Source organism: Dryas octopetala, chromosome 5, assembly GCF_963921425.1.
Source record: "Dryas octopetala chromosome 5, drDryOcto1.1, whole genome shotgun sequence".
NCBI classification, from domain to species: Eukaryota; Viridiplantae; Streptophyta; class Magnoliopsida; order Rosales; family Rosaceae; genus Dryas; species Dryas octopetala.
Window position 1 is genome coordinate 10940777 of NC_141370.1, and position 71784 is coordinate 11012560.

Here is a 71784-nt window from a genome sequence, read left to right on the forward strand (position 1 = left end):
AGTGTGGTCGATAAAGTTTAGTCTATATACCAACCATATGCATGAATGGTTCTGTGTAGTTGATTACCACATGTTTTGGTTAATTCTTGGTCGTAGTGTTTTGCTAGTCTAAGCATAATCTATATAGGTAGGCTACGACATGAGTAACGATTGTTACTTTGGTCATTTACAACCACATTTACTTGTAATGGACAAACAGTTACAATGGGTGTTTGAAAGCCTAATAAAGATTTACGTTTTTTTTTTTTAATAAATATTTTTATTATTATTAATTTAAGAAGAAAAAAAAAAAAGACATAAAAGGGGCAAACCCACACGTGCATGCGACTTAAAGCCAAGATTACCATCCCATTCACAATCACATGGTTTCCTACTTTCCTTTGGAGTTGTGTCCAAACCAAAAAAGGGTCTTAAACCCACTTTCTTCAATCATAAAAATCATTGTCCCAAAAGCGGAAGACCACGACTCTCCAACCATACCCACACAAATCTCAAAATCCCCATCCTGCCCCCCTCCAAACCAACGGCAACGATCGGTCCACGACTCTCCAGCTTACTATTGCACCCGTTTCTTCGTCGTCTTCCACTTACCCGCGTTAATTGGCTTCGCCAGTTGGACACTCGTTTACATTACTGAGTCACTGACACTGTTGTACGATACGCCGGAGAGCACGGAATCTTTTCCCCTCTCTCTCAGCTCACAGGCATTTTTGTCTTCTTCTTGAGTTCTTTCTGCGTTGCTTGTTGAATCACTCCTCATTTTCTCGGTTCTCGTCGATTCGCGCTTGGATTGTCCGAGAAAATGTTTTCTAGGTTTCTTGAAATGCAGCCATTTTGAGAATTTCTGGAGCTTCAAGAAATTTGCGTTTCTTTTTCGTTCAGCACCTGTGATATCTCTTCAACTGTTTTCTTCTCTTCTTTGGTTCTGAGGGCTTCGGTTTTAGGGTTTAGGGCTTTGTTAGCGTTCGTAGCTAAAGCTGAAAGCTCTGTTGGTCAAGAAATCAATGTTGATCGAACATGCCGAGCATTAGAGCTCCGGCGGCAAAGAAAGCTACAACGCTCACGGTTTGTGTTTCTATTTCTGGAAATTTCGTAGCTTTGCTTTGCCTTGTTTCAGCAGCTTGATTGATGCTCGCGTTTCGCTACAGGTTGCTGTAAAATGCAGGCGGTTTAGGGAGAGAGAACGTGGCCGCGACATTGTTCGAGTAATTGACAATAAGGTTTGTGGTGGCTTAGAACTATTTGAGTCTTTGACCATAAGTTTTATGCTAATTTGTGGAATTTGATATTTGAATTTTTGACTTGTAGGAGGTGCTTGTATTAGATCCTGATCTGTCAAAGGACTACCTTGAGCGCATACAGAATCGAACCAAGGAAAAGAAATATTGTTTTGATCATGCATTTGATCCTGATTGTACTAATTTGGTATATCGAATCTTGAAACTTATTGCTCTCTCAAATTATGCAGTTTTATTTATCAAGATTTTTTTTAGTGTACAGATTTTCTAGATACTGCTTGAACCTTGAAAAATTGAAACTTATTGTGTAATACTGGCTTCAAACTAGTATCAGGCCTTGGTGGGAAATTTCGGTACAAGTCTGTATTAGTAGAAAAATCATTAGAGAAGATATAGTTTCTGTTCTCTGGTTGCTTGTATTTGGATCTATTCGTCTAACACTGTTTCATATATCCAGGAGGTCTACACAAAATGCATATCATCCATAATCTCTGGGGTTGTTCATGGTCTTAATGCAACCGTGTTTGCTTACGGTTCAACCGGAAGGTACTACAAACATATATTCTTGTTTTTGATTTTTTCATCCTGTCTGCTCTCAAGTTTTTGCTTGACTTGTCTCTGTACCAGCTGAACAATTTTCATTTTATGCTACTTAGTCTTTCACCTTCACTCGAAAAAGTATACATTGCATACTTGACTGAAATTATTAATTTGGAGTATGTATATGAGTTCTGAGGTCAATGTCCGGAAGTGCAAGCAATCAAAAGAGCCATGATAAGTCAAAATAAAGCTTGCATTCTTTTGAGCTCATGATCTCACCATTCTTTTAGGGATTTGCATCCTCCATTATGTCTTACATTTTTTCTCTATACATTTTCAGTGGTAAAACATATACAATGGTTGGGACACGAGATGATCCGGGACTCATGGTTCTCAGTTTGCATACCATTTTTGATCTAATCAAAACGGACAAGAGCTCTGATGAATTTGAAGTTACCTGTTCCTATCTTGAAGTCTACAATGAAGTGGGACATGCATTTTTATTAAGAAATTTAATTTAGTAACACTTTAACAGTGCCCATGGTTCTCTCTTATAAAATGTTTAATATTTAATTATCCTCAAATTTAGGTTATCTATGATTTGCTTGAAAAGTCTTCCGGCCATTTGGAACTCAGAGAGGATCCAGAGCAAGGAATAGTTGTTGCTGGACTGAGGTGTATCAAGGTTCACACTTGGCCATTTAGTCACATCACATCTGGTTTAGTTGTTGATGAATAATTGTCAATCTTTTTTTTTTTGTTTGTTTTAAATTTTGTTTACAATAATTTGGTAGTTCCTTTATACTACATTCTTGAACTAATGTATACTATTGAAGTTGACGAACCATGTCTTTACATGAGCAGGATTTTTACTCATCCATTACGACATTTGTTATTAATTCAGGTTCATTCAGCTGACAAGATTCTTGAACTCTTAAATTTGGGGAATAGCAGACGGAAAACTGAAAGCACAGAGGCTAATGCAACATCTTCTCGGTAGGTTGAATTTAGTTGTGTGCTGTGGACATATCATTATCATTGTTGTCATTTAGAGTTTTCAAGCATGCTTTGCATAAATGGATTTCCTTAATACCCTTATGCTTCTGACTTTGTTTTACTTTAGCTTAAATGCCAATGGGTGCATAGCTTTCTAGGTTGAGGTACCTGTTCAACAGGTTATATGAATCCTCCTGTGGTCAGGTGTTTGGTTTTACTTGCATATGATTCTTTCTGAACAGTAAATTGGATATTTCAGTTACAAACATGTGCTAAATCATCAAACGGAAATAGCATATTCTGTCTGGCATATGCAGTTTATTTGCAAATGGTGGTGAAGTTTTTCAATTGAATTTGCAGATCAGAGAAGTTACAATATTAGTACAATTAATTTAAAGTAATGGGTGCTACTACTACAACACTCAAAGCTTTAGACATAGTTGTACCACCTTCATCACCACCACTCTAAATTTGAAAAATTTAGTGTAACCTTATGTATTCATACAAATTTGTCTCCCCATAACCAGATCGCATGCAGTGCTGGAAATAAAAGTAAAAAGGAAACAGAAAAATAAGTACCGGAATCAAGTCATGCGAGGAAAACTTGCACTTGTGGATCTTGCTGGCAGTGAACGAGCTTCTGAAACAAACAATGGAGGCCAAAAATTAAGGGATGGAGCAAATATTAACCGTTCACTTCTTGCCTTAGCGAACTGCATAAATGCTCTGGGGAAACAGCAAAAGAAGGGTCTTGCTTATGTTCCTTACCGCAACAGGTACCTGATAGTAATTTTTATCCTGAAGCCCTCCCTGCTACTGTAGTTAATGTAATTATTTTTGCAGCAAATTGACACGAATACTCAAAGATGGTCTGAGTGGAAATTCTCAAACAGTCATGGTTGCTACTGTATCCCCTGTAGACAGTCAGTATCATCACACTGTGAATACCTTGAAATATGCTGATCGAGCAAAGGAAATAAAAACACACATCCAGGTGAGAGAAATTTTCATCTGGACACATTCAATTTAGATCAAGAACACATGATTGTGGAAGTTATTTGCGGCTTTTATGCTTTTAGCTTTTAGGTAGTACTCCATTTGGATGATTTGAAGACAACTTGTATTCAGTTCTCACTTCTCAATCTATGATAGCGCACTTGACCTATTATGCTATCATGAATTCATGATTTCATTTGGTAGTCAGCTAGTAAGAATTTTTTAAAAAGTGACATTGTGGATCAGCTTTCCACTAATGTCTCATAGGAGCATGTGGTTGTTTGCTAATTGAATTGTCTATGCTGCATATTGTATTCCTGTAATTTCCAACTGTGTCTTTCCTACGGGTTTCCATGCATTAATTACTTGGTTTTTGTCAGGATTAATTTGTGTGCAAAAAAGTTCTTTTGTTGTCCATGACTGGCTAGACTTGTAATATATGTAATAAATTTTGAGAATAATTTTGTTTCCTTCACAGAAAAACATTGGCACTATTGATACTCATGTTTCAGACTACCAACAAATGATCGACAGTCTTCAAGTAAGCGGTTGAATTGGTTTAATCTGTAGGATTTTATTTATGAATTCTATTTTTTTGGTAGATAACATATTTAAATTACAGATTGAGGTTTGCCGATTGAAAAAAGAACTAGCTGAAAAGGAATCACAGCTCAGTGTTAAACCAGTTGAAAAAGCTGCAGACGACGAACTTTCTTGGTTAAATATTTTGAGCCATGAAACTAGTGAAAATGTTCAGGAGCGAATAAACCTACAGAAGGCATCATTTGAGCTTGAGGAAACCAACCTTCGTAACCGCATTGAACTCCAACATCTTGATGATGCTATAGCAAAACAACAGGTTAGAATGCCGCACTCATGATGTAACAGGTTATATCATATGTATTCTGCACATTATGACATTTGGACTTTTGCAACTACAATTCATCTCACCTAGTTTGGATTTTTCCAAACTGAACTGTTGGATGCTTCTAGCAAAATCCTATGGTTTCCTGAAAGACAGGAATTAGTTAGAGGATTACATTTAACTATTACTTCGTTTCCTGCCTCTAAAAATGAAATCATGTTTTCTTTCTTACATTTATGTATTGGGGGACTCAATATGATTATTGAAAATGTTCAGTGCAAGAAATTCTGGATAATAAAAATTATAAAATAATGCTGGAATACTTTTTCTGTGTCACAGGCTAATGAAAAAGATGCAGAAGTTGTAGAGACTTTGAGGGCAAGGCGGCAAGTCATTTTAGATAACATCCGTGAAAATGATGAAGCTGGTGTCAATTACAAGACGGTAATCTCTCAGTTTGTACTAGGACTCACAAACGTTACAACTTTTGTCAGCTTCTGATCTTATTTCCAACTGTACGTTTTGTAGGAAATTGAAGCAAATGAGAAGCATCGATGTCAACTCCAAAATATGATTGAGGAGGCCATTAGTAACAATGGAAATAAAACGTACTTGCGCATTCTTAGTCAATACAGGCTCTTGGTGAGTTGATAGTAAAGTCAGACTGAATATAATTATATTTTTCTTGACAAAGTAAATTGGGAAGCCATTCTTTTTAGTTGAATAGGAAAGGTTTTGAAAATCATTGGTGAAATTGTTATGTTCTCATGATATAGATGTTTATCTTATATAGATGACAGAAATTTTCTTATAGATAGTTAGTAACTAATATAAGAAAAGATGACTGTTAACTCCTATGAGTGGCATTGGTATGCTAAATCAATCTTTTAGGCCTAACAATTTTACTTCATTTCTATAGGGAATGGCTAATACTGAGCTTCAGTTTGAAATGGCAATGAGGGATCAAGTCATTAACAACCAACGGGAAGCACTGAGAAACACGTGGGACTTGCTTATGGGCTTAGGACTTGATGAGAGACAGATCTTGGACCTTGCAACTAAGCAGGGAATAACAATAGAAGACTGGACGATGACACCCCATCTTGGCCTTTCTGCTAGGGAGCAGTCACCAGATTTAGCTCATGGCAGATATGCTTCTTCCAGTCATTGTCGTGTCATGGGGCAGTCGTATTCTAGATCATCTTGCATCTTTCAGCACTCTCAGGACTTTGGTTTGAGGTCATTCCCCTGGGGGAATTTGGATTTAGGTCATTCTTTTAGCAGGGAAGAGCACCATAGCTCCTACTACTTATTGTCTCATGACCATTCCCCTTCAGCATGTATGAGGCTGAGGACAAGTAGTGAGCACTGGTTTGGTGGCAGGCCAAGTTCGTTGTTTGGCAATCTTGATAAACATACTCAAGATTCGCAAAAATCATATCCAGTGATAGAGAACTCAAGTTTCACTTTATAGCAAACTCTGTATGGCAACTTCATCTCTCAGTATTGATCTTGACAAGCAGAACAAGGTACTTGCACATATTATACTGGTACCTTTTCTTTTGTTTTGTTTGCTGTGGTGTTTCTTGTCACAAAAATTCTTGGGGCTGTCTTTTAACTGTTAGACTACAAAGAAGATTGTTTATCTTTGGGTGGTGGGGAGTTCTGTTGTTATGAGTCCTATATCTGAGTAAGCAGATGAGTCATGATAGTCATTTTAGTATCATCTTCCTTGATTTCCTTTTTGCACAACAGAAGAAGATATATGCTAAAAACAATGTTGAGTCATGATAGTCATTTTAGTATCATCTTCCTTGATTTCCTTTTTGCACAACAGAAGAAGATATATGCTAAAAACAATGTTCTGAAAATTCGACCGGCCATGGAACTGGAAAAGGAAGAGGGTCAAGGGTTAGAAGTTTGACTAGATCAAATATGAGATCTAGTCAAACTTGAGATTAAATCATGATCATTGTCTGTTTTAGACGTCCCAAATGGCCTATAGATTACTGCCATCCTTGTATCGATCAAAATCCTATTCTATTTGCGTTTTAGGTGCTGCAACACTTACGTTATCACTCTTTTCAATTGTATTGCAATATAATTCCTATATTTCTAAGTTGAACTAGCCTTTCACACAGGATGGATGGAATAGTGCTTTGAGGCAAGTGGCAACATCTCTACAACGGTCCTGTTGGAATGAGTAGCAGCCAAGTCAGATTTATAGGCAACAGTGTATACTCAAGATATGGATACACCCCATTAAAACAAGGTCCTTATATTCTCAGCTCAAAGTACGGGTTCACAATATTGAAACCTCAAACAGTTTTATCCCATATTCTTCCATTTACTACTACAGGGTAAATTTCTTTTGGTTCCCAGAACTCCAACCCCAGAAGACACCCTTCCAAGTTCCAATCGTTTTTAACCTTGTTATATTCTGTTTTCACCTCCTCTTTCCTTGTCTTGTTCTTTACCCTCTCTACTTCCCCCGTTTGTACATGTGTAGTAGTGTTGGGGTCTCTGTAGGTGAACTTGGCAATTGATTTCTTTTTGGTTTACCACTTTGTGCAAAGAGGTAGAGTGGATATGAGGAAGAAGAGAAATGAAAGAGAGGTAGTTAAATACGTATGTTCTGACACATAAACTTGCGGAATGTAGTTTCTAGTGATGTGTATATATGTTATAAACACGCCATAAGGGCCAACCTTACTATCTACAGTAAATGAAAACTAATTGTGAAATTCTGCACAATGCTAAGCAAAACCTGTAGCATAGAATACCTTCCTCTTTTGAAGAACAGAGAATTGAACTTTTACTTTTTCCTAATGAAAACTCTTCTTCTTGGGTTCTTTATCACTACTGTTCTTTGTATATTTATTGCTTTTTTCAAACTTGTAAGTTCTCTTTTTTTTTTAGGTCTCGAGAAAAACTGCAGCATAGTTGATACTTTTGGCTTTTACTTTTTCTTTTTCATTTGGGTAAAGAAAGTGCAGTTTGCTTTTCCAATATACAAAAGTTCATAGGAAAGCCTTTTCGTTTGTTTTTCTTTTTTGAGCAATGAATTGATGCTATGTCTTCATTTTCTCTGGTCAATTCAATGTATTCATTCTATTTTTCAGTTTTGTACAAAATGCAGAAAGCAAATCCTAAGCGTAACTTGTGGGAGGAGATAATGGATTTGTTTATTATTATTAGTTGGTATAAAAAAAAAATGTAGAGATCCTATTCCAGTCCAGTTTGGTTTGGAATAGTAAATAACAGGGCTCAAACAAAGCTGAAAAGTGATATAAGTGCAATTCGGAAAGACAAAGCCAATGGCACCAGACTCTGAACTAAGGCCAATTCTCTAATGGTGCGTTTGGATGAAGTAGTTTGAAATTACTAAGGAATTCACAAATGACGGAATTTAAAACGATGTGATTTAAAATTCTAGAATATGTAGATTCTCTTGTTTGGATAACATGTAAACATAATAGAATTTAAATACGGAATTTATGGTAGTTTTAATTTTTGATGCATCAATTCAAAAGAGTGATGGTGATGGTGGCAACAATAAAAATGATGTTTATGGTGAGTTGACCATATTGGTAGGGGTGATGGCCCACACGGTGGGAGAATTGGTGGTGGCTAAAATTGGGGTGTTGGCAGTGGCGGCGGTGGTGGTGGTGTCGGCAATGGCGGTGATGGTGGTGGCGGCGGTGACGGTGATAGTGGTGGTGGTGGTGGCAGCGACGGTGGTGAGCAGTCTAGGTGTTGGTGGTGGTGGTGGTGGTGGCGGCAGCAACAGCGACGGTGGTGGCGGGGGTGGTGGGGGTGACGGTGATGGTGGTGGCGGTGGTGGTGGTGGTGGTGATGGTGGTGGTGGCGGTGACGGTGATGGTGGTGGTGGTGGTGGTGGTGGCGGCAGCAGCGGGGGTGGTGGCGGGGGTGGTGGTGTTAGTGGTGGTGACATTGGCGGTAGTGGTGGTAGTGTCGACCATGTCGACATGACTTATTTTTCTTTTGTAAAAATTGAAATTTTGAAAATGACACCAATTTAGGTGGAATTTAAAGTTGGAATTTACAGCCTTCAAATCCCAAGTTTTTTTCCACCTAGAATTTACAAAATTCTGTATTGATTGACCCAAACAAAGAAATTAGAGCATGTAATTTCTTAAATGCTGAGTTTTGTTTAAATTCCGAGTTTTTTTCCTCCATCCAAACACACCATAAGGGTTTTTTACACTTTACCAACTTAAACTTTAGAGTCGACAATGCATTTTTGCTTCTTCTTCGAGTCTTCGATATTGGTTTGTTGACTTTATGTTGGGTTTTAATTCTGAGATTTTGAGTTCCGTCTAAAATTTTTTAGTTGAAACTTAATATGCAATCTCCACAAATTTCATTTTATATCGATATAAGGTGAATTCGTACTCTATACCCTCAAAAAATAAAAAATGATGACATTTCTTTGACGTAGCAGTGGTCAAAGGGCTTTATTTAGAAAAAAAAAAAAAAATACAAACCCATAAAGTTTAGTCTAAAGAAAAAATGTAATAAGAACTAAACTCTAACTTTTTGAAATTGTATTTATGGGTAAACTTGGAAATTTTGGGTATGGAAAGAATATTTTAGGGTATAAATAGTATCACTCTTAAACATATCTAATGGGGATCTAAAAAGACCAAATATCCCATAAATGATAAAATTGATTTAAAAAGATCAATACACCTTTATTTTTAACGAAAAAAGTGACGGAATTGGACAAAGACTGCACATTGCAACAAATTTTAAATTTAGATGGTAAATTGACACAATTTTCTTTTAAGTGGTAAAGTAAAATCAACCTAAAATTCAAGTGTGTAAAATATAAGAAAGCCTTTCTCTGAATAACTCTACTCGATTGCATTAATATCTATATCGAGTGATGCCGATTTGCAAAAGTCACAATGGCCATGCTTCACAGATACCATTTGCACCAGTCTAGTAGTTTCTGAAAGTAAATGGATGAGAAATTTTATCCTAACACAATAACATGTCTCAATATAATGTTAGTGAGTTTGAATTGATTATTACTTGGCGCAAATTTTATATATGACATAATTTGTTGATACAAATAATAAATAGGTTATGTTAGTGTCAAAATAATTTTGATAAGACGAATGCATTTAACTAGAATTATTATATGAATGACTAATAATGTTAATTGTTCTATTTTTTTTTTTTTTAACATTTGTATCCTATTTTATGTGTTATTATTTTATTTGATAAAATTTTTTTTTTATTTTTTAGTGTTGAATATATGAATGTATGAATGACATATAAATTGAAAAAAAAAATATATATGAGATGCCTCTCTTTAAAAGAATCTAAAATATCCAATTTTTATAAATTTTATTTTCCAAAATTTTAAGCGGAATTGATAATTTAGCCACTTCTGATAATTTGATAATTTAGCCACTATAAATTAGAAGTGTATGTATGAATGGAGAGAAGAACTTGCCTGTAACTGTGGTGCCAGGTCAACAATCTGACCTGGTGTCACAAACCAATAAAAATGTGACACCTGTAATACCTAAGTTTAATTTTTATTTAATTTATTACACAATATTTTAACTCAAAAAATTCCTGAAAAGACAAAAGGCAGATCAATTTTTCTCTCCCGCGCTCATCTCTCGCGCCTCTTCTCCTTCCAGGCTTCCAAAGCAAAACCCTTTGTTCTACAGTCTCCTCCATCACTCTCTCTAGTCTCTACCCTACTATTTTTCTCTTCAGTTAATCTACTCAAGCTCCTCTTTTTTCTATTCAATCACTCCGCCCAACACAATAGGTATGATTTTTTGATCTGCTCTTCAATTTTTTTTGTTCCTAAACTACTAGGTTTCATCCTCTGCTTTTATTTGGGCGTGATTTTTTTTTTTTTTTTGTATTTCAATGTTTAAGATACTTTTTTTATTGTGATTTATGTAGTGGGTTTGATTTATTCAGTCACTTCACCCATAAGAAGTTTTATTTTTTCTACTCTTCATTTTTTTTGTAAGCTATTGGATTGCATTGATGGGCTCTGTTTTCTTTGTGTGTTGGGTTATTTTTCTTGTATTTTAGTGTACTAGGTTGCCATGGTCGTGATTAAGAATTTTTTAGTTTTATTTATAGCTATGATTGCTGGTATTTACTGTTATTAATTGATTACCTTTTTCATTCTATTATTTTTTCTATATGCAATAGAAGTATGATTATAATTATATGATCAGGTGGTTGATTTGCTAATGGAATCTGATTGTGAAAAGAAAGTAATAGAAATAAATGATGAGGAAGTTTTATTTGAAAGTGATGACTTGAAAGTGGGAATGAAGGTTGGCAGTGAAGTGGAAGCTTACAATCTATGCAATAGTTATGCATTGAAGAAAGGTTTTAGCATTCGTAAAGGGAATATTCGAAGAGATGCGCAGAGGGATATCCGTCAACGGGATTATTTGTGCTCAAAAGAAGGTTTTTATGATGATATATATGAAGTGAATACGGTGCAAAAATTGGATACAAGAACAGGTTGTAAGGCTTTAATTCGATTCACTGTGGATGATGGTGTATGGAAGATAACTCACATTAATCCAAATCATAATCATGAGTTTGCTAAACCCGAAGAGAGACAGTTTCTCAAATCAAGTCGAAAAATACCTAAGGCTCATGCAAATGTTATTTCTTCTATGGTTGATGCTGGTATAAGGCCAACAAAATCATACTCATACATGGCAAAAGAAGTTGGTGGCGCTGAGCATCTTGGGTTTACTAAGAAGGATTGCCAAAATTTTTTGCAAAGGAAGAAGGAGGAAATGTTTGAAGGAGGAGATGGACAAAGTTTGATTAATTATTTTAAGCATAAGCAAGCAGAGGATCCTAATTTTTTCTATAGCGTTCAAGTGGATCAATTTAATCGGTTGACAAACTTCTTTTGGAGAGATGGCAGATCAAAGTTAGACTATGATTGCTTTGGAGATGTTGTTTGCTTTGATACTACCTTCCGAACCAACAAATACAATTTAATTTGTGCTCCATTTGTGGGAGTCAATCATCACTGGAAGAATGTCTTATTTGGTTGTGCTTTTCTATTGGATGAAAGCACTCCTTCATTTGTTTGGTTATTTGAAACTTTTTTGGAAGCAATGGGAAATAAACAACCGAAATCTATTTTCACAGATGAGGATAAAGCGATGGCAAAAGCAATACCAATTGTGTTTCCACAAGCAAGCCATCGACTATGCACTTGGCATATCTCTAAAAAGGCTGCAAACCAACTTGCTGGATATTATGCTAATCCCGAGTTTAAGAAGCATTTCAACAAATGCTTTTATGGTTGTTCTAATGAAGCTGAATTTCAAGTTGCATGGGATGACATGATTAAAAAGTTCAAGCTTGAGAATCATTCATGGCTGAATAAGTTGTATTCACTCCGACAAAAATGGTGTCATATCTTTAGCTTAGATACATTCTCAGCTAATTTTAAATCCACCCAGCGGAGTGAGAGCACAAACAATATCTTCAATCAAATATCTACAAAGACCATGAAACTCACTAGTTTTGTGCAACAATATGAGCACAAAACAGAAGAAATGCGATTAGCGGAGTTGGAAGAGGACTTTCGTTGTAGAAATGGCATGCCTCATCTTAAAGCAAAGAGTGGTATCTTTAAACAAGCAGCTAGTGAGTACACCATTAAAATGTTTAAACGCTTTGAAAAAGAGCTTATGGGTTGCTTTGAGGTAAGGATGATGGAAGTTTGTAATAATGGTGATGAACATGTTTATGAAGCAATTGAAGAAGATCATCAAAGAGTTTACATGATTCAATTTAACTCTACTACCTCTAAGATTTCTTGCTCATGTAAGCTATTTGAATCCATGGGATTATTGTGTCGCCATGCCTTAAAAGTGTTAGATACCAAGAATTTCACAAGCATACCAACTCAGTACATATTGAAGAGATGGACTAAAGGGGCCAAGAAAGGGATTGTGGTGAGCAGTGATTTATGTGAGTCATCTTATAAGAAGGCAAGGTCTGTGCAATCATTGCGCCTAAGTGAGTTGATGCATGAAGTAAACAATGTTGTCAGTATAGCCTCATTGTGTGATTCAGGAACAAGGGTTGTTAAACAAAAGTTAGGAGAGGCCATGAAGTTACTTGAATGTGATATGGAGATTGCAAAGATGATGGAAAATTTGAACAATGTTGGTGACCAAAATCTTTGTGATGTGCCTCTTGATAAATCCCCAGTGTTGAATCCCCCAATTGTGAGGACAAAAGGCATGAAAAATGCCAGATTAAAAAGCCATCTAGAGAAAAGAAAAAGGAAAAATTCAAGAGTTGAAAGTTCCTCACAAATTTCAAAGCCTACTAGCACCATGAACTCTGGTAAGAATTTTTTTTTATTTTTATATAAATTAATAACTTAACTAATTTTTGTTGGTATGATCAATTTGATTTACTAATAATTACCTTTGTAGGGGAACCTAATCAAGAAATCATCAGTGGTTTACCTCTTTCAAGCCATACTTTTGGACATCCTAACTTTAGCTTTACACGCATGCTTCAAGGGAATGATCAAGTGTCTTCCTTAAGACAGGTATTACATGAAGTTCAATTTACATTTACACAATTAAGAATTATTTTTTTATTAAATCATAATTAATTTGACCCAAAGTTCATACATATAATGAAAGCTTTCGACCCATATCAGTAGGCCTAAATGTGGAATATTACATGAAAAAGCATGAGATATTTTTATTTTTCCTGCGATTGCACTTTTGCTCTCATTATTTTGTTAAAACTAACATGAGATCTTTTTATCATACACTAGGATTCATCTAGAACTTTGAGTGCAAATTATATATTTGGAGAATCAACTAACTTCCCTCAGGTTTGAGTCGTTTGAGTCATGTTGTTATTATATGTACGTTAATGGTCATATTGATGAATTTTGGTTATAATATGATATCATTTAATCTGTGATGTAGGATTCGTCTTTCATTGGTTTGAACCAATTCCAAGGATTTGGAATGCTAAAGCGGCCTTGAGTTTAATCTGTTTTTTGGGATAGGAGTGTTCCTCGATGTGCTCATTTTGATTCTAAGTGGCCAAAATTACATTTTTGTATAGGAAAAGGATGCTCTTTTTCTTTTTAATATGTCATTTGGCCAAATTTAGCTCATTTATAAGATGAATTTGCTCTCATTTCCTTTTGTATGAAGATGGATATTGCTTCTTTTCTTTTTGAAGTATCATTTGGCCAATTGGGTTATATTGGAACTGCATATTTATTTGCTATAATTCACTGTTTTTTAATTGTTTCTTCTCTTTTGCTACTTGAGAGTCGTAAGATCTGCAGATGTGTTTTTTAGAATCTGTGAAAGTTCTGGGGCCAAGACATTTCACTTTGTTTAGTAGTCTACTATAAATTAATGCAACATTTTTAAGTAGCAGTGTTTGATCATATATGAAGGGTTTCAAAATTGAATCATTTGCACATGGTGAATTAAGAGTAATGAAGGATTTCAAGATTTTTCTTTCAATTTGGTTGGCTTCAGAGTAACTCTACATCTTCATTGAAGGAGCAAGATGTTATGTTAGTAAAAACAGCCCACAACATCCATGGCAGTAATAAATTACAAGGTCACATACACCTGAAAAACAACAGTTTTTTTTTTTTAATCTTTTATTTCCCACAACATCAGCAACAGCACGACAATACACCAAGATCAGCAAGTTCCAAATAATTAACTAAATTTGGTTTATGTATGGCTCAGACCAATCTTATCTAATGTAACAGAACTGTAATCCTCCCTTTGCTATAAACAGAGAAGTCTCACACTTTTCGTATTGGGAATTCTTGTGTAACAAAGAATTCTCTTTTGCATTTTCATTCAAGCTTTAGTCTCTTTTTGAGCTGGGTTGCATCCCTTCCTGGTCCTTTTTGTTTGTTCTTGTTGTCATCCTTCCTCTGTAAAGTCATGGCAAACACAAAACAACCCAATTAATTATGTACTCAATCAATTGTGTCCTAAGGAACATCTAAGCACAACAATGGGTATTGCATAAAAGTCTATTTTTTCTACTTTTGAAATCTGGGCAATAATGAATCAATCACTAAAATCTGGCTAATAGAAATAAAATAAATCAATAAACTTATTAATGTTGTAAAAGCTTGTTTCATAACCATTAACATGAACAAAAAAAAAATCTCAAAGCTGAGTTCATATGAATCTAGCTAGGCAATTTCTTGGTTTCTTTTTTCCCTTTTTTGTGTTTACCTTTAAATAACCAAATCATTGTTTAAGAAGCAATATGTAACTATGTTCAAAAACCCAGTTAGTAAAAAAAGAAGAAGTTGACAAAAAAGAAAAAGAAAACCAAACACCCAACCTGAGAGAGAAAGCTTCGGCGTGGAGAAGGAAATGTCAGAGCCGGAGATGGGAAGCAGATCGAGGTTTCCAAAGAGCAAAACCAGTTTGGAGAAGGGCTTCGGCGTGGAGAAGGAAACGTCGGAGTCGGAGATATCACCAGAGAAGAAAAGGGAAGCAGATCGAGATCGCCAAAGAGGAACACCAGTCTGGAGAAAGGAAAGAAGCAGCGAGAGAACCAGATCGAGGTCGCCAAAGTGCCAAACAGCTGGGGTTTTTTTAATTATAATCAATTTTAAACCCAAATTTAGTATATTACAGGTGTCACATTTTTATTGGTTTGTGACACCAGGTCAGATTGTTGACCTGGCACCACAGTTACAGGCAAGTTCTTCTCATGAATGGATGTCACCCACTTTAGCCAGTCGTAGCTACAGAGCGGGAAGCTCAGTCTCACTCTGTCTTCCTTCAAAAATCCCTAAAATCAAAATAGGAGGTCGGCCGAGGCAATGTCGACGGAGGAGCCGCCACCATCGGAGTCTTTCAAACCCTATACCCTCTTCGAAACCCTAACCGGCCACAAGAGCGCCATCTCCGGCGTCAAGTTCTCCTCCGACGGCCGCCTCCTCGGCTCCTGCTCCGCCGACAAGACCATCCGCACCTACTCCTTGGATTTCTCCGATTCCTCCGCCGCCGGTCCCACCTTCTCCGCCGCCCAAACCTTCGAGGGCCACTCCCAGGGCGTCTCCGACCTCGCCTTCTCCGCCGACTCCCGCTTCCTCGTCTCCGCCTCCGACGACAAGACCCTCCGCCTCTGGGACGTCGCCACCGGCCAACTCATCAAGACCCTCCACGGCCACACCAACTACGTCTTCTGCGCCAACTTCAATCCCCAGTCCAACATCATCGTCTCCGGCTCCTTCGACGAAACGGTGCGCATTTGGGACGTCAAGACCGGTAAGTGCCTCAAGGTCCTCCCCGCCCACTCCGACCCCGTCACCGCCGTCGATTTCAATCGCAACGGCTCCGTCATCGTCTCCAGTAGCTACGACGGGCTCTGTAGGACCTGGGATGCCTCCACTGGCCACTGTACGAAGACTTTGATTGACGATGAGAATCCCCCGGTTTCCTTTGTCAAGTTCTCGCCCAATGGCAAGTTCATTCTTGTTGGCACTTTGGATGATACTCTGGTAAAACCCATTTCTAATTCTTCTCCTTGTTTTTGTTTTTAATGCTTGTTAGATTGAATGGCGTTTTTTGACTGAGCTGTGAATGCTTGCTTCAATTTCTAAAATTCAGCACTTGAACTTTACAAATCATTGTTGGGTGGAAACTAAAAAGAATAGAAATTTAAGTTTTAGCTTCTGGAAAAACAATAGCTGAAGTATCGGCTGTACTTCGTATTTTATCAGTTATTTTGATTTGCTTTGTATACAATTCTTGTCAATATTTTGGGTATTTGTTACATTAGGCTTGGACTCTGTTAACTTGTGAATGGAAATTTGATTTTGAAAAGGGGATTGTAAATATTGATTCCCTAGTTGTTCTTACTCAAGTTTCAACCTTTATGAGTAAAAATAATGGAAATTTAAGTTTTAGCTTCTGGGACAAAGCAAAAGCTGAATGACTGTGTACTTTATCAGTTGTTTTGATTAGCTTCATATACAATTGTTGTCAAGCTTCTGGGTATTTGTTAGATTAGGTTTTTGAACTCTGTTAATTGGGGATTTGAAAATTGATGTTGGAAAGGGGCGGCTTCGTACATGTTTTTACCCAAAGTTTCAACCTTTGTGAGTAATGTTGTTTATATAAAATGAAAGTTCTGATAATTGGTTTTGGATAAGAAAAGTAGAGGAAAAATTATTTTTGAACTTTTTTTGAACTGAGTGTTTAGGTCAGGCTGATATAGTTGATGCCACATTTGACACAATACCTTCTTCATTTGAGAGATCTTTTAAAACATATTCTCTTTAGGTACTCTACTTTTCATTTAGAATTTTTAACTATGCCATGATATGCGGTATGTGTAGGTCGCTTTTTACTGTATTTTTTTCTCTTTTTCTGAGCAGTGCACCTTAAAACCACATTGTAGGTTTTAAAACTTTTGTGATAGAATGTAGGTTTACTAAGTTTACCTTGGGAAAATTATGATTCTTCCCCAATATTAGGGCATATAGATACTTCCTGTACTAATTCTCTAGATTTATTCTATTTGATGTTATTGCATTGCTGCCAAGGATTGAACCTAGGTTACCCACATGACAAACATGAATACAAGTACAATAACAATAGACTGTGAAGAACAATGTGATAAATTGAAAAGCTCATTATTTGGCCATTTGGTAACGTTTTTGTATTTGTAGTATTAAATTTATTTGCGTTTTTGACATTAAGTTTCTGGCATCCAGTCTCCTGTCTCTAGTGGTTTATTTTCATTGTTATGTTATACAACTCATCTGGAAGTCCTTTGTTGTGTCCTGTAGAAGCTCTGGAACTTTTCGACTGGGAAATGTCTTAAGACTTACAAAGGCCACAAGAGCTCCAGATTCTGCATTGCTTCCACCTTTTCTGTGACAAATGGGAAATACATTGTAAGCGGTTCTGAAGATCATTGTATATACATGTGGGAATTGCAGACCAGGAAAATAGTTCAGAAATTGGAAGGCCACACAGACACTGTTATATCAGTATCATGTCACCCCACTGAGAACATAATTGCGTCTGGTGCACTTGGGAATGACAAGACAGTGAAGATCTGGACTCAGGAGAAGAACTGATTCATTTCCCTTACTGTAAATGATTGTGACTGATTTGTTATATACCAGAGTGCGTGTTGTTTGGGGTCCAGGCCATTGCTGCATGAGTCTTATCTTCTAACTTAAGTTACTAATTGTCTAATTGTATTTTAGAATATTGCTTCTTGAATATCAATTTAAACTCAGTCACCTAACTGTTATTTAAGCTATTTTGAACCCCTCTGTGTGTTTGTTAATGCGTTTGGGTGTGCACATGTGCATGCAAGCGTGTATGTGGTGTTGTTTGGAGGACGAACATCTATGGAACTGAAAACTAACAGACCTGCAATCTGATCAGTGATGTTCTAAAACTGGATGTGGTTGGGTAGATTCACTAGGCAGGGACAAACTGCAAAGCAAACTATAAAAGCTAAAGCAATGTTGTTAACACATATCAATGGTGCAGGGTCCTTTTGTCGTCAGTTTTTGGCTCTGTGTATATCAAATTGATTCACTTGCTTGGTTTAGAAGTGAGAGGTCCAAGATGTGCAGTATCTGAAAAATGCTTTAAGTAATTTGGACACAAGTCCTGAACCTTTGAAGTCATCAAGGCAGTTTAGATAGTACCACATGCTACTGATCAGTCATTAGAATTTTCTGTGGCCAAACCGCAAACCAACCCAAAAAGACTCCTAAAATTACAAAAAGAGTTGTTAATGAACAGGATTCTTAGAAAACTAAGAAGACATTGTTTTTTTGTTGGTCAAATCTTTGACTTCTTGCTTACTATTTTTTATTATTGGGCTCTTACACTATCATATGGGCATCTTTAAATGAGCAAGGCCTTATCGTTATACTTGGGCTGAACGAGCTTAGTGTTGGGCTTCCAAAGATGGTATCTTTCTTCTAACCAAGTCTTTGCAACTACATCATGGTGCAACAAAAGGAATTAAGTAAAAGTGCAGGATATAGTTGGGTTGAAGTAAATAGCAGCTTGTTCATTTAGTTGGTGATGCAACACATCCTTGTTCTCAAAGATTTTTATTTACAGTTGGAGATGTTGAACATAGAAACCAAAGAGGCAGGGTAGGGTTCATGCCCAAAGAATTGAAAAATATTGATGATGGATAAATTTTATGGACAGATCATTGGAAGTGGGACAGCATAAATCAATTGGGAATGGAAGATATCTAGATATCCAGTGTAAATTGTTCATTTAGGTCTGTTTGGTATCCTTTTTGGATACTGTTTTTCGTTTTCATCTATAGTATTTATAGATGAAATATGGAAGAAAATTTTTTAAAACAGTTTTTGAATCGCGAATCAAACAGTTGATGATGCCCATATGAAATCAGGTTCTTAGCCTAAGGTATAGAATGCCGCATCTTATGAATACTGCTTCACTTGAAAATAGGTATACCTCCTTTTCCTTGGAAAAAATCAATGATCCAAAGGCTTGATATACCGAGTTAACAGAGATGGTTGGTTTTTCTTATAGACCAAAGAGATGATTGTTTTTTGATTGCCTAAGCTTGATATACTGATTAATATGGTTGATCATTTTAAATTTCGTTAGATTATGCTATGTGAAACTATAAATTAGATTTCAAGAATCTAAATTTTTTTTAGTTTAAATAATAAATCTGAAACCTTTTTACACCATGCATTAATTGAAACCATCCTCAAAACATGTTTACAGATTATGAGTCTCCAAGTGGCTAAAGTACAGCTCATATGTAATCCAATGACAAAGCACTTGGGATATGATACACATACAATTGAAAAGCACTCTCTTATTACTTTCATTTGAATTCAATGGATTCCACTGGCCCTGTTTCTAGAAGCTGCAGCCTCCAGATATACATGGCACACTGATTAATGTTCTGCACATGCTTAGTGCATTTGGGTGATTTTATACATGAATTAGGATGGTTCATAAATGCATGGATTTGGTTTGTGCTTGTGTGCTTGATTTTATTGATTATTCTGTCATTCTATTTTATTGATTGGTTGATGGCAAACAAAGATCCTTAGATTCGTTTCTTGGTTCTCAAAACTGATGCCATAACATTGTCAACTATACAATGTTCTGATTAAATGACAGTGAATACACTAGTCAAAGATAATATATATTAGATAAGAGATTGTATTCTTAAAACTTACTTTGGTATGCAGTTATCAAACACATTTTACATAAATAGGACGGTAAATTCTTTCACATGACAGATGTGGTATGATTGAGTTAAACATGTGGGTGAATTACATTGGATTATATGAAACACATGAATTGTTTACTCTAATATCATGTTGAAGCTTAAATGTTCAACTCAAAACCAATTGATAAGAATGAGAGATTAATAACTATAAATTTTATATGTGAGATTCTATTCTTAACAAAGTGACAGGATGGCCTATGAGCTTTGAATACAGAAATGTAATGTTTTATGCTAAGTCCCAGTTGAAATTGCAAACTATGGGTTGTTTGAGTTACAAATCAGAAAACTTTACTTTAGTATGTAATTTTCAAACATGTTTTATACAGTAAATGTATACGATATCACGCTCATAATAACTGGTTAGGTAATTAGTATATTGAATAGTTGGGTATAAGAAGTATATTGTATACACTGTTGTGTGCAAGTGTCTTTTTAATACGACCGACCTCGGACTCCCTTTCTTAGAAAGTACATTAACATAGAATAGAAGGGCAATGAAATCTTAACATAGGACATGACTTGTCTCGTGATCTTGTAGGTGTGGAATGGTGGATACCCATACATACCCAAGTAGTAAGTAGTAACCCAACAAAATAGCAGCATACCACAAAATTGGGGGAGTGGTGGGCCCAGACACCTAATGAGAACACATTAGTCATCACCAGAAATGTATTAAGAGTGCTTAATTAGCTAGTAATTGGTGAGGCAGGCACCCAAAGAAGACAAATTAGTACTTGCTTCGATGTGCTGCATTTCTTTATTAGATTTGCCAGGTTGGTCTTGAAATTCTTCAACGTGAGCATAAAAACAAAAACTAATGGACTGACTGACTTGGTCTGGAGCATAGCAACCTAGCTTGCAGTGCTCTGCCCCATTCGTGGGGATTAAAGCCATCAACAACCTTGTAATTTAGATTAAATCAAAAGATACGGATCTCAACAAATCAATCCTAAAGATTATTATAATTTTTTGTTTTGTTTTTGAGATGAATTATGTTTGTAATTTCCATGACGTGATCAGTGGAAAAGAGAACCTTATATTAATTTTGGCATCAGCTGAATAAACAAAGTTTTGATATTTCCAGCACATGTTAAAATTGAGCATTATCAAATTATATGATTGTGATTAAATTTTAACAACAATTAGCTTGATTTATGTAGCATCAAAGGACCACCTGCTCTGTGCTCGATCTCATCATTCGTTTGTTTTACTCTTCTGCTGGTTGATAGCGATGACTGTAGACCTTTTTTTGTCGTTATTATGAGTTTGGTTTGACCGTCAAGATGATAAGCATTGGATGGCAGCAAATTAAAAATGAGTCCACAGATCGTGGATATGATCATTTGATTAGTTAATGGCCATTAATTAATATACATGATAAATAGCATGCACATATATAACTTACTGTTAATTATAACCATGTTATATTGATAGACTGTGAATTTGATATACATCTAATTAATGAGAGAAACTCCCATTTCAGGAAGAAAATTGTTAGGGCCGGGAAAAGTCTGGCAAACCCAATCCGACCGAAAACAAACCAAAAAAATCAAGGTGGCGGAACATCGAACCAACGGGCGGCGGTTCTCTACCGAAACGACCCTTTTCGGTTGCAGTTTGGAAATCCCAAATTGTTGGAAAACCGATCTGACAAACCTACTTCTTCCCGTGTGCCTGCCCGCGTCTTAGTATCTCACTGTCGGCCGCCAAGCTCAACAACACCCAACTCCAAGCATGCAACGTCGCCGGTTTTGTTTTGCCTACTCCAAACTGCCCAGCTGCAAGGTCATCGGTGTTGCAAGCGAGGGAGCCGAAGAAGCAAAGTTTGCACTTGGCAATGTTGCCGAAAAAGAAGAGAGAGGAAAGAGAAGGTGACCGATCACCACCAAGAAGCCGACCGACCACCACCGATACTGAAGTCGTCAGTAACCAAACTTGTCGGTGGCGGTTGCGAGTCACCACCGATGTCGGTACGGTAATCGGTTGAGCTATATCGGTTCGATTACCAAACCGATTCCACCCTAGAAATTGTGAAGTTAGAGACTCTTAGAATGACAAAAACACAAACTAGTTTTAAAGTTTGGTAATATAAACTATCTAATAAGAAAAGGGTTTAGGGTTAAGGTCCTATATATAGAATATATATTTTTTTATTATCATTAGCTTGATGACATCAAACATTGAGGGGAAAAAACTGTCTAATTTTCACCATATTATTGACTAATAGGCTAGAATTGTGATTTGCTATGCTCGTAATATTATTAGCCAATTATTGTGCCTCCAAAAGTTGAAATCTTTTAGATAATGAAGTTAATAAAAGGCATGAAAATAAAATTCCAATACTCAAGTAAAATGATAGTTTACTGTTTATGCATAGAAAATAAATATTTTTCTTCACGGGTTGCTCATCTTTTTGCTATTTTCTTGGAGTTGATGATTAGAGCTAAGCCAATTTTAAACTTGTAGTGCACTTTGAAGGTTATTCAAACCAAGACAAAAATAAACAATATATAATAATAATAGCATGCATGTATAAGGCAGCTGTAAACCGAAAAGTGAAAGCTAGGCAGCTGTAAACCAAGCATATAGTCATTACAAGACTGAAATGATCGATGACGACCGACACTGATGATGCATAATACATTAAATTTGCTTCTCAATGAAGGCCGTAGCAAAGAAAAATTATTAGTTCTTGAAAAGTAGTACCGTTGATAACAGCTAGCAGAAGGGGCCGGGAATGACATTTGCGCTCTGCATTTTCTTGCATTCTTCTTCAGTAGTTGAATTCTGAGGCTACCGATGAGAGCTCATTGGTCCAAATTCAACCCAAAATAAGCTCCAACCACTATACACCTTTTTAATTATTGCATCAGAAGAATATAGCTAGCTAGCTAGGTATTGTTGCAATAATTATTTTATGAACCTTGTTATATGTGACCTCTTTATCTTTCTCATAACATATATGTCGGATCCACTATTACGTGGTGAGATCTACATGCATGTTATGAGTGATCGGTCATGACAAGGAGTTCATACAAACACTCCGGCCTCTATATTTTAGATTTTGTAGATTGGTGTGAACTTGTTCCAAGGGTGCCAGATCACGGAGGAATTGACATATTTTGATGAAGAATAATGCTATTAGGACCATTTCAACTGATTATATTGTGTATCATCTTTCTAATAAAGATGTAACTTACCAATGTGAGGTACACACAAGTAAGTCTCACTTCTATTAAAAAGATAGTAAACAAGGTGATACAATTAAGATGGTCTAAATAGTTTTATTCTTTGATGAAAGAAGGTTTGAATACTTTCATGACGAGCTACATATAAAGTTAATTTTAGTTTGATTTGATTAGAATGGAAGCTTTTTGCATAACTTGGTGCAACCTCCTTGATACAGTCTTTTGTAAACATACGATATGTTTAAAAGCATGCAAAAGAGAAAAGAAAAGAACTTGTCAAGCATTACTTCTCTTTCTGAACTTCTATCTCCGTCCAATTAGGAAGTTTTGCTTTTACAAACTTATAATCAATACAACAAGAATGCTCATCTTGCAAGGCACTGACTATACAGACTGAATCATGTAGTACTTGATTACTATTGCGCTACTCAAGCTTGGCTTACAATAAGGAAACTGAAGTGAATATATTAGAGTTATAAGCAAACAATGAAAAAAAGGAAAATATATAAATGCATGTTGTGGGATTCATGACTCATGATGACCTTAAATGAATTTACTATTTGATATACATTGTTGACTTATTTTCTGACAGTTTAAGTATTCATATCTTAGTGATTGTTAATTAACATGAAATGGTTGTAGAGATTGAAGCTTGAATCTGTTATGAGAGTTTGAACAAATCTAAGTGAAGGATGATAAATTAGGAGATGGGTTATAACAATGTGTAAGAATTATGCAGAATGTATCTGAATTGGGATTTGTATTGGTTAGAATTACATGCAGATATTTCTGGATAGAAAAAACAAAAAAGAGATAGAGAAAAATGTTATTCTTCCAAGAATGGAAGCCTTATGAAATCAATCAATACAATGATTGCCCTTTTATACTAAAAGAGTCAAGTTATCTCTTAACAGAGAATACAGCATCTTCATTATCTGCATAACTACTTCAGCCAACTACTCTTAACAAGTAATTACTGACTCACAGACATAAAGTAATTCTATGCTGACTTGTCCTCTGACATGGCATCTGCTGCCTGCGCGCTGGCCATCTGACTTGGCAATTGACTTTATAAGTGACATATATAGTTCCACATGGACCACATCAACTTGAACAAAAAACAAAGGCTTAAGCTTGATGATCGAGTCTTGGCCCTTGGGTCTAATTCATGTATATCTATCACCTTTCAGGCTTTCATGAGGACTTGGCTCAATTGTCTGTCATCTTCCAAACTTTACATCACTGCCTGCCCCAGTTATAAACTTATAACCTTTTGGCAATTTAATTTATTTTGGTCAGAGCCTTTTGGCAATTTGTTTTTTCTTTTCTTTTTGTTTTAACAATCACATTTCTTCCCCTCATTAATTGAGAGGTCAAAGAAAAAAAAAAAAAAACACTTTCTTCGTATTAACCTTTGATTTCTTTCACCACACTGCATGTCCTGATCATTGAAAAATAATTAATCAGCTCTTCTATCAATTCTCAAAATTTGTATAATAATTTTGGTTGGTGAGGAAATTCTCATATCTAGACACTTTTTTTGTTTTTTGTGTTACTAGACGGCAAATGCCAAAACAAAAGAAACAGACAGCAACCCAACAGCCTGGGGTCTACAAACCCCAATCAAATAAATTCTTTAACAAAAATTGCCAGAATTCATTTAAAAAAATAGAAATTAACAAGTAAACAAAAACAAGAACAAGATAAGATATGGATGCATCAGCATGAATGAATTAATTAATTATCTCCATTTTTCTTGGTCAGGAATTCATTTCATGAAAAATGGATGGGCCTAGTAAGTGAATAATAGTAATAATTGATTGAAGAATAAATATAAAATATTTTTAGGCATCTGGTTGGCAGTATCGTTACGAAATACAATATAACCTTTGTTTTTTATGCTTTCCTGTAGATCCAGTATCTCTTCCCAGAACAAGTTGCCAATTATTTTATATGCCCATGATTTCACCTCACGTCAACCCCCTTCATTTCAATAATGAATGAGTGAATGAGTGAGACACTAACACCAAAAATTTCGAAATTTCACACGTGATGGTAAAGGATCGAATGGATGGACAAGTACTAGTATAAAACTGCAGGTGGAGAAGTGCGTTCTTGGCCAGTTGGAAAAAGAGATTAAGCTCTAATTGTGCAATTGAAGGAAAGAGAAGGGTAAGCTTCCATTCCTCACTTTTCATGGTTGGGCCATAGCAACTCCATGGTCCAGAAAATGCATGAAATTAAAGCAGTCTTTAAGGCCCTTACTGCCTTTGAACTGTAACTAGTTAATTTTCAATGTTCTTTTTCGGTGTTGAAATCTGGTTTTGTTTTACCAATTTGGTTTTCTTCATAAGGGTCTTGTTTGACACTGGTATCTGACAGTGATTCACTTTCTTTCCAGGATCATTTTCTCCATACCTTGATTCTTGACTAAACAGAGGAGCTGATCAGACACATTAATGGACATATCATCAGACAAATGGTTTTCTGAATTGGTAATGCTCTGAGAATATGGTGTGATACGGATAAACTTTTTTTTCTATATATCTGACATGTTATATTATCAAACTGTGAATCTGAAATATATATTTAGACAAATTTGCATACTAGTTATCCAGATTGACCAGACTGTCTGGCAAGATAAAATTTCCTATGTGTATGATATAGCAAGCAAATTGTACATTTTGTTATCTTTAATTTCTTTATTATCTCTCCATGTGTGCGCAATTTCTAAAATTTTTGCCTTTTGTGTTACAAATTGCAGGGAATGGATGATTACAACTTCATTCCTCAATGCCACTTGACCACTATAGATGAAGGGTTCCCAGCACATGACATTGCCACTGTCCTCGGGGAGAAATTCCAACAATCTTTCTCCTCTGAGAGTTACTCCTCTTACCCTTCTTTGACTGCCCAAAACACCACCACCACATTAAGTGGTGGTTCATCCATTGAGACTTCTCAGACCAGCTTTGAGAGGCCAACCAAACTGCTCAAGACTAATAGCTGGAACTCTGCCATAACAGAACATGTTTCACCGAAACTTTCTTCTTCTTCCTCCCACATTCTTTCTTTCGAGAACATGAATTCATCATCACTCTCCAAGAAGTTCTCTAATAACTTTGATCCTACCTTGAAGCCAAAGGATGAGGCACCATCCCAAATAAATATGCAGTTTTCACCTTTAATTTCCAAGTGTTCCGTGGAGAACCAAGACTATGAAATAAAATCCTGCAGCCAGCAGGGGACTAAGAGGTCTTACTCAATAACTAGAACACCTTCACATGCTCAAGACCACATAATGGCTGAGCGAAAGCGGAGAGAAAAGCTCAGCCAGCGGTTCATAGCTCTTTCCGCCATTATTCCCGGCCTAAAGAAGGTACTAAATTTTTCTTTATCAAGTTAATCAAACCCCAATTCGATCATTCCCTAGCTATTTTATAATGGTATATGATTGAACTCGAGATCTTCTGCTCTGATATCATAATATAATGTTCGTTTTAAGCCCTTGATGTGGGAGAACAATTGTTTTGTATTCTAACGATGATCATACAATGGGGGTACAAGTTAACAATGGAATGCTTGAATTTGTTGGGTATAGATGGACAAAGCTTCAGTTCTTGGGGATTCTATAAAGTATGTAAAACAACTTCAAGAACGGGTGAAGCTGCTGGAGGAACAAACCCAGAAGAGAACTGTGGAATCCGTGGTATTCGTGAAGAAGTCTCAGCTCTCTGCTGATGATGACACCTCTTCATGCGATGAAAACTTCGATGATGAAGCACTACTCCCCGAAATTGAAGCGAGAGTTTCAGAGAAGGATGTATTGGTTCGAATCCACTGTGAGAGAAAAAAAGGATTTGTGGTGAAGATACTAAGCGAAATAGAAAAGCTTCAACTGTCTGTGGTTAATAGCAGTGTCTTGCCATTTGGAAACTCCACTCTAGATATAACCATTATTGCACAGGTACATATAACTTCTGTCTTCATATATTATACTTGCCTAGAAACAAAAAGTTTCTCTAGAAATAACACTGCTATTCTGATAATATTGTTCCCAACTTAATTACTTTGGTATGTTCAGCATGAGATTTTATATGAAAAGACCTTGGTGTAACTTGGAGAGATATACCTAATATACCAATTATTGTTGATTGTATTTGATCCACGCAATTCCTAACAGATATCCGCCTTTTTCTTGTAGATGGATAATGAATTCAATATGTCAGTGAAGGATCTAGCGAAAAGCTTGCGAGTGGCTCTGTTGAAGTTCATGTGACATGCCATGGGCATGCATGTGCATATTCAGAGGATGTTCTACTTCTTCAACCTGTACATGATCTGATAGCTAGCTTGCAAAATCAGCCATGCATGCACATCTCAATTAGCTGAAAGTTCTCTTTAATTTCCCAACCTTTTGAGACAAGTCCATGCCTCCCTGTGAATCGATCTCTCCATTTTTCATGACCATGCACAATGGGGTGTCCATTACCAAAGCCTGTTTTGCCATGATCGAGGGTTCCTATATGTATTTGCTGGAGGGTTTTTTGTTGTTATTTTTGCGTGGTTGACTTGTTCGTAACCACGTTTAATTACCCACCTGCTGTGACAATTAAGGAACCTCAAGGCCTGAGATTATTAGGTGTTTTTTTTTTGAGAGGTTTGAGTTTTCAGTTTCAATCTGTAATATATGAAATATCTCTTTCTTCTATGTTATGGGGTTTGGCAAAGGAAGCCAAAACTTGGTCTATTTTCTTTTATGGGGGAGAAACAAACAGGCACTCAAGAGGTTTGCTCAAACTTTTTTAGGGCCTAATTAGTGTGGAGTGATCCGTCAGGCTCCTATGTTAAATTGTTCCTTCTTAAATGTATCTTCAAGGCAGAATGTTCGAATTTATCAAAAAAAGAAAATGCAGAATGTTAGAACAGTTTGGTTATCCATACTGCAAATGATAATAAAGCTCAGAGAATTTTGAAAAACCATTATTCTGATTTATATATATATATTGAGAACCCAAATCAATCCAAAATCAATTGCCGAGTGGAGAGGAATGCAGGATTCTCTCAACAAATAGCAGGGTGGTCGGGGCAGGACCAGGCCGAGTTTGCCCTCCCCGTGAGTACTCGATTTGACGAGAAAGTTTGACACTCCTACATTTACCCCCATCATACACGAGTCAATTATCGTCATTGTCCTCGTCTTATTCTAAATTAAAATAAAAAAGACACATCTTACACATATCATATAACAGTTTTCCTTTTTTCCGCTCATACTTTATGGTGAATAAATTTAGTGATCTTAATTAACATTATCGTCTATTGAAAAAAATAATAATAATGTGTAATATCATCATGTGGTGCTACTAATATAGGTGAATGACATGTTTATACCTTTAGGGTATATTTATTATTAAATATATACGTGTTATAACATGAGTCGATTAGTAATACTACATGACAGTGTTATGGTTACACTGAAATTTTTTTCATATTTTATGTCTATTAACTTTATCATATTTTAACTTTCATTAATCTACATATTTGTTTGTTTTCCAGTTTTGTTTTCCCATGTTTTGGTACACATACGCAATTAAATAATTTAGTTGTACATGAGAATGAAATGCACATGAGACTTATCGGGTGTGCAAAACCCATTAATTGGGAATAGGTTTAAAGGCTTAATTACAAAAACTCCTCCTAAACTATGACTGGTTTTGCATTTTACCTCCTTTATTATTTTTTGTGACAGTTAATCTCCCAAATTATATATGCATGTACTGCCTAACACTTTACCCCATTCCGTCCACGTTGCTATTTGTTTGAGGCCATTTTCATCTTCATCAATGTATCTCTGTTCTCGTCACGTGGCACCACATAGGTGCCACATATATATGCAAAACTAACTAAATTTGTAACTTTTTTGACAAAATAAGGTAAAGTGTTGGATGGTGCATAGTCTGGAATGTAAAAGTGTCACAAAAATAATGAAAGGGGTAAAGTGTAAAGCCGGTGATAGTTTAGGAGGAGTTTTATAATTAGCCTCGTAATAAATTTAAGTGACAGACTAATTACCTGATGATCCTAGCTATCATGTATAATTTAAAAAAAAGATAATTAGGCTTGGGTTCTTTAGAAAAATAGTTTTTAGATGGAGATCGAAGGTGTTTTAAAATTTATAAGAAAATCATTTTAATTTATAATAAATTTCTTTAATTTATAAGAAATTTTTTTAATTCATAATAAAGTCCTTTTAATTTATAAGAAAATCTTTTTAATTCATAATAAAGTTATCTCCCGATTTGAATGGTATTTCTCCTTCTAGGGTGTAAAGTGGGCTTTGTAGAGGATGCATGTTAGGTTTTAATTCCGGAGTTAAAACCTAACATAAAGTCGTCAAAGAAGAAAAATAAAAGGACTTGATTAAAAAGCTTAAATCACTACCGGTTTTAGTATAAAAAAGACTCATAAAATGAACTGAATTCTAAGTCTTCCTTTAAAAAACCTCCTTTTATATATCCTAAAAAACCCTTGATATTTTCCAACATTAACATACGACATTCCTTCTATATATAGAACAAAACTTTACAAAGGTCACATAGGCCATATATCCTTAATAAACTCTCTAATTCTAGCTGATAAGAATAGGATTCAGATTAGTACATTGTTGAGGGACACTAAGTTACAAGATCCCAAAGAACCAAATATAACTAAAGATAATTAATTTATAAGTAGATCTAATATATGGAGATTTACAAGCTAGGAATTTAAAATAGGGTGCTTTAAGTAGAAGCCCAAAATGAGAAAAAAAAAAAAAAAAAAAACCCACAGTCCACCTGACCCAAAACTTAAGTTGCAGAATAAAAATCTTACCGAGCGCTCGGCGATTCTTGTCGAGCACTCGGCAGCTACAGATGCAACTTGCATTTGCAACTTAAAATTTGTATCTACAACTTAATACATGTCATCAGCAACCTAAAGAGATGCATTTGCAACCTAAAAATCTGCAAATGCAGATGCAGATGAAGGATGCATCTGCATCCATCAAGCTCTCGGCAAGCCTACGAAGCGGCTTAATCTGGCCTTCAGGCGCGCGCACATTGATATTGGGTTTTAATTAGCTTAATTTTTTTAGGTGGATTTCCAGTTATGAACTTTCGATTTTTTGTTCTTGAGAGTAATTTATTATTTAAAATATGAGATGCATTAATTTAGAAAAAAAAAAAAAAAAAAAAAAGAAACCAAATGGTGTTTGGTAGAATAATCTCTAAAAGATAGAATTTGAAAAAAAAAAAAAAATGTAATTATCAGAAAGTATACTACTTCCCTTACTATATATATAAATACAAATGCTCTAAAACTAACCAGTTAGAAAATTAATACGAAACTAACCACTATTTTAGAACACCACACGATGTAATCTCATAATTCGAATTTTTTTTTTAGGCCCCATTTCAAATATCATCTTTGCAAAAATCTTCAAAATCGAAAGTCATTTAGCCATTTGATCATAATAATGTTTTAATTGATAACAATATTTGTGTATTTATTTGATCACAATTAGATGACCAAATGATTACCCATTTAGTTAATTTTTTGTAATAATGATCTTTGAAGTGGGGTCTAGAAAATGGACAGTTTGAATTATGAAATTAGTCATGTGATAATCGATAAGAGTGGTAAAATTTGTATTAACTTGGTTACCAGTTAACTTTATAGCGTTAACCAGTTAGCTTCTCTAATATACATATATTAGAGAAGAGGTGATTGGCAGTTTATGGTTGTTTTCAGTATCTTCTTAATCTTTGATCATCTACCATCAATTAAAAATAAAAAAGGTTTGAAATAAAAATCTAATTGGTATTATGATAAACCAAAGCCAACGTACCCACTGCCGCCCATATAATTTGATGATCTTCCCAGCAATGACTTTAAAGTCCATGTTCCTCTTTTCAACCCCCCTTTAATTACTTATAAGAAGCAGCTAGATACCATTGTCAGTGCACTGGCAATAATAACATAAAATGTCCAGGACAGTGTATAAAAATGCATAAATTCATACAAGTATAAATGCGATTTAATTGCACTAAATGGAAAAAAAAAAAAAAGTACCCAAATAGTACTTGCTTCAGTGTCTAGCATTTCCTTATTACAAGTTGTCAATTTCTTTTTTTGAGCAAATTAAAAGGTGTCAATTGTTGACTATAAAGAGATCTGAGGACTTGGGTTAGTGGTAAAGCAGACAAATTTAGTCCAGCTGCATGATTGCATGTGCTCCCTGCAGGAAACTGAGAACACGTTTGGACTTAGGGATTAAATTTATTGGTGAGTGGGGTTAAAGTCATTCAACATATTTTTAATTGATGTAATTCATCATGATCATTAATAAGTTCAGTTGCATATATTCGTGTGTATATATCTACCTTCTATTGAGAGGTCCCTTAAATAAATTTATTTAAGGGATCTTTTGTGAGGTCCACTTCATATTGTACTTTGATGATCGAAATCGTCTATTTGTTTGGTCTCTATTGAAGGATCCTTCTTATAAAAAATTAGGTAAATCGAAAACCATTTAACTGTTGATTAAATGGGCACCGATGTGATACCGGCCAAGGACCTTCCAACGCTCAAGTCAATAATCACACATTTAGAGTATTTTAGAAAGTTAGGAATGCATATCTTACCTGGGACTAGCGTGCCCTATTTATACTGATTTTGGCCGAGAGTCTCCTAGTCCTTGTCTAATTAGGGTTCCTGAAAACTTAAACCTAAGTCTTAGCTTAGGATAGGCCGCGACTCCTTGTTCAAGTAGAACACATCTTCTCCTAGGCTAACTCTCGCGCAAGCTGAGTCTTCTAGTCAAGAAGCCCATTCGCTTCACCCTAGTTGCCTGCGGACTTCACCACCTGGGACTCCATGGGTCCCCAAGTGCAATCATGTGCCAACACCGGTACCGGGTCATCTCCAGAGCACCCCCCTTCCCAGAGTGTCCCCTGGGCGTGGGCTTCTGAGACTCTCTTACAACAAAGCCCTAAGCCTAACTCATTGGGGCTTGGGCCTTCCTTGAGTGCCAAGGCTAAGCTATATATCCTTAGCCTTGCACGTTTACTGCACCAAGGCCCTCTTAGGCCTTGCACCTTTATGATATCGAGCGCTCGCACCTATGAGTACTAACTCATGGTCCATCACAGGCTACCATCCATGTCTAAGCTGAGGCTAACCTAGCCTCGTCTCTCTAGGTCACCAAGCCTCACTGGCCTTGGCCCATTGGTCGCCAAGCCCACCACTGGGCTTTCGTCTTTTGGGTCTTGAGCCTATGCTTTGGGCCTCGCCCCATCCATTAAACCTTTCGGGCCTATGGACGCGTTTATAGCCTCTTAGGCTTTTTCCTTAGCCCATGTCTACGCAAATAATGATCCGAAAATCACTCAAGCCTCGTCGTTTCTATTTCTACGACGCGTAGTTCTGCTTGATCATTATGGGTATCAACAACACCCTTCCATTGCAAGCCACTTTTGCAAGGACAAACTTTAACCACGAGTCTTATCAATTAGTTCCAGAGCATATTTTACTACACAACAACACTGAGTTAGAGTCTACCAAATTGCGATTGATCTATAGGTTAAATTAAAATGAATATTGATATTATGTATGTGCATAATATTTATTCATTAAAGGATAATATTAGGGTGCTCTAATTTTATGCCTTAATTTGTGTCCTAGCTAACTCCCATGTCAATTGAAATATTTGACATGTCATAATTCACTTGCCACATCCATTTTCAAAGATTATTTTGAATTTTTAACCTTTTCTATAAATCTTGAAAAACTTTGTTAAAAATCATGTAAAACAAAAATTGATACACTCTTTCTCGATCATCATAGCCACTGTTCCAAGGGGCACCCTGCCCGGCCACCCCCTTCTTCTTCCTCAATCTCTTTCAAGGACTACAACTCAAACCTCTGGACATGAGCAAACTGATTTCTAAGAAAGATAAACAAATTATTAAAGAAAATATTCAAAACAACATTGTCAATCTCACCTTGAATAGGCTAGCTAAAAGAAAATCCCACCTTGAAAATCAAAGCCTTGAGTGGGCTTCGCAAGCAATTGTTTCGATTCTCACGCTTTTGGGCAGTAAGGAGTAAGCAGTTGTATACTTACTTCCTTTTAATTAGTTTGTTATGAACCACATGTGGGGAACTAATTAATTAGAGTTCATTTCTACTAGTCAGTTTCCGTTCATGGCTATATGTCTAATTTCCATTGGCCGGCGTTACATGCATTACTGAGTCTATTGTTGAAGAATTAACATCACATGAGCTGTTTGAAGATGTTGCTGGGCTTCGTTATATAAAAATAAAAATTCAGTTGTACTGTTTATGCAGAAAAATGGGTAAGAAAGGATATTAGGATTTAGGTTTAATTTCTAAGGGAATTACTTGGCTCTCAAACCTGCTTGTACTAAGGATCTGATGTGGACCACTAATCCTTTGATAGCTGTTTGTTTAAAAACAAAACAACAAAAGACCCAAAGCGTAACCGCGTTTATGCACGGCGTTTATGACCACTAATCCTTTCATCTTCTGTATACTGCACCTCAAACTCTATCTTCATCTCCTTTGTTTGTTTGGGATCGCTTTCACGTTTAGAGGCATAAATGCGGTTACGTTTTGGATCTTTTGGTGTTTTGTTTTTAAACAAACAGCTGTCAAAGGATTAGTGATCCACATCAAATCCTCAGTAAAAGCAGGTCCTCAAACCTCAGGACCCAAATAATCTCAATTTCTAATAGGTAAAAATGTCTTTTTCAAGTAATGTGGGAGATTAAAAATGAGGTACAAATAAATTAATTACATCAAATTCCATGTCATTAGGGCACACAATAATAGGGCCATAATTTAATTAGTAGATGATATTTATAAATAATAAAAGATACTAGTAGGTGGTAAGTGAGTTATTAATATTATCATGCCAATGTTGTTGGAGTGGGCCTACGCAGATATTGGGCACATTGTTTTATGTTAGGATTCCTTTAACTTAAGTTGGGCACATTGTTGGCTAAACCGTAGACGCAAGATGATCATTTAGTCTGCTTACTTGATTTTTTGTGCATAAACCTTGATAGCAAATATGTATTTTAATGTAACATGTGTCGTGTCATCGTGTGTGCAGATGAAGAACTTGAAAATTGAGATATTGTCAATGTGGATCCATTAAGGTAATAAAAAAAAAAAATTAGGGAGACCATCTCTTTGTACCATCTATTGTACCATCTCTTTAAATTCTAATAGAGGTAGGCCTCATTTGTATTGGTGGATCCCACCTCTATAAAGATGGTATACTAGATGGTACAAAGAAATGATCTCCTTAGCGCTACCAAAAAAAAAAAAGACCACTTCAGAAAGTTTAGAACTTTAGCATTATTTATGTGTTAATAATAATTTGCATTATGGATAGGGGTTAATTAAATGACATGCTGTCTTCTTTTGTTTCACAACCAGGGAAATGCATGTGGGGAATGACTACCATTATGAGGGAGTTGAAGATGTGGATGGACTAGAGACACAATAAGAAGCACATCTTATGGAAATTGGGAGTGAGACACAAGACATGGGAAACCATGATGATTTACAAGTGCTGTGAACTTGCTCCCCAGGAATTGAAAAGGAGGATGTGGTGCCACAGAGGTGTTTGTCATAGATATCTATATATAAATTTGCTGCACTATATGTTAGAACTTATTATCTTGTAAACCTCTGTTTTAGGAATATATATTGGACATGACTTAGTTTTTGAATTGTTAAAATTATGCAGCAGCACTACATGTAATTCATGTGGCACATATATATATATATATATGAAATTTATTCAGGTGTGGACGTTTGCACCGTGCGAACGTCCGCACCTGATCGAGCTTGTATATATATAGTCCTTCTCTAGAGAGGATGTCCGCATTTTACAAAATTTGCGGATGTGGACTATCCGGTCACCATCTTATAGACATCCACTAGACCCTGGGGACCAAACTTACTACAGTACTTGTCGACCAAAATTTGCGGCTGTCTACCAGATAGTCCACATCTGCAAATTTTGTAAAATGCGGACATCCTAGCCTCTCTAGAGAAAATCCCTATATATATATATTCCCAAGTTTTTCATTCAGTCTATTTGGTGTGAATTTTTTTTTTATGCTATATATATATAGTTTTCCTTCTCAATCACTGTTCAAGGAACTGAATGGAAGACCCCAGTCCAAATTAATTAATGCAATTAGTGGGTTCGATCTTTTACAACTAAACCACGTTTCAGTTTCTAATATAGGAGCAATAAAATTTTTGTTTTCCATCAACAGCAACCGTATCAGCAATTAGTTATGTTATAGTGTGATTAAGAAAACCAACCCATTTCAATTTCGTCAGTGTATAGAACTATAGAAGCAACCAATAAGCATTAGTTTATTTGCTAGTTGCCTACAAAGTAAGTATTAATTAAATCAACCAACTAACTAGTACACAAACGAAAATGAAGATGGTGCCTTAGCAATGCACGTGCCTGACACTTTAGTTGGGCTACACCTTGTCGACGTCAAATTGAGTTTTCATCCTAGCTAGGCAGCCACCAAAGCTTAAGAGTAGTTCCAATTGCCTCTAACCCACCTCATTTTGTACAACTATCAATACATTAATGGATGTATATATAGTGGCTAGCTAAGTAGATTACCAACTTACAAGAGTTGCTTAAGGAGACTAAGAGTTAATAAAAAATAGGTTGCTATTGTGCAGAATTGTTGTAGTGCATGTGGAATGAAGATCCAAACAAATGCAAATTGCCAATATGAAATTCCATTGACCACTTCAATTCCAAACCTATGAATCTTCCCATCCAGAAGCTTCACTGGAGATGAAGATGGCGCACGTCAATGCTAGCTATATCATAAGGAAGGTTGAAGGATCCAATTCGATTTCCATTGGAGTGCAACTTCGATTTGCAGGATAAGTACTGTGGAATAATCATTCACGTTTCTCATGTGACTGCCGGCTCTGTTCATGAATGATGAGTTCTTATTGGTCACCAACAAACAAATATGCATCTCGAAGCCTTTAAGATTTGGACATCATCTTGATGTCGTATAAAGCGGGGCTCACTGCATAAAAAAGCATGTCTTTCCCGTTTCGGATAATCCAAGTTTCGTAAATTTGCCTTATTTTAATCATCTTTTGTATTCCTTTTCTTTCCGGCGCAATACCTCATCTTATTAATAAATTAGTATTTTTGACTTAGATGATTACCAACTAACCACTGTTGTTTCTAGTGCTATTAATTAATTGCATATTGAATTTGAATGTATATCTTGCAGCTTTTTGTCCATTTACATGGACAATGTTCATTAAAGTATAGGCAAAAATTTCATCATTGGACGATAAAGAATTATAACAATTAGATCTTCGTAATCCTTGATTAAGTCAATTGCTTGTTATCAAAAGCTACAAAGCTCACAGAAGAAGACAATACAATTGAATTTAACGTATAAACAAGTTCAGAAAAGTAAATAATTAAGTAAAAGTGTAGCTCTATTTTTTTGTTTAATATTAGAGTACTTCTATTTTTTATTTTTTTTTTCTGGTATTTCTATTTTTTTGTAAAAGGTAAGTTAGGCAACTCACACGAAAGTCATAAAAAATCAAGGATATATATTTAGAACTAGATAGATCTCAGCAACATGACTTCCTATACCCACTTATTTTCGGTAGCTAAGCCCTAAACTTTAAGCAATGATCACTACCAACCAATTCGTCTGGAAAAATTTTCTAACATATATTCTGCTTTATCAATCGATTTGCACTGGCGCCCTGTTTTACATGCATCGATCTTCTTCGTATTGTACGGTCTACAACATATCTGAAACCATATATGCCTCGTGATATATATATTAGCCTCATGCTACATTAGTGGTTCTAACCTTGAGTTAGTTGAGAAGGTCTTATTGTATATACAACCTACATTAGCTTTGGATTTTTATATGTGTTAGTTTAGTAAAATTTAAAAGTGATGCTTAAGGTTTTATTAGCAGTTTAAATTTTATTGAAGTAAGAAAGTTGAATGATACTACTACTTTTGATGCAGAAAATGTATCTTTGTTTGTAATTTTCATATGACCATATAGCATATATGATGCATGCTTTAAGGCTTGGACGTGCATGGTCTACTTCAAGTCGTTGTCTCGGTTGTTATATACGGCCAACATGTCATAATATTGAAGGAATCCACAAGTCATCATGTTTGCTGGAGTTTTCCAATGGGGCAGTAGCCAAGATGAACAAGACAAAACCCAACCTGCAAGGATTATTAAATGCACTTAACACCAATTACAAGCGGTTGTTGGGAATAGTTTAGTTGAAAGGGTTATAAAATTTGTTCTCTGCATCTAAGTTCGATTTTTCCTCTCCACAAATAAATGAAAAAAAGGCTTAATTAGACATACATCTATTTTGGGAGACCCAATTTGATATTACCCCTTTTTTTTTTTTGGCAAAATTGGATACACACACATTTTTAAATTTGCAACGTAAGATTATCCATTTTTTGCAGAAAATTCATAATGTGATTACTTCTTTTACCCTTTGAGTTGACAAAATGTAAATTTTAATATTGTCAATTAATGTCTTATTTCAAGGTATTATCATGAAATTTTTTTGTAATTATTTGACATTAATTTATGAAGTTGAATATTAAGATTTTTCATTTCTGATTTTCGTTTTCAAATTTCAAAGTTTTTTGCGTTTTCCAAAATAGTGTATATTAATGTCTTATTTCAAGGTTTTATCATTTTTTTTGTTTGGTAATTAATTGTCATTTATATTTGACTTTGAAAATTAAGTATTGTTTTCAAATTTCACAATAGGTGTTTTCTTGTCCAAATTAGTTTATTACGACCAACATTCAAAAATTAAGAAGAAACGTTATTTACGTTTTCCAAATATCATTAAGTTTTCATCCTTACATTTTTTTTAGGTTAATACTTTCAAAAATTCAACACGGCATTTTTTGCAGTGTTTTTCAAGTTTCCTTTCATTCTTACTTATAAGTAAGTAACGTGTTATTTTGCTTTAGTTGTGTTTATGGTTTATTCGTTCTTTTTTGTTTTCTTTTTCTTTTTTCTTATTTGATTTTTCTTCATCTTCTATCTTTCTTCATCATCAATATTTGATCTTTTTCTTCGATCTCTTTTTTTTTTTTCAACACCAAGCCCTCTATGATCGTGGTTCTTATTTTCTTGTACATTTTTCTACCTGAGTATGGGATGATGAAACAATTGGTATACATACCTCAAAAAGAGGTTGGTAATTATACATTTTTCTTGACATGAGCGATAGGTATCATCTTATTTTTCTTCTTTTGTTTTATATACCTGAGTCCAAGGTACGTACTGTATTGGTATTTGTATTTATATATCTTAGTGCTATGTTTGTATTGTGTTGGATTTGTTATATTTTTATTAGATATTTGTCTTTCTTTTTTTTAACCCAAAGTGGAGGCTTACTGTGTTCATTTTTTTTATCTATATTATAGGTATATTTTATATATATTGGGTGTTTATTTTTTTTTTATATTTTTTTTGTATTTGAGTGTTTATATATATGTTGTTGTTCATAATTGGTAACAATTTTTTTTTTGAATTGGATGCATGAATCATGAAATTTCATCAATTAAAACATTCAAAATTAGGAGTAATAAATGCCTCAAATCATGGATATTTAAATATTGCTCAAATTGGAGCAATGACATCTTTTGTAAATATCCATAAATTCATGCCTAAGCCATTATCTGACGTGAAAAAAAAAAACCTCACACACATTTATTTACCTACTAGACCTACTCTAAAATGGGGTATTCAAAATGGTCTTATATCTAAAAGAAAATTGCCAATTACAAGCGGACCCTACCCACCAACTGAGGCGAACATAAGCCCAGCATAAGGGCCATTACCTCAACAAGCCCATGAAGACTCATTGCTAGGTCCAAAGGCCCACAAGCCGAGCCAAGCAATAAAGGTGTTTTGGTCCAAAAAAGGGTTGTCATCTTTAAACTGCTCAACTTAACCTTACAAGCTCTAGCAGCCTCCTATCCTCGACCAGCCAAATAACAATTTCTTTCACTGGGACTTGTAATCAACACCTCTCAAATGTCAATTATTTACAAGGAAAAATTATTGTGTAAGACCGTAACAATATCCCGTTGCATGCTAACGTAGTGTTACCAATCTACTCATATTATAGCACGTGTACATGCAATCATTAAGGGTTTAAGGTTTAGATTTTAATAATTGTACATTGTTATATATGATTTGAGTGGAAAACACCTCATCAACATGTCATAAGGTGTTGCTGTCATAAGGAATAATTTTTACTATTAAAAAAAATGCAAAATGGGGAAGGAATGTGCAAATGAAGAGCAAATCATTAAGGGTTTAAGGTAGGGGTGGGCATTGTTATCCACAAAACCGAGTTTAGAACCGAACTGGTCAGTTTCGTTAGTTTTTTGTTTGTGTGAGTTTTTTGGTTAAGAAACCGAACCGAATACCGATTCGAGACTGGTTTGAAGCTTACCAGCCTTAGAGGGAAGCACATTCTCATTAAAAAAATATAATCCATGAGCACTACCAATGGTTTGAACACAAGACTAAAGGGAAAGCCATCGCCTTATCCACTAGCTAGATTGCTAAGTTCTAATCAAGGAGTTAAATTTTGTTTTTTAGAGATATAGAAATTTTAACACTAGTTTATGAATTTTTCGCCAATATTTCGCCGAAATTATCAAATTTTTCGAAATTTCGCTTCGATCAACAAAACCCAGCCATTTTTATGTCTGTCTTCTCCTTGGCAGTTACAAACTCAGCATCGGCATGTTTGGGGAGGGAAGAGAGAGAAGAGAGAGAATAGGGAGAAAAGAAAATCAGTTCGGTGAGGGAGAAAATCAGATCGGGGAAGGACTTGGGAGAGAGAGATCGGCGCTGGAGAAGGAGGACCGGAGGAGAAAGAAGAGAAATAGATATATCAATGATATATTGATATGCCATATGAAGATATGTTGAGTCGCTGCTAGCAGTGGCGGCTGAGACTTGGGAGAGATAGAAATGAAAGGGAAGAAGTGGAAGCCAGGAAGGAAAGAAGAAAAAAAAGAAAAGGAAAGAAAAAGAAAAAAAAAGAAAAGGGAAGAAGAAAGGTCACGCACTCACGCCCACGAGAAGAAGTGGAAGCCAGGAAGGAAAGAAGAAAAAAAAAAAAAGGAAAGAAAAAGACAAAAAATAAAAAGACAAAAAATAAAAGAAAAAAAAAGAAAAGAAAAAAAGAGAAAAAAAAAGGGTTTAGGGTTAATTAGAGTTTGAGGTCTTTGGGCAATTGGAAAGAAATAAAAAGGGTTTGAGATTTCGTTTAGTTATCTTTAAACCCTAAATTATAATACATTTTTATATAAAAAATAATTAAAAATACTCTAAAGGGCATAAATTCTAATATCTTATATAATATCTTAAAGAATATAGAGTATATAGGGTTTAATGTAATATTAGGGCATATAAAGTATATGGTTTAGTGTATAGATTATATAGTATAAAAAATATAGTAATTTTATTTATTCATTATATTAATTTTATTTAACAGTATTTGCCTACAGCGCGCATTATATTCATCACATATCACATGAAATCTACCATATAATTTGGTTTCTTCAATGTTTTTTTATCAATGTAATAGATAATATGTTAAATAAACATATGGTAAAGTTTTATTCAAAATTTTCGTATTTTGATAGTAATTTCCGTCGTTTCCGTCTAATTTTTATCGAAATTTAAAAATCTTCGAAATTTCCTCGAAACTCGAAATTTTATTCCTTAGTTCTAATGAAGGTTTTCTTTCAATAAATATATTTATACATATATTTGATAATAAATTGATGTTAAATACATTTAAGATATTAGGTTTAACCTTTAACTCTCTTCTTCTTCTTCTTCTTTTTTTGGCCACTTCAACTCTTCTTTTTTAGTTGTGCGCTGCAAATCTCTCACTCTCTCTCTCTCATCCCTCTCTTTTTCTTTTCCCTTTCTCTCTCGCTAATCTCATTCTCTCATCCCTCTCTTTCTCTTTTCCCTCTCTCTCGTTGATCTCTCTCTTCCCTCTTTTTCTCTTCTCCCTCTTTCTGCGATTTCCCTCTTTGATCACTGTTTTCTATCGTCATTCTCTTTCTCGGTTCCCAACCGAAATTGAACCTACCCTAATCGATTACATTGGTTAATTGACTCTGTCGGCGTGTATACGGTTTGTTCAGTTAGGCGGCGGTTCACGATATTCCAAAACCAACGTAGTCGGTTTAGTTGTCGATTTTGCTTGCACGGTTTAGTTTCCTAACGGTGCCCACCCCTAGTTTAAGGTTTAAATGTTAAAATAGAATTAATCATTCATGTTGATGCAAAAATCTGCTTGGTGATACAACAACCTAAAGTGGATGAGCTAGTTAATGGATAAGCCTGGTTGGAAGATAATTAGGATGATGACTTGTGATGAACAAATCTTGTTGAATTGCTAGTTGGTGTAGATAAGATCTTCCTGCATGAACAATTAAAGGTCAAAGAAGATAGGACCGGTGTGGTACCAGCCAACTATACTCCGATGATGAAGTCGATGAAGTAAAGATGAGGGTGTTTATAGCAGGAACAAGCAAGAACAAATAATTAACTTGGGAGAATATGGAAGAACAAGGTAAGATCTTTTGGGTTATTCTCAAATGCTGGTGTACGTGTAATTGGAAGGGTTTTTGTGAACCCCTTCTTCATGCATATAAGCTGGTTTATATAGGCAAAGAAGAGGTAAAATACTTGCATGAGGATGAATAGATGAGGAGTTGTCACATCACTAGTCAGGAATAGTAGCATGCACAGCTACCAAGCTCCTTTGTATTCAATACTGCATTGAATGCAAGCATGACTTGGTATGGTGGAATACACTAATAGTCATGGCTAAGAGCTAGATTGTCAAGTCTGACAGGATATCATATCAAATGCACTTGAGTATAGCGGTTCATTCTAACTAGATCTTTCAAAATGGCGGAGGCATGTCATGCCGAGCCGAACGCATATGCCCATGTCTTTATTTGTCGATATGAAACCTTTGAATGATCGGATTGGGAAGTCTTTAGGGTGAGTTGAGCTGAACTGATCATGTAAAGGTATAGATATTCTCCAAATGTAAAGGTATAGATATTCTCCAAGTGTGAAGCAGCTATGTTTGGAGAAACAAGTTTGATAGGACAATACCTTGAGTTTGAAGGATTTTGATGTCGGTTCGGATCGGACAATGCAATTTGAAAGTCAATGTCGAACTCAATATTGCACACCGTCGTATTGCTGAACTGGCTTGATGGCGCGGATAACTTGGTTTGACCAAGTTAACCGTTAAAAAATTAGAACAGAAAATGGGACCCAGTTGCCACGTGTTGGTTCGTGGTTAGTTGTTGAATTCATGTGGATTTATCCACAAACAATTCCCAAACCAGGACAAAAAAATGCATTTATTTTAACTAAAAATACACCCACTAACAAATTTCAGCTAAATAGCATATTATATGTATAGTATTATCTTCAATAGAAAGAACAGGTGGATGCTAAATTATTTAATTAGATCCTAATTTCAAGTTAAAACAACTAAATCTTTGGATTAGATCTTACACCTTGAATATCTAATTTTCTTTCCCCACTATTAATTCTCTATTAGTTTAGACTTAAGACACTATTTCATTATCCATTATTGTCCACGAACTTAATTATCTACCTATTTTTTGTTTTGTCTGCGTTCAATTGTCATCGTGTGAGCAAGGATCCTGATCATCGAGGATCGAAGACTGGGAGAGGAATCGAATGGTCACCACCTCGTGTGGATTTTGAGCCAGGTTTGTCGCCGCCAAAAGCTGCAGATCAGCTTCAAGGGTTTGTTCCCAATTATGTCCCAATTCTCATGTGCCTAAAGACAACTATATAATAACAAATATAACGTGGGATGATGCACTACTTGCAGCCTATTCGATGACACGTTTTCGATCTATCTGTACATATTTTTAATGACAACATCCCACTTAGTTGGAGGGACTTTATTAATGCGAGCTGTCGTCTACTGATTCATCCGTCTAAACTTGCTCAACTTAATTCAGCCTTATCTATAATGTACATAAATGACTCGTTTGATACTCAAAATCCAAGTTGAAGGAAGATGGATTAATTAGTTATAAGGGGTTGATATGCCACTATTTTGTGAGGATTGGAAAGGATAAATTTCCCCTGTGACTAATCCATTTTCTTCCTTCAACTTGGACATAAGATAGAAGTTTCCCTTATGATTAATCCATTTTCTTCCTTCAACTTGGACATAAGATAGAAGTTTCCCTTGTGACTAATCTATTTATTCCTTCAATATATCTTGAATTTAGTGAGTTAATATATTTAATCCAATCATAAACACCAGATCGATCTACACAAGTATAGTCTCTATGTAACGGATATATATATAGGAGGAGCTTATTAATTAAGAGGGATCCCTTTTTACAAGAACTAAAAATGATCGTATGGTTCGGACTATCTCACATTATGAACCAATATATAATCAAAATCGTCTAATTTTTAGATGTATATTTAAATCAGGAAAATTGAAACACGTTTGATCAACTAACTATGCATCATGATGCATGTACTGCACATTTTAATTGTAGTTTTATTTAATCAATGGAGAAAAAAAAAAAAAAAAAAGGAACAATAAGCGATTATATGTACTGTACATTTCAATTTTTTGGTGCTATGAATTCATTTTGGTTGATCATGAGGACATGGGTCTTTTGATGATGGAGGATAAAGAATGCCCTTCCAAGGCTTGTTTAAGATTTTGTTTATGAATTCTTGGTTATGCATGCAATTCATTCTTAATTCGATATTGGTGTAATATTAATCGTCACTTTTATTTTTTAAAAATAATTAACTGTGTCCTATTCATGTTGGGTCGTGAGATGTGTATTTGACTAATTAGGTTAATATAAAGACGTCAACACAATTGTTATTGTGTCAAAATTTCTCAATGCAAACACAACCTTTTTTGTTTTGGGCCAACTTGATTATTAAATAGGTAACACATTACAACGCAAACACAACCTAATTAAATGCAGCAGCTAGCTGAACCAACACCCTCTCCCTTCCCGTCCTTGCCCGCGTTGTTCCGTCATTGACGACCCCTCCCACTGTCGACCGTTCGCCCATTCTCTCTCTCTCTCTCTCTCTCTCTCTCTCTCTCTCTCTCATAGGAGGGGGTTTACTGGCATAGGTTAGGTGGGGCTGTTGAGTTTTATTGTTTCAATTTCGATCTGCTTTTTTATTGTTGTTTTTTTAGTTTTTTTATTTTTATTTTTATTTGAGGTAAAAGGGAAAGCTTTTGAAAATAAAATTTGTTGGAGGTATAATGAGAAAGAAAAAATCTGTATATGAATAGAAGCTCTCAGCTATTTATTAGGTCAAAAATTATCACCCATTACAAAGTGACTGAAGAAAGACGTACTGACCTATATATATCATCAATAATACCATTTCAAATGGAAACATATTACAGGTCAAACCAATAAAAGAGTCATAAATTGACCAACATAGAAAGAGAGAGAGCCTCCAAATGAACAGTGACCATGAATCAGAAAGCGGATAAACAGTTTCACACGTGCCATAATTCTAGAATTAATTCACAGTATAATATTGAATCTGAACGTACAAATATCTTTGCTTTCTTTTTAATCATTTGCCTAGTGTGGACTGTGAAGCGCGTTCGATCGTACACCTATAAAACACTGCAATAAATACTTCTCTTCCCTGCCAATCTGAAAACAAAAACTTGGGTCTTCTCCTCTCTCTTAAGGTAATAATTAAGCTTTCAAGTTTCAACTGATCTCATATTCTTAAAGTTACAATCCAATCCTCATGAGCATGGCACCAAGATACATGTTTTTTGCACTGAGCTTTTGTTTTGGGATTTGGGTTCATCTTCTTCTTCCTTAATTTAATCAAACAATCTCTGGAAGATGTGGATAGAGATTCATATTTGCTTTCATATATTTGTTTTTTTTTTTTTTTTTCAAAAGACTTTCATTTGAGTTTAAGGTGGTTTTCTTTGTAATTCTTCTTCATTAATTCTGAAATTTCATATAATGATGATGATATTCTGAAGTCGGATCTACACGTTCCACAATTTTTGGCCTTCACTTCTCTGCAAATTTGTTTTCTTTTCAAGCAAAGATAATACTTGGGATTGTACTGTCTACATATCAGCCTTCCATTTATGAAATCTGTGCATGTAAAGTTTCAATCATTCATCAATAAATAAAAGTTTAAATATTTTACATTGCAGCCTCTTCATGCCTTCTTAACTAAGAATTTACTATGATCTTGTTTTGTTTAGTTCTACTAATTAAGAAAGCAGCTGCTTTAATGGAGATGATCTCATCAGCAAAATGGGTATCTGATTTGGTAAGACTATTAATTATGCAATTTATATTATATAGCTTTCTGCTTTCCTCTTTCCTCAACATTAATACAACTAACTAAGAATTATTTAAAATTTCTAATTAACCAAGTTCTTTATCGTAATCATTCCCTTCACAATTTTCTTGTGCTTAAGTATTAATTAATTGTTCTGATTTATATGTAGGAAATTGAAGATCCCACTTTTATGAATCATTACGAGATGAACTCTCTAGACTACTCACTTGATGACCTCAATTTCAAGTCTTTCTCTTCTGAGAGCTACTCATCTTACCCAAATTTCACTCCCAAAGCCACTCACAACTTCAGCAACGCATCCATTGAAACTCCTCCAATGGCGGAAAGGCCGGCGAAACAACTCAAGAGCCACAGTTGGAACTCCTGCACCACCGACCACATAATCACTGCCACCATGGCCTCCTGTTCTTCCTCTTCACACCTAATTTCCTTTGAGAACTCCAACTCACCCGCAGCCACATCTCAGCAGTATTATGGTCTGGACTGCAGTGCTGTGAAGCCAAAGAATGAGAACTTTCCAACTTTGATTCAACAAAGTTCTTACGAGCCCCAAACTTGTTCACCAAAACATGGACAAGGGATCAAGAGGGCTGCTACAGTGACTAGGAGTCCTTTACATGCTCAGGATCATGTTCTAGCTGAGAGAAAGCGCAGAGAAAAGCTCAGCCAGAGGTTCATAGCTCTATCTGCCTTAGTACCAGGCCTAAAGAAGGTACGTGATCAATAACAATCTGACATATTATGTTAATTATCAAATAGTCTACTCTGACATGTTATGTTGTCATCTGGTATGTTATCTGTTAACAAACTGATAATCTAAATCATTGTTGAGATGAAAGTTCATTTAAATATATGATCCAAAGAAAAGTTTGCAACATATATATATATATATATATATCTGATGAGAGAATGTTGTCCCTGACTGAGTAATTCGAGATTGATTTCTCAATGACCCTCTTCGCGAAATTGCAGATGGACAAGGCTTCAGTACTTAATGATGCGATCAAGCATGTGAAACATCTTCAAGAACGAGTGAAGATGCTGGAGGAACAAGCAGTGAAGAAGACAGTCGAAGCAGTGGTGTTTGTGAAGAGAACTCAGTACTCGGCGGATGATGATATCTCTTCATCCGATGAGAACTTTGAGAGTTGCTCCGACCAACCACTCCCGGAAATCGAAGCAAGGGTCTCGGACAAGGAGGTCCTCGTACGAATCCACTGCGAGAGAAAGAAAGGCTGTTTGGCAAACGTACTTAGTGAAATAGAGAAGCTTAATCTCACCATTGTCAACAGCAATGTCTTGCCCTTTGGCAATTCAACTCTTGATATCACTGTAGTTTCTCAGGTATTATATTTCAATACCTTTCCACTAACTAGTTTTTTCTCTTTTTTTTTCTTTTGGCGGTACGTAATAATTAAATTTTGACAATTTCTGGGGTAAAACCCATTTCCTATAACATGATTTTCTGCTCTTGGTAGAAGAAATAGAATTTTGATTAGGTGTTGATATTGTGTTCGTGTCTATAACAACAGCTCGTTTTGAGATTCATGGTTATGAATTATGAATTAGGGTTTACAAATTTATATTAGAAATACAATTAAATGCAAAGGCAACATGCATCAACATAGAAAATATAAACAGAATGCTGGATGCAAAAGTGTTGATTTATTTCTTGGTTTACTCGGATCCACACGCAAAACTAAACTTACTATTTCTCGCAGATGGATGCTGAATTCAGTATTACAGTGAAGGATGTTGTAAGAAACCTAAGGCAGGCTTTGCTCAAGTTCGTGTGACATGAAGAATGAAGTTGATCGCTTTGAATAATTAGCTAGAAAATAAATTCTAATGACAGAGCAAGTTCTTGTGGATGATTCTTTTTCCGTTTTTTTTTTTTTTTTTGGTTTTTAATTAAGACCTTTTGAAGGAAACAAAGCTCTGTACTATACAGGATCTCAAGCATAGAACACCAGCCATTTTCATGGCTTTGTTTCTCACTGCGAGGTTTCATTTTGCTGCGAGGGTTTTTTCTGTGATTTTTGCGTGGTTGACCACGTTCATCAATTACCCTGTGCTATAGTTGAAAACCTAGCTGCAGTCTTGTTTTTCGAGGGATATTGTTTTTCTTTTTTTAGGGGTTTTGTGTAAACTTCCCTTGTACTCATTTTGTGACTTAATGATTAGTTGTTCTTTTCTTAATTGAACATTCTTGATTCCATATCACAGTTTAATAATATACGCACTAACATATACTCCCAACAAGTTGGTCTTTTTGTTACAAGAAAAAATTTGGATTCTAGTTTGTGTTTCCATTTTGCTCAGCTTTTTGTAATAGTAGTGTACACTCTACTTCTATGATATATATGAAAGCTAAATTATATTTTGGTCCGGTCTAATTTCAATTTATATTCCCATTTTTCAGTGTTATCAATGGGTGCTAATTAATTTCAAGCCCCTACTAATTTCAAAACTCTTCCAAAACCTCCAGCCATTTGAAAACTCTCCCAAAACCCCCTAACTATCTCCAAACCCCCTATCTATCCCAAAACCCCCTACCATCCTATAACTCTCCCAAAACCCAAAATTGCAATAAAAAACAATTACAATAAAATACAATAAAAAACAATCACAATAAAAAAAACAAATGCAATAAAGAAACAATTGCAATACAAAACAATTACAATTAAAAAAAAGTACATTAAAAAATAATTACAATTCAAAGACAACTACAGCAAAAAAAAAAATTATAAGCAAAAAATTACAATAAAAAAAAACAATTTCAGTTTCAATTCATTATTCATATTTCGATTCACTGAAATTGAATTCTGTGATCGATTTAGTTACAGTAATCGACTCAGTTTCAATGAATTGATTTTCAAAATGATTTTTTAAAAATAATTTTAAAATAATTAAAATGAGAGAGAGCGTAAGAGAGAGAGAGAGAGAGAGAGAGAGAGAGAGAGAGAGAGTGTGTGTGTGTGTGTGTGTACGTGTTGTGTGTGAGTAGGAAAAATAATTTTAAAAAAATCATAATTGGGTCTATGTATTTTTCTTAAGGGATTTTGGAAAAGATCTAAGTGTAAATAGGGGGTTAGGAATTAAAAAAAAAAAATCATAATTCGGTCTATGTATTTTCACTAGAGGGTTTTGGTGGCTTTGGTTGAAAAAGGAGTGGGGTTTAATTGCTTCAATCAGAGAAAATATAAGGACACCTAATGGTAAATTATTACCAACCCCATTTTGGAGCTAGGTTAATTCAAAACCCCCTCTAAATGACACTTAATTCCTAACCCCTTATTTACACTTCCGAGATTTTGTCACTATCGAGTATTAATCCAACATATATTTTTTATGTTTTTTGACACTATATAAATAGGATCTTCTTCAAATGTTTTTTGTCCTAATCTTGTATTTATGTCCAAAATGATATTTTTTAAGGTTAAAAAAATTAAGGGTGTTGAGTTTAGGAGTTTAGTATTAGAATTCATATTAGGCAAATAACTAGATAGAAGTCTAAATAATTAGACATAAGTATAGATCAACACCAAAAAACATGAGTAGATCGAGAATCCCAGGCCACTTAATTAATCCAACGAGTGTTAAAATGTGCAATTTTTTTCACAGCAGCTTATTAATAACTACAATCGATCTACCATTATCATTTCACTAAATATATATTGCATGCATTAGACATATTAACTAACCATATATATATGTGTAAGATTATTTTTTTAATGTGATTTATATGATTAGTTAACTGTTTATAATAAATATAAATTATATAATTGCACCTATTAATTAACATGGTATTACATATGATATATGTTAAATGGAATGTTAATAGTGTATTATGATTAATTATAGTGGTGAGTAAAATTACATAGGAAATAAGAGATCATATAAGATAATTGTGCAGTTTTTTTTTTTTTTTTTTTTATCAAAGATAATTGTGCAGTTGAAGGCACATCGATGGTCCACCTGAAATTAAGATGATATGAGCAATATTATTATTGTGTGGTGGATCAGATGTGAAGTTTGGGAGTATTCTTTCAACCTCTCAGCAAATAATTAACACTCGGTGGGAACCACCTAATTTTTATTGACTTGTTGATGCATGTAAACTATCTGATATGCAGTACTAGTAATTAATATATATTGAAATAGAAAGATTTTGAGAAAATTACAGATTTAGTCAACTTATTTTATACCTAGTTCAATTTTGGTCTATAATTTTTTTTAAGTTCTGTTTTGGTCCACTAATTGTTCCACTTGTTCAATAAAGGTCCAGATTTATTTTCTTAAATTTAGCCTGTCTTTTATCCTATCAAATCTCAACCAAATTCAGTAAACATATACTTATTTAAAAGCTATACATTTTTTCTTTACAACCATAGAAAGATCATTCAAATTGAAGTTCTAAAACTCAAGATAATTGACCCCAAAGTAGGGTACCTAAAACTGCAAATTTTTCAATTTCATCCAATCTTAATTCTCTTAGATTCTAATACTCCAAATTAGTTCATATGACTAAGAAATGATGAAATATAACTTATACTTCAATTATCATTGAAGAAAACACAACTCAATAGATTTAAAATCACAAATCTGGACCTTTATTGAACAAGTGAAACAATTAGTGGACCAAAACAGAACTTTAAAAAAATTGTAGACCAAAATTGAACTAAATCTGTAATTTCCTCGAAAGATCTCCTTACCTGGATAATATTATCTTATTCAAGATAGCTTACTATATATTTTCTTTTTCTTTTTTTTTTTTTGTCTCCACCGACCAACAGGATAATGAGATGTAACCATCACCAAGATAGGACTTGGGATCAAGTAAATCAAAATTCAATCACTATAGGTTTAGAGGGCTTTGAGTGAAGTATGTTATTGGTTAGAGAGGAGAACCTATCAAAACGTACCTAGCTCATCTAGGTTTTTGGTCATTCTCTTCAATTATAATTATACGAAAAACTAAAGTTATGTTACAATATACACAATCTGTATAATCTAGTTAAATTATCAATTTGAACAATTAGTCAGATGAATTTTTAATTATTTTTTATTATATGTACGATTCAAATTATAATAGTATGACAACATATATATATGATCGATATATAGACTATCAATCAATTAAGAGAACCTTACTAATATAGTATTGTATATATGAATTTCTTCAAGTGCAAACTTGTTGCATGCAAACACATGGTCTCGGTCAATCCGTAAAGGAGCCTGCTATAATTTTGCGGAATTCTCACACCCCAAATTGATCGTTAATTAGCAGAGTTTTATATAAAAAAACATTTCTAGTTTTTGTGTCATGCATAATATAGTTGACTATTCTATATATAAAATTATCATTAAAGCTTAATTTTAACATAAAATTCAAAAGTTAAAACCTAAATTCAAAGCGATGAGGGCAAGCTGATCCATCTGCAGGAAAAATCAACTATATTTACTGATCAATACTAGCAGTTTGGCTAGACCCTTGGAGGAGATAGCGAATCGTTTTATGAAAGGTAGTTGAGAGTGGAAATAGCTTTGATTTCTTCTAGACCTTTGGAGTATTGCTAGCAATTTAATTTTGGTCAGATTTTGGTGTTTGGGTAGGGCATTTTGATTGGAAACAATGTGGTGTTTGGTCGGATTTTGGTGTTTGGGCAGGGCAGGGCAATTTAATTTTTTAGACCCTTTGCCATGACGTACGTCGTTTTTCGGGCAAATTCTATCGTTTAGGTCTCGAAAAACATATTTTTTGCCCTTTTAAGAAAGTTTTAATTTTTGCTATATTTTTCGTTGTAAAAGTCAGAATCAGATTCCGTCGATTATGCTTTCTTAATTACACTTAATTTTAGCTATTGTAGGGTTTGCCTATTTAAACTAAGTTATGTGAAGGCAGCCGTCAGTTTTTGAGGAAATAAAAATTACATTTGAGCATTTGCTCTCAAATTTTGGATTTGTTTTTCGGTCTTCTTTGAAGCTACAGAATTGAATTCAAAAATTCGTGTTCAATCTGCCGCAGATGCTTGTTTTTATACACTTAATTCCCTGCATCAGGAGTGTTGATCCATATCTGGCAACATATTTCTCATGTTATTTTTTCAGAGAATTTTTGTATATTTCTCATATTAGTAGATAAGGTGAAGTAAGGCTAGGACGTGCATGACAGCATCATCCTCCATCCGATCAAGAAAACAACAAAAAGTCTTGCTTTGGAATAGCTGAATATGGTGCCTGTTCACTTGCTATTGTTTGCCACCCACAATTTTGGAGAGTCCTTCAATGATGGTAGATGAAGCAAAACCAACCCAGTACCGACCAAATTGGACGGCATTTGAAGATTCTAAAGCATGCAATTTCAAGCCTATATGGCAAGGTGTCCCTTTCCTTGCAACCAAGAATTGTACTCATTGATATTGTCGTGTACATTTATATTATGGTCAAAGACAGGCCAATACGTGTTCATCACTGGTCATTATTAAGGCTATGAAAATTATTTAAATAGCTTCTCCTCCTAATCTCCTACCGATCCCTTGGGACTTTGTTGGACTTTTGACCCAAAAAGCCTCATTATTGGTCGGTGATCTTATGGTTATATTGTTACACAAGCGTTATATATATTATTGAAATCTTACAGCCTCACACGCGCGCACCCAAACAAAAACAAAAAAGAAAAAACATAAGATTAAAATGTATACTTAATGATTAATGTCAATGACTTTTTCTTCTCTGTCACACTTGAAAAGAGTAATACATACTAAATGTAATGTTATAATTAAAGAGCGACACTACTGTCATGGCCCAAAAAAAAAAAAAAGAGCGACACTACTGATTAATTTAAGTCATAAAAAATATAAGATGATGTCATTTTAGATTTATGCAAGTAATCAACTTTAAAATGACATGTTCATATTTTTTTTTGGTAACCAAAAGCGTTTTGCCTACGATATGTTCATAATAAAATGACATAAATACTTTACTTACCTGAACTTTGAGTTCAATTTCACTTTACCACCTAAAAAAATTGTGTCAATTTACCACATGAATTCAAAATTTGTTGCAATATACCATTTCTGGATCATTTTGTCTAAACTTTTTTTAAAAATAAGAGTTTTTTTATCTTTTCAAGTTAGTTTTTTACTATTTCAAAACAGGTAAAATGTAAAAAAACCATTTTTTCTAACAATAGGAACTTGAAAAGGACTAAAACACTTATTTTTAACAAAATTTTAGACAAAGTTAGCCATAAGTGGTATATTGCAACAAATTTTTAATTCAAGTGGTAAATTGACACAATTTTTTTTTAGGTGGTGAAGTGAGATTAAACCTAAAATTCAGGTGGGTAAAATATAAAAAAACCTTATAAATTATATGTCTTACTAATTCGCATTGACACATATTTTTTAGTTTATAAAACTTAGGACTGCAATATATACTCTTTCTATATTAAACCAAACTCAGTAGTCATACACCATATATATAAAATAAAAATCCATTCGATCCATATATTAGAAAACCAAAAGAGAAAAACACTATATATAATTCTACAAGTATTAACATCTATAATGCCATATCAAAAAAATTAAAATTCTAGACATTTTCTTCATACAATACCAATTAAACAAACTATCTGAATTTAACTATCATTCATTTCGAATAATATACCATCTAAACACTTTATCCATCCCACCTTGTACAATTTTGAATATATTGTTAGATTTGTTATAACTTATATATACCTTCGTTGATTTTTTTTATTTATTATTGTACAAACTATTATGCAAGTTGTACTGATCGATGAATAAACGAAATACAAGAAAAATTCTTCCTCACAATATTCTTTTAGTTTGAAGGTGATGTTTTTTTCTTAAAAGAAAATGATGTTTCACTTTTATTTTCCTTTAGACCTCAATCAAAAATAAAAGAGTATTAAAGTTTTAAACTTTTAATCTAAGATAGAAGAGAAAATTAGACCGGCGGCATGTGAAGCACCTTATTTTCTATAGTCAAATTATTATATATATATATATATAACATTTTATTGGGTTTGTCGGTGGGGAGTTGGGGACCCACGTTGTGGAAACAAAAACAAAAAATCATAGTACGTATGTACCTGGCATTTTGACTAGATGAGTGATATATTAATAGGTAAAAATCGTCCACAACTTCCTTTGCAAAGATCCAATGTCATTCCTTGGCGTGCTAAAGTCATTGGATGCAAGCGACATTTATCATATTTCTAGATTTTAAAAAGAATTAGAGCATGTGTGTCGTGTACTCGTGTGGTAAATTTTGTAGCTCATGCATATGGTTTAGCTTATTCGAGTCGGTATGTTGTAATTTTCTTTCTTTTAGGAAAAAAAATTCCAAGGAATTAATCAACATTATGATTAATTAGCACAACAATTTTGACCAGTTGGGGAATTTTAGCTTTAGTACAGCTAGTTGTTTCATGTGAACACGGTAAACACCTGTACGTCAACCTTATGTAAGCCACATTTCTACTTTTGGGGTCTCACTTCTAAAGCTTGTCAACCGGACAAATTATTGAGTGTATGTATCTCATATATCATTATGTAATGTAATTAATTCAACATTTAAAAATATTATTAAACAATATATTTATATTAATATGATATAATATTAATAATATTTATTTATATTATGATATATTAGATTGATTACACTTTTATAATAGTATATTGGATACACATAATAATTTTTCTGTCAAACACATAATTTGTAAAGAAATGTAAGTAATTAAGTCTCAGCTATGTAAAGTCCGTTTTCAGCCTTGGCTCGGAAGAAAGTTGGTGTTTGATAAATTAATAGTTTGATGTAAAGGTTTTGTCTTGTAATAAAAGAAAATGAAAACGGAGATAAAGGACAATGTAAAAATAAAATAAAAAATTGTAGAAAGGAACTATGAGAACGACTTTTAATATCCCCAGTAGGATTAATAAGGACTGCCTAACTAACAATTTTCGACCGGGGATGGCGATGGTCCTCAACTGTTTTGGGATATATTCGATCTGACTTCTTGTATAAAAATCAAGCGGATGAACTAATAGGAAAATAAATGAAGATTCAATATTGCTAAAGGCACTAATTATTATTTTAATTTTCAGTTCTTAACTAATGTGTTCTTACTTCTAGTAAATAAATGAGGCTCAAACTTAGAGTAAACTTACTCAAATTTGGTTGATTTTTTTTTTTTTTTTCTGGAAGTGGCACATTTGTTAGACAAAGTAGATATAGATCGAAATTAAGTTACACTCTGACTAAGGTCTAATCGGACTACTTCCCATAAGTTATGCATGAATATAAAAAGGGCATGTCTAGAATTATATATCTATACAAAACGCATTTGGGTGGAACCTTTAAAAAAAAAAATTAAAAGCAGTTAAAAATCAAAGTCAATTAATCTTAAATTTACCTTTAATATCATAAAGAAAATTAGAACATTCAATCTAAAATTAATTAGTAATAAGAGGAGAGGTCCAACAACCGTAAAAGTATTGGCCCAACAACCTTATAAGTACTTGCACAATATTATAATTTTTTTAATGTAGGACAATACTCCACATTCTCTTACATCCTAAACAAGCACCTAATAGAAAGTACTAAAAAATGTTTTTGTAACCCAAAAATACTTTCAACTTCTTTACCAAATGTTACCAAAAACATTTATTACATTTTAAAAGTATTAACCAGCGTAAGTTTGTCCAAACACTTAGAAGTCTAGGTTACTATGTCACATTAATTGTTGTTCAGATAAAAAACAATTCCGTTTTCAGCATTTCTTAAAATTGTAATGAGAATATATATATTGTTCATTCCACTAAGTAGATTTGCTGGACAATGAACTTCAGTTTTGGTCCAAATTGATTATGAGGTTCAAGTGAAATTGATTATGGATCATAAATGTCCTCAATTATGGACTGGTCGGGCTAGATTGAACCCCAAAGTTACAATTTATTTTTGGCACCGGCCCCATGCAGTTCCATGAATACCCATTTGCATGCAAGGCCCAATATAAAGTTTCAACCCAAATTCAATATCTTATTAGCCACCCAATTCCATGATACTCGTTCCTCCCTCTGCACTAATAACGGGTCTCACTAACCTTGAACCAGCATATCACTAAAAAAGACTTGAACAAACAAAAAGCAATGCAAGTTTTTGATCGACCAAATTTTGCTCGAAAAGTGATCACCACAAAAAAATGAGGAAGGAGGTGGTGGCGGTGGCAGCAGTGGGCGCAGCCGCTACGGTGGCGGCCGTGGCAGCCTTAGTGCGGCGGTGGAGGCGGAAGAAACAGCAGCAGTGGAGGAGTACACAGAAAATCCTACGCAAATTTGCGAGGGACTGCTCGACTCCGGTGCCAAAGCTGTGGCAGGTGGCCAATGCCTTAGTAGCTGACATGAAAGCCTCCATTGCTTCCAATGGAAGTAGCACAACTCTCAGCATGCTGGTTTCATATGTTGCTTCCCTCCCAACTGGGTACTTGAATTGGATCGTATATAGATAGATAATTTCTCTCTTGCTAATTTCAATGGAAGTAAAATTTTGATTTGAGATGTTGTGATGTGGTGGCAGAGATGAGGAAGGATTGTATTATGGAGTGAATTTGCGGGGGACCAACTTCTTGATCTTGTGTGCCAGACTTGGAGGGAAGAACAAACCCATTTCAGATTTGCATAGGGAGGAGATTCCCATTCCCTCTAATCTCATGGCTGGTACTTCTAAGGTATATAGTTTTTCCAAAGTTGTTCAAATCATAGACAAATTTTGAGTGAATGAACGATGTATAAGTAATATTATGGAGACCACATTTTAGTATGTATACCGCATCTCTAATAGATGTCTAACTCACCGACACAAGTAAGTCTCACCTTATTAAAAAAATAGTACAAAATTTGGTTTACCTACCATTATTGATAATGAACAACACTAGGTATAGTTTTTAAGAATTTGGACTAGCTCAAAGATGATTCTTCTTTTTGACTTTTGGTAATGATTCTTTGCTCGATATATAATATCTGGTTCAAGGAAATACTAATTGGAAACCTCCAATTAATACTACTTGTCCCCATTTATTTACTAATGGGGGCTACTTTACATTTGTCAGCCTCTTAACGTTCATGATGGGACTGTCCGTGAGAGAGGGTTCTAATTTAATATACATTGTTAATTCACTCCTAAATGTTTTTTTTATACACATTAGTTTCTACTAAATAAGATCATGCATTGTCAGTATTAAGTATTTATTTACACCTTAAAATTGGAATTTGATCAATGTGTGTTAATGTGTTTTGCATTTGTCAACCTCACCATGCAGGTGCATGATGCGACTGCACATAAGAGAGAATGCTAATTTGATGTACATTCTTGATTCATTCCTAATAGCCATCCAGTGTTCTTTTATGCATTGGTTTCTACTACATAAGATGATGCATTGCCACAATTAAGTTTACGAACATTTACACCTTAAAATTTGAATGTGATCAAAATGTGTTTTATGGGCTACAGTGCATAGATGGATCTGAAATGTTCTGGTTTGTCAGGAATTGTTTGATTTTATTGCTGTGGAGCTTGGAAAGTTTATTTCAGCTTATCCAGAGAACAAAAAAGAAAAAGATGCAACAACAAAAGGGAAGAAACTGGGTTGCATAGTATCATGTCCTGTGCACCAAGCTGTGGCCACCTCTTCAACCGCTATCAAATGGAAGAGTTTCGCAGCTGACAGCACAGTTGAGTTTATTTACCCCCCCCCCCCCCCCATGCCTAAGTACAAGAATTAGCGAAACATATTTGTTCCAATTAATCTTGATAATTGCACAAAGTTTTTATTAGCTTAATATATATTGTTAGATCATTTCCTTACGGCTTAAGTTTTTGGGGCACAGTGGTTGTGTCTAACATGGTATCAGAGTTAGGTTTTTAGTGTCAGACATACACCCTCCACATGCAAGGTGGGGCTGCACGTGAAGGAGAGTGTTAGCTTGATATACATTGTTGGCCCATCACTTTACAACTTAAGCTTTTGGGGTAAATTGGTTGTTTAACAGTTTTAATATATCATCTACATATTTACAATAATACAATGGGATTAGGTTGAAAGGAAGTTGGTGAATGACTTCAATAGAGCTCTGGTGGAACATGGTGTAAACTTGCGCGTTTATGCAATGGTAAGCATACAGCTGATCCCTTGGTTAATGTGACTCCCATATGTTAACAACTTGATTCAGCTGTACATCTTGTTGAGCAGGTTGATGATACTGTAGGAAATCTGGCTGGAGGTAGATACTATAACAGAGGAAGTGTGGCTGCAGTTACTCTAGCCATGGGCACAGATGCTGTTTATTTAGAACCAGCAGATGCAGCTCTCCAATGGCATGGTCCATCACCTAAGTTAGGAGAGATGGTTAGTGATTATGGCACTTCTTTATTGCATAGCATTCAAAAATGGAGGGTCACCAAATTTGTTCAAACTTAGTTACCAAATGATGTGTCAGTTGATTTAGAATGGGCCCAGATTTGAATAAACGGAACACTGTCATTATAGCACTACTCATCGCATAGTAAGTGAACAGCACAGTTTACATATCTGCTTAGTTTTTCAGGTAATTAGCACACAGTGGGGAGATTTCACTTCCCATCATCTTCCAATAACCATATTTGACACTTGTTTAGATGCTGAAAGCTCAAATCCCAGATTTCGGGTAAGGCAACTCTTGCATTCCAAGGTAGCTTTATCGAAATGCACAACTTTTTTTGCGTTTGTTCTAATCCTGTTTTGCCTCAGAGATTTGAGAAGCTGATTTCAGGAATGTATCTGGGAGAAATTGTTAGAAGAGTATTACTGAAGATGGCTCAGGAAACAGCATTATTTGGAGACTCTGTACCTTCAAAACTCATGACTCCTTACCAATTGAGGTGCAGAACAAATCCTAATGTGAATGGATTATTCCTATTAGCTGCATCACCTTCTAGTTTTTCAAAATTTAGAAACATATAGCAACTATATATGCAATGGCCAACAACATGATGACATTGAATTTCTGTTTGTTTGAAAAGTTATGCATATTTAATTGGTATGGAATACACAATAGTCTTCATGATGCAAAGCAAGATAGTATTCTAGAGCATCTTAGTTTTACTAATTGCTGGTTTAAATCAAATGGGAACAGTGAAAGAAAGGATATAATACTGTGTTGAAAAATTGCAGAAGATCTATAATTAATTTGGCAATATTGGATCCATAGAATCATTCAGCTGCTAATAATATTTCACTTGTCATTTCATCTAGGTCACCTGATATGGCTGCCATGCATCAAGATACATCAGAAAATCATGAAGTTGTAGGTGAAAAACTGAAGGAAGTTTTTGGGGTATGTGTCTTTACAAAGAAGTACGAAACCAATAACTAAAAGAGTATAAAAGAAACAATAAGTCATATTATTGTAATCAAACTGTGAAAAAAAAAAAAAAAACTAACTGGTTCTAAACTATTTATAAAATCAGCTCTCACAAAAGAAATGACCTGAAGTAGTTTTCAATCTTTATGATGTGCACAATACTTAAATACTTAACTCTTATGCTCCATTCCCAGATCACTAAATCTACTCCAAGGGTGAGGGAAGTTGTTGCTGAGGTTTGTGACATCGTTACAGAACGTGGGGCTCGGCTTGCTGCAGCTGGCATTGTTGGGATAATAAAGAAGCTTGGGAAAATCGAAAGCAAGAAAAGTTTTGTTACTGTGGAAGGTGGGCTTTACGAGCACTACCGAGTCTTTAGAAATTACCTCAACAGTTGTGTGTGGGAAATGCTTGGGAAGGATCTTTCAGACAATGTTGTTATTGAACATTCTCATGGTGGTTCAGGAACTGGATCCCTATTTCTCGCTGCAACTCAATGCAGAAAGCAGAATTTTGATACTTGAAGTTAATTATTTAAGAATACATTTCTTTTGAGCAAGAGAAAAAATCAAGCCAAACATTTTTGTCACATTTTTCTTATGATTTCTGTTTTTATTGTTGTATTCTGATTCTCTGCTAAATTAGCTCTAGATCAACTTGAAGACCTGTGCTAGATCCTTTTGTAGGAAACATCTTCAACATTTTGGCTATGTTCATTTTAGTAAGAAGATTGCAGTTTTGTAACACAGTGTCACTTGCAGAAGAAAGTGAGGTTATGCTTTAACTTGTACAAGTTCTCATGGAACATATATTCCAGATTTTAATGACTAACAAGTTATGGAAGTTCAATATAATTCTAGAGATTCATCATTGCTTGTCAATTCATCTAGTTTCTTGTGTGAATATGACTTGAGAAGTGTCAAAACACGACTTATGATGTCACTAGGTATAATTTGAAATACATCAAGAGTATAAAAAGCTAAAATACATGAGCTACGAATTGAAATTTTTAAAAAACGACTTAAGATGCCCAAAAGCACGACTTGAGAAACTCTAAAGTATGACTTTAGAAAGTCAAAACATGACTTAAAATATCACTGGGTACAATATGAAATGCACCAATGGTACAAACATTTAAAATCCCTCAAATTACGAACTGAAATTCTCAAGAAACGACTTTATATGCCATAAGGATAGACTTGAAATACTGTAAGGAACGATTTGAGATGCCTTAAATCACGACATGAGAAACTCTAAGGTATGACTTTGGAAGCGTCAAGACATGACTTGGGATGTCACTAAATAAAATTTGAAATGCATCAAGGGTATAAACAATTAAAATGCCTCGAGCAACGAACTGAACTTTTCAAGAAACAACTTCAGATGCCCTAAGAAACGACTTCAGATGCCCTAAGAAACGACTTCAGATGCCCAAAAGTACAACTTAAGAAACTCTAGGGTATGACTAAGAAGCGTCAAAACATGACTTGAGATGTCATTGAGTACAATTTGAAGTGCACCAAGGGTAAAACATTTAAAATCTCTCAAGTTATGAACTGAAATTATCAAGTAACGACTTGGAATGCCCTAATGAACACTGGAGATGTCCTATGGCACGACTTAAGAAACTCTAAAAGATAACTTTGGAAGCGTCAAGACTAGGGGTGGGCACGGTACGGTATGGTACGGTATGAGCCCCATACCGATACCATATCGAAATTTTTATTCGGTACGGTATCGGTATGGTATGGACATTTTTAAAACTGGTACCATACCATACCAGTGTTCTATGAATTCGGTATGGTTCGGTATGGTTTCGGTATATACCAACATTTTAAACTTTTTTTTTTTTGTCAAAAAACAATATTGAACAACCAAAAAGAAATACTTTTTCCCAACCAAAAGATAAAACAAAACCCAACTTGTACGTTCCTTTCATTTCTGTTGTGAACTATGACCGATGGTATTGATCCTTAATTAACCATCAAACGACTAATTAAGCACATATATAATTCTAACCCAATTCATCATCAACCAGTGTAAACACAGAATTAGAAAAGAAAGCAACTGATCATAAATCACACACCATTCGATATATACATATATATATATATCAATGCCAAAGAAACTACAACAATGACAAAAGGAAGAGTAAAACTGTAAAATACAAGAGCAACTCAGACCCAAGTATAGAAAGCATAATAATGAAATATATATTAAATAATTAAATTAAAAATATATCGGTACGGTACGGTATTTCACGGTATTGAAAGTTTCATACCTATACCATACCGATTTAGACTCGGTACGGTACGGTATCGGTACGGTATATAATCGGTATTATTTTTCGGTATAACATTAACACGGTACGGTATGGTACGGGTTCGATTTCGGTATTTCGGTAGTAAATGCCCACCCCTAGTCAAGACATGACTTTAGAGGTACAATTTGAAATGCATCAATGGTATAAACAATTAAAATGCCTCGATTTACGAACAAAAATTTTTAAGGAACAACTGAGATGCCTAAAAGCATGACTTGAGAAACTTTAGGGTATGACTTGGGAAGCGTCAAAACATGACTTAAGATGTTACTGGGTACAATTTGAAATGCACCAAGGGTATAAACATATATTTAAAATCTCTGGAGTTACGAATTGAAATTCTCAAGGAATGACTTTGGATGCCATAAGGAATGACTACATATGCCCTAAGGCATGACTTGAGAAATTCTATCATATAACTTTGGCAGCGTCAATATGTGACTTGGGCAGCGCCAAGATATGACTTAGGATGTTAATAGGTACAATTTGAAATTCATCAAAGGTATAAAAATTAAAATGTCTTGAGTTACGAACTGAAATTTTTAATAAACGACTTGGGATACCCTAAGAAACGACTTGAGATGCCCAAAAACACGACTTGAGAAACTCTATGGTATGACTTAGTAAACATAAAAAAATGACTTAGTAAGCATCAAAAAATGACTTGGAATGTCACTAGATACAATTTGAAATGTACCAAGGGTATAAAAATTTAAAATCTCTCGAGTTACGAACTGAGATCGAATCTAAAGAAACAACATAGGATGCCCTAAGAAACGACTTGAGATGCATTAAGGCACGACTTGAGAAATTCTAGGGTAGGACTTGAGAAGCGTTAAAACATGACTTGGAATGTCACTAGGTACAATTTCAAATGCACCAAGGGCATAACTATTTAAAATCTCTTGAGCTACGAACTGAAATTCTTAAGGAACGACTTAGTATGCCCTAAGGAACCACTTGAGATACCCAAAAGCACGACTTGAGAAACTCTAGGGTATGACTTAGGAAGCGTCAAAACATGATTTCGAATGTTACTGGGTACAATTTGAATGCACTAAGGGTATAAACATTTAAAATCTCTCGAGTTATGGACTTAAATTCTCAAAGAACGACTTGAGATGCCCAAATGAACGACTTGAGATGCTCAAATGAACGACTTGAAATGCCCTAAGGAACGACTTAAGAAACTCTAGGGTATGACTTGAGAAGCGTAAAAACATGACTTGGATTGTCACAGAATACAATTTGAAAAAGCACCAAGGGTATAAACATTTAAATCCATCGAGCTACAAATTGAAATTCTCAAGGAACGACTTAAGATACCCTAATGAACGACTTGAGATGCCCAAAAGCACAACTTGAGAAACTTTAGGGGTATGACTTGGAAACATAAAATATGACAATGTCAGTGGGTACAATTTGAAATGAGCCAATGGTATAAGCATTTAAAATCACTCGACTTACAAACTGAAATTTTTAAGAAACGACTTAGGATGCTCAAATGAACGATTAGAGATGCCCTAAGGCACGACTTGAGAAACTCTAATATATGGCTTTGGAAGCGTTAAGACATAACTTAGGATGTCACTAGGTACAATTTGAAATGCATCAAGGGTATAAACAATTAAAATGCCTCGAGTTACAAACTGAAATTTTTAAAAAACGACTTAGGATGCCCAAAAACACGACTTGAGAAACTCTATGATATGACTTTGAAAGCGTCAAAAAATTACTTGGAATGTCACTGAATACAATTTGAAATGAACCAAGGGTATAAAGATTTAAAGTCCCTCGAGCTACGAACTGAAATTGTCAAGGTACGACTTATGATTCCCTAAGGAACCACTTGAGATGTTCAAAAGCACGATTTAAGAAACTCTATGATATGACTTAGGAAGCATCAAAACATGATTTAGAATATCACTGGGTAAAATTTGAATGCACCAAGGGTATAAACATTTAAAATCCCTCAAGTTACGAACTGAAATTCTTAAGGAACAACTTGAGATGCTCAAAGGAACAACTTGATATGCCCTAAGACACAACTTAAGAAACTCTAGGGTATGACTTGGGAAGCTTCAAAACATGACTTGGATTGTCACATAGTACAATTTGAAAAGCACCAAGGGTATAAACATTTAAATCCCTCGAGTTACGAATTGAAATTCTCAAGGAATGACTTAGGATGTCCTAAAGAACGACTTGAGATACCCAAAAGCACGACTTGAGAAACTTTATGGTATAACTTGGAAGCGTCCAAAAATGAGAATGTCACTGGATACAATTTAAAATGAGCCAAGGGTATAAGCATTTAAAATCCCTTAATTTACAAACTTAAATTTTTAAGGAACGATTTGGGATGCTCAAGGGAACAATTAGAAATGCTCTAAGACACGACTTGAGAAACTCTAATGTATGACTTTGAAAGAGTCAAGACATAACTTGGGATGTCACTAGGTTCCGTTTGAAATGCATCAAGGGTATAAGCAATTAAATTACCTCGAACTATGAACTGAAATTTTCAAGGAATGATTTAGGATGAACGACTTGAAATGCACAAAAGCACGATTTGAGAAACTTTAGGGTATGACTTGAGAAGCGTCAAATTGTGACTTAGAATTTCACTGGGTACATTTTGAAATGCATCAAGAGTATAAACATTTAAAATCCCTCGAGTTACTAACTGAAATTCTCAATAAACGACTTGGGATGCCCTAAGGAACGACTAGAAATGATCTGAGGCACGACTTGAGAAACTCTAAAATATGAATTTGGAAGCGTCATGACATGACTTGGGATGTTACTAGGTACAATTTGAAATGCATCAAGAATATAAACAATTAAAATGTCTTGAGCTACAAATTGAAATTTTCAAGAAACGACTTTGGGGACCCTAAGGAATAACTTGAGATCAATGCCTAAAAGCACCACTTGAGAAACTTTTGGGTATGACTTGAGAAGCGTCAAAACATAATTTGGAATGTCAATGGATACAATTTGGAATGCATAAAGGGTATAAACATTTAAAATACTTCGAGTTACGAACTGAAATTCTCAAGGAACGACTTGGGATACCCTAAGAAACGATTTGAGATGCCCAAAAGCACGACTTAAGAAACTCTTGGGTATGACTAGTGAAGTATCAAAACATGACTTTGAATGTCACTGGGTACAATTTGAAATACATCAAGGGTACGTATAAACATTTAAAATCTCTCGAGTTATGAACTGAAATTTTCAATAAACGACTTGGGATGCTCTAAGGCATGACTTGAGAAACTCTAAGGTATGACTTTGGAAGCGTCAAAACATGACTTGGGATGTCACTATGTACAATTTGAAATGCATCAAGGGTATAAATAATTAAAATGCTTCGAGTTACGAACTGAAACTTTTAAAGAACGACTTGAGATGCCCAAAAGCATGACTTGAGAAACTTTAGGGTATGGCTTGGGAAGTGTCAAAACATGACTTGAAATGTCACTGATTACAATTTGAAATGCACCAAAGGTATAAACATTTAAATTCCCTCAAGTTACGAACTGAAATTCTCAATGAACAACTTGGGGTGTCATAAGAAAAGACTGGAGATGCCCTAAGGCACGACTAGAGAAATTCTAATGTATGACTTTTGAAGCGTCAAGACATGACTTGACTTTGGATGTCACTAGGTACAATTTGAAATGCATCAAGGGTATAAATAATTTACTTTCTAATGTCTTACCAATTGATGCTTGATAATAAGTAATTGGGCAGCCAATTCTTAGAAACACATCATGGCCATGCCAAATATTAGGTACTAGTTTTAGCATTTTCTATCTTGGTGAGCAAAGTGGTAAGCTGCACTCTGCAATATTACAGTCTAGAACTGCACAGCAAAAAAACAAAGCCCATAGTGCTGTGACTGCTGTCCCACTTGTTATAAACGATTACAAGCAAGACAAGAAAAAAGGAATTGAAAGTGACTTGTGAACTGAGATGAAAAGGAATCTTCTAAACATGTTACTCTGTCAATTAGGCCAACAATTAAGACGGTCCAATTTATGGAAGCAACAAAAGAATTGTCAGATTTGTAGTGGAACTGCAAGCTCCTACACATGAAGACAGGCATGGGCATACATACAAACAAATGCTTCTCAAAAACCTGAAATGATATGCTAATCCATCTCTACTGGGTCCAATTGAATTTGGGTTTTTCTTGAAAGTATTTTCACAAAAAGGTAAAGCCAAGTCCATTTTGGAAGCCCACACCAGTTGAACTAAGAATGGGAAGGGATTGACATGAGCACCTTCCCACCCTTGCCCTTCTCCACATGTTCATGGACCACATGAAGTATGTAGTCCTTCATCTCACTTTCTGATTGTCTAATGGACTGTGGATGCAATTATTCATTTCTTTTGTAAAAATTTAATTTATTTTTGCTTAGACCATGTGCATATCTAGTTTCTATGTAGTGACTTACATAATTTATAATTGTACAAATTATTATAATTATTGTCTATCTAGTTTTAGCTATATTAAAGAATAGAGGATATCGAATCTTACCCTAAAGTGTGGAATCTTTGTTTCCATGTCTAAGGTCTCTTTTGAGGTTAATGGATTCAATTTAGCTGGGTCTGGGCTTCAAATGTTTATCTACCTTATCGGGAAAGGCCCAGATTTTATAGATCCATCATTGCAGTTAATTGATCATAAAAGAAATTGGCAATTGAAGTCCTTATGTGTGTGCATATATATTATTAAGCATTTGAAAATCCCATGACAATGAAATATAATCATTCCATATCAAACAATTAATCAATATGTTCTACAGATGCTTCTTCTCATAAACAAATTGAAAATCACATCATTGCCTTTTGTTTCCAGAAACCCTCTGGCTGTATGTCTATATCATAAGGTAACTGTAACATAATTTCATATTGAAAACCAATATCATCAGTTTTGTCTTGACATGAAAAAAGATAATTAATAAAAAATGGGAATGGGTGTTTTTCTTATTTTTTTTCTTTTGAAGACACCAATGGAAGTTTGATTCCATAACCAAAAAAATAATGCATAATATTTAACTGGATGAGATTGAAAGATCAGTAAAGAAGGAATACCAATCGATGTTCAGTCACTTTCTGTGACATTATGTTGGAGGAGCACTCAATTTGTTTTTCTTTTTTTAATTTTTAATTTCTCATTTATTCATCAAAATGATAGTCTTGAATCTTGATAGATGTCCCTTCCATGCCTTTGGCAGTGGGTAACTGGGTATTAATGGAGAGAGATGCTTGTGGGGTAGGGAAAGAGATCCAAGCTATTAAGAAACAAATGCATATTGTGTTCGGTATAGAAATTAATTCCAAGTAATAATAATAATATTTACAATTTGATTCACAAAGCCAAAGTAAAAAAGATCAGACAAAGGAACAAACTGGCTTTTGCAGGCTCAGATGCTTAATTTAGTGATTGTAATCATTCTTCCCATGCAATTATATATATATATATATATATATCCATTTCCCACAATCTCACTTTCTTCTTCTTCTTCTAGACTCTCTAATGCATGCAAGTCCCTCCAAATCACATCTAGAAGAGCATGTTACATACTTACATGACTCAGATTAATGCAATTAAAGCTTCCTTTATGAGCTAAGCAAGTTGGAATACAATGTTTATGGGACTCTGTTCTTTGTTTTTTTCTGTTTGTTGGTTGCCATGTTCACTAATAAGTACATCCCACTACATCCAAACCCATCTCTTTTATTTGATGTAATTAAGACCCAGCTGCAACTCAGATGCTGAATGTTATAAAAAATGAATAATTTTAGCAAAAAAAGTTCATACTATATTCATTGTTGCAATTGAGGATGCGATATTCACTTTGTTCCAATTAAGAATCTCAAACTTTCTTTTTGACTCAATTAAGAGATTTTGGTAATAAAAAAAAAAAAAAAACTAATTTTGAGGAGCAAAAATATCTCTTTACCTAAAAAATTATAAAAATAAAACTAAACCATTACAATAAAAATAATTAAACTAAACAAAATTGGGTTGGGGGATTGCGACAAGGATGGGGGAAGATGGGGTGGGGAGGAGGGAAAGGGCTGGGCTGGGTTGGGCCTGGGGGGAGAGGTAGGTTGGGGTTGGGGTTGGGGTTCAGGGGAGGGGGAGGGGGAGCTGAGTGGGCAGGCAGAGATAAAGAGAGGAAAGACAGAGAGAGATGAGAAAGAAAGTTAGGCAGAGAGAGAGGAGAACGGCGGGGCTGGGGCTGTGTTGGGAGGAAGGGGATGGACCAGGGTTGCGACGAGGATGAGGGAAGGGTGGGGATGGGAAGGGCTAGGGGATCTGGTTGGGAGGGAGAGAGGGAGGGAGGGAGGGAGAGAGAGAGAGAGAGAGAGAGAGAGAGAGAGAGAGAGAGAGAGAGAGAGAGGCGGGTGGGCTAGGTGGGGGAAGGTGTATCGGGGATGAGGATGGGGATGGGGATGGGGATGGGGGGGAGTTGGCTATGGGAGCAAAGAGAAAGAGAAGAAAGGTAGAGACATGTGAGAGAAAGTGAGACAAAGAGAGAGAAAATGGGTGGGGCTAGGTAAGGGAAGGGGGGAGGCCGGGGCTAGGTGGTGGGAGAAGGGCCAAGGCTGGGTGGCGGGGGGCCGGAATGATGGACGGGGATTGGTGGGGAAAGGAGGAGGCCTCCTTTTTTTTTTTTTTAATTCAATTAGTTTTATTTTGTGGATTTTTTTTTTTTTTTTTAGTTTCTTTTAGTTTTATTTTGCAAACTTTTTTTTCTATGATGATTTTTATTTTTTAAGTAAAATCACATTTTTACCCTACAAAATTGATATTTTTTATCGAAAACCTTTAATTGAGTCAAATATAAAATTTGAGATCCTTGAGTTGAACAAATTGAATGTGACATCTTTAACTGCGACAAACAATATAATTAAAGTACTTTTGCTAAAATTATCCCTATAAAAATGAGACACTCTCCGCAACACACTAGATCTTACACACTAACCAAGCCATGTGTTATTACTATAATTCAGTAAGATTATTGTTGTCAATTACTTTAATTTAGTATTTGGATTAGTTGGGGTTTCAAATTTTCCAAAGGTGAGGGGACAAAAAGGACCACAATCCAAGGGCATAAAATAGTGGTTGATACAACGTGTTTTCAGGGATAAAAGAGCTTTGGGCTTGGGGATTTTTAACTTAGCCCAAAGTTTTCTTTCTAGTTCTAAGTGAAAGGGTTTTAGGTTTGACAAAAAGGTTTGGATAAAGCCACCGAATCTCTTCCCACCCACTCCCTCCTTCAACTGCACATCACTCCCAATATTTTTTTTACCATATTTAAAAAAACAAAAACAAAAATCCCAACCTTCTCTAGTCCCACACAAGAGGCTCAACAACCACATGTGGATATGGGTCTATTTGTTCTAAATTTGACCATTTGATGACAGATTCAAAGATGCAATTTGGGCACTGTGATTGTTGATTATGTTCTCTATTTGGGTAGAAGATAATTTTTTTTTTTGATAATTGCTGCAGAATAAAAACAAGAGCAGAAAATGATAAGCCAAACTTGACCCTCAAAATGTATACATTTCAACCAATCTTTGCTAAAATAAGAACACAATCATGGACCAAAAGTTGCTAGAATTGTGACATTAAATGAAGAGGTCTATAAGACCTTGATGAAATCCCCTACTTTTAACCTTCATGAATCAAAGAAGGATATACTCTGAGAGTCTCAGTTCAGATTCAGTTCAAGTTTGTTAATAAGGTGCCAAAATCATTGCCTTTGAATCTTTTTTATCCATGTGGTAAAATGAAAGAGAAGAGTGAGAGAGAACCAGTCCAAAAAAAGCTTTGATAGCTGGACCTCTGACTGAAATTACCAAAAAAGCCTTTGAACACCCCATGAGCAGTTTTAGGTACCTCTGATAGAGACACTTGCTTTAAAGTCATTAATTGCCCACCACAAAGAGGGGCAATACAGTCATTCCCAAAGATAAAAAACGACTCCCCCAACAATATTGTGTGTGTGTCCCTTTCTTTTGCGTGGAAGGACTGATCAGTCATTTTCACTTGCAGAATGCAAAGCAAAACAGCTTGCCTGCTTCTCCCTTTCAGTGTCTGCTTCCTACTTATTCTGGGACCATTGCTTTGTGGCTGGCCATACTTGGGACCACTGAGTGGAACTGTGAGCCCTCCCGTACAAGAGCAGCCTAGGGTAGAGGGGTCAGGAATGTAATTTTGGTATGGCTTGGAGGGTACAAAGGTAAAATATGGGAAGATACAATGGGGGCTCTTTGTAATAATGAGAAATGTGCTGAGAGACAGAGAGATGGGTTCAAGGAAAACACCACGTCTCGTGTCCCAACATGTCAGTCAACGTTCTTTGACCAGCTTTATAATCCAACCCAGCAAAATTATTACTGGTTAATAATTACATATTATTGTCATTAATTTCCCCTTCTTGTGTTCTCTTCTTTTTGGTGATAATCATTCTTTTTCTCTTTTTTTGGTTATCCTAACTCCTAAGACCTGAAAAAGATTGCACTCCAATTGTAAAAAATAAATTTCGAATCTTGTTTATTTCAGGAATAAATTTCGAATTTAATGTAGATACTTACAAATTTAATTCAACAAAAATTATACATAATCTCAAAATTTGTCACTCATACAAACAGTTTGTTTTGAGTAAATCTCCCTTCATATATATGGGACCCCAATAAATCATTCATTTCATGTGTCCCATTGTTTATCCTTGATTGAACAAGAGGGTCCCGTTTTTCAGTGAGAAGAATATGTCACCTGCTTATCATTAATCACTAAAGTTGAAGCTTGAAACTGTACCAAGGTACACTATTCATAAACATTGCAGCATTGAAGGGGTTAATTTGTCCTTTAGCAGCAGCATGTTATGATCTGCACCAGCAGTAATATGCTATGCTATGCTAGAGAGTTGGACCTTGGAAGCAACCCTATCCATGCCCCTTCATCATTTATAAAACTGGAAAATTAATAAAGATGAAAAGGGCAGATGTAGAAGATAATAATATTATTGTTCAACTCATTGAAAGGGATCCGAGGGCTTGCCTTCCAAGTTCCAATCAATGAGAAATTGACATATTTTCATTTATAAAGGATGAAGGAACTCTATCACCATCATTAATGCTTTTATTATCAACTAATGAAACCCTAAATTAATAGTAAATGTGATTAATGAATTGTTAATTTTAAGGGATCCGGATATCTTATCAAGAAACCATTATTGCAACAATTTATATGCACTTTTTCTGGAAAGAATATATATATATATATATATAAATTAGAGAGATTTTAATGCATTAATCTTATAAATTAGCTAATGTTAGGTCCAAAGTAGGTTACGTATTTAACAAAAGTTTGGTCAACAGGTTAAGCTTGCCAAAAAACATGACTGAATGTGGTTAAGAATGTGAGATAAAAATCATAAAATCATAAAATGGCAACCACATATTTTCTTATTTGTGTAGTTCAAAATGGCTACAACATATTCAGATCAAAGGTGATCCAAAAATTAATTATTCAAAGTATTATGGGGAAAGCTTCAATACCAAATATGACAATTGTTTGAGGGTTGTTAATAACCTTGGTCATCTCATCTCATCGCTTAGATGGATCACATATTCATATTGAAGTTTCACATAATTTTTGTGATGTTTCTATATATGCAAGCATTGTCGTTGTGTTCGATTATTGACATATTCTTGATTCGGCAGGAATAAAGCTATACGTGTTTAAAATGGTATGAACTAAGGTGAGATGGGGTTATAATAACTGGTATGTTGATTAACATTAAGAAGCACTATAATTAGATCGGACTGAGGCCTCTTTGAAAATCCATCTTTATGATTCGACTATCTGGCAATCTTTTTTTTTTTTTCTTCTTTTTTGCATATCTGTCCTTTTCTTTTTTGGCTAGGTCATGAAGTAATTTCATTGATCGTTTTATCATTAGTGAATGACCGCATAATTAGTTAATGGTACTTAATATTAATTTGTTCTTCACATCACTAATAATTATCATTGAGTTATTAACACATAATTGCATCCAACGATAACATATTTCAGTTCATTTTTTCATTCTCAAAAATAGGGATTTGAATTTTTAACATTTTCCAACAAAGTAAAAAGAAATACCACTAGACCAAACTTGTTGGTATATTTCAGTTTTCTTTACGTATATAAGACAACACTACTATATTTTATGTGAGTATTGAATAACAAATAGAATTATAAAATATAAAGGTATCGTTTGCATAAAAAGAAA

At 34.9% G+C, this 71784-nt stretch overlaps 5 protein-coding genes and 1 pseudogene across 7 annotated transcripts; all 6 read left to right on the forward strand.

The window, feature by feature from the left end:
• The first annotated feature begins 626 nt into the window (after nt 1-626).
• Nucleotides 627-6916, forward strand: LOC147284229 (P-loop containing nucleoside triphosphate hydrolases superfamily protein). Of its 2 annotated transcripts, none has more exons than XM_086245348.1 (15): nt 627-1065; nt 1149-1220; nt 1309-1425; nt 1696-1784; nt 2119-2263; nt 2368-2463; nt 2683-2774; nt 3302-3550; nt 3618-3768; nt 4249-4311; nt 4393-4629; nt 4975-5079; nt 5164-5277; nt 5555-6164; nt 6765-6904. In XM_086245348.1, the coding sequence occupies exons 1-14, from the start codon at nt 1018-1020 to the stop codon at nt 6107-6109; spliced, it is 2133 nt and encodes a 710-aa protein (XP_086101474.1). In that variant the 5' UTR covers nt 627-1017; the 3' UTR covers nt 6110-6164; nt 6765-6904. The 2 variants fall into 2 exon arrangements, with proteins under 2 accessions (XP_086101474.1, XP_086101473.1); XM_086245347.1 differs by having other exon boundaries at nt 628-1065; nt 6777-6916.
• A 3970-nt stretch (nt 6917-10886) lies between these two features.
• On the forward strand, nt 10887-12982 carry LOC147284230 (protein FAR1-RELATED SEQUENCE 5-like; annotated as a pseudogene).
• Nucleotides 12983-15436: 2454 nt separating this feature from the next.
• Nucleotides 15437-17985, forward strand: WDR5A (Transducin/WD40 repeat-like superfamily protein). The gene is made up of 2 exons (XM_086244457.1): nt 15437-16201; nt 17495-17985. The coding sequence occupies exons 1-2, from the start codon at nt 15521-15523 to the stop codon at nt 17786-17788; spliced, it is 975 nt and encodes a 324-aa protein (XP_086100583.1). The 5' UTR covers nt 15437-15520; the 3' UTR covers nt 17789-17985.
• Nucleotides 17986-25048: 7063 nt separating this feature from the next.
• On the forward strand, nt 25049-27910 carry LOC147284232 (transcription factor bHLH25-like). Its single transcript, XM_086243662.1, has 5 exons — nt 25049-25322; nt 25552-25645; nt 25915-26529; nt 26752-27117; nt 27355-27910. Exons 2-5 carry the CDS (start codon nt 25610-25612, stop codon nt 27427-27429), a joined length of 1092 nt encoding a protein of 363 aa, XP_086099788.1. The 5' UTR covers nt 25049-25322; nt 25552-25609; the 3' UTR covers nt 27430-27910.
• A 17123-nt stretch (nt 27911-45033) lies between these two features.
• On the forward strand, nt 45034-47871 carry LOC147284233 (transcription factor bHLH18-like). Of its 2 annotated transcripts, XM_086244474.1 has the most exons (5): nt 45034-45086; nt 45627-45694; nt 45876-46439; nt 46700-47071; nt 47449-47871. In XM_086244474.1, the coding sequence occupies exons 2-5, from the start codon at nt 45656-45658 to the stop codon at nt 47521-47523; spliced, it is 1050 nt and encodes a 349-aa protein (XP_086100600.1). In that variant the 5' UTR covers nt 45034-45086; nt 45627-45655; the 3' UTR covers nt 47524-47871. The 2 variants fall into 2 exon arrangements, with proteins under 2 accessions (XP_086100600.1, XP_086100601.1); XM_086244475.1 differs by lacking the exon at nt 45034-45086 and having other exon boundaries at nt 45619-45694.
• Nucleotides 47872-55958: 8087 nt separating this feature from the next.
• On the forward strand, nt 55959-59678 carry HKL3 (hexokinase-like 3). Its single transcript, XM_086245389.1, has 9 exons — nt 55959-56236; nt 56333-56483; nt 57301-57486; nt 57850-57924; nt 58005-58160; nt 58360-58458; nt 58542-58672; nt 59046-59127; nt 59349-59678. Exons 1-9 carry the CDS (start codon nt 55959-55961, stop codon nt 59676-59678), a joined length of 1488 nt encoding a protein of 495 aa, XP_086101515.1.
• The last annotated feature ends 12106 nt before the right edge of the window (nt 59679-71784 follow it).

What these genes read in the sequence shown, in the direction of transcription:
- LOC147284229 (XM_086245348.1), top strand. Translation starts at nt 1,018, where the DNA reads ATGCCGAGCATTAGAGCTCCGGCGGCAAAGAAAGCTACAACGCTCACG. An exon ending in CTGGACTGAGGTGTATCAAG is followed by an intron (nt 2,464 to 2,682) that starts GTTCACACTTGG and finishes TTATTAATTCAG; the next exon opens with GTTCATTCAGCTGACAAGAT. An exon ending in ATGCTATAGCAAAACAACAG is followed by an intron (nt 4,630 to 4,974) that starts GTTAGAATGCCG and finishes TCTGTGTCACAG; the next exon opens with GCTAATGAAAAAGATGCAGA.
- WDR5A (XM_086244457.1), top strand. Translation starts at nt 15,521, where the DNA reads ATGTCGACGGAGGAGCCGCCACCATCGGAGTCTTTCAAACCCTATACC. An exon ending in GCACTTTGGATGATACTCTG is followed by an intron (nt 16,202 to 17,494) that starts GTAAAACCCATT and finishes TGTGTCCTGTAG; the next exon opens with AAGCTCTGGAACTTTTCGAC.
- LOC147284232 (XM_086243662.1), top strand. Translation starts at nt 25,610, where the DNA reads ATGGACATATCATCAGACAAATGGTTTTCTGAATTG. An exon ending in ACAAATGGTTTTCTGAATTG is followed by an intron (nt 25,646 to 25,914) that starts GTAATGCTCTGA and finishes TACAAATTGCAG; the next exon opens with GGAATGGATGATTACAACTT. An exon ending in TTATTCCCGGCCTAAAGAAG is followed by an intron (nt 26,530 to 26,751) that starts GTACTAAATTTT and finishes TGTTGGGTATAG; the next exon opens with ATGGACAAAGCTTCAGTTCT.
- LOC147284233 (XM_086244474.1), top strand. Translation starts at nt 45,656, where the DNA reads ATGGAGATGATCTCATCAGCAAAATGGGTATCTGATTTG. An exon ending in CAAAATGGGTATCTGATTTG is followed by an intron (nt 45,695 to 45,875) that starts GTAAGACTATTA and finishes ATTTATATGTAG; the next exon opens with GAAATTGAAGATCCCACTTT. An exon ending in TAGTACCAGGCCTAAAGAAG is followed by an intron (nt 46,440 to 46,699) that starts GTACGTGATCAA and finishes GCGAAATTGCAG; the next exon opens with ATGGACAAGGCTTCAGTACT.
- HKL3 (XM_086245389.1), top strand. Translation starts at nt 55,959, where the DNA reads ATGAGGAAGGAGGTGGTGGCGGTGGCAGCAGTGGGCGCAGCCGCTACG. An exon ending in GTTTCGCAGCTGACAGCACA is followed by an intron (nt 57,487 to 57,849) that starts GTTGAGTTTATT and finishes CAATGGGATTAG; the next exon opens with GTTGAAAGGAAGTTGGTGAA. An exon ending in ATGACTCCTTACCAATTGAG is followed by an intron (nt 58,673 to 59,045) that starts GTGCAGAACAAA and finishes CATTTCATCTAG; the next exon opens with GTCACCTGATATGGCTGCCA.